Source organism: Bidens hawaiensis, unplaced genomic scaffold, assembly GCF_021521415.1.
Source record: "Bidens hawaiensis isolate Kalapana, Puna unplaced genomic scaffold, B.hawaiensis_p1.1 tig00024606_1, whole genome shotgun sequence".
NCBI classification, from domain to species: domain Eukaryota; kingdom Viridiplantae; phylum Streptophyta; class Magnoliopsida; order Asterales; family Asteraceae; genus Bidens; species Bidens hawaiensis.
In genome coordinates, this window is record NW_027493882.1 from 148,166 (window position 1) to 220,254 (window position 72,089).

General features: G+C 35.4%; 2 protein-coding genes and 1 pseudogene across 2 annotated transcripts; all 3 read left to right on the plus strand.

The window, feature by feature from the left end:
• The first annotated feature begins 18,744 nt into the window (after positions 1–18,744).
• LOC143569549 (desmethylxanthohumol 6'-O-methyltransferase-like) lies at positions 18,745–20,342 on the plus strand. The gene is made up of 2 exons (XM_077055432.1): positions 18,745–19,654; positions 19,829–20,342. Exons 1-2 carry the CDS (start codon positions 18,887–18,889, stop codon positions 20,126–20,128), a joined length of 1,068 nt encoding a protein of 355 aa, XP_076911547.1. The 5' UTR covers positions 18,745–18,886; the 3' UTR covers positions 20,129–20,342.
• Positions 20,343–33,096: 12,754 nt separating this feature from the next.
• On the plus strand, positions 33,097–34,494 carry LOC143569550 (desmethylxanthohumol 6'-O-methyltransferase-like; annotated as a pseudogene).
• Positions 34,495–65,439: 30,945 nt separating this feature from the next.
• On the plus strand, positions 65,440–67,075 carry LOC143569551 (desmethylxanthohumol 6'-O-methyltransferase-like). The gene is made up of 2 exons (XM_077055433.1): positions 65,440–66,349; positions 66,524–67,075. Exons 1-2 carry the CDS (start codon positions 65,582–65,584, stop codon positions 66,821–66,823), a joined length of 1,068 nt encoding a protein of 355 aa, XP_076911548.1. The 5' UTR covers positions 65,440–65,581; the 3' UTR covers positions 66,824–67,075.
• Positions 67,076–72,089: the final 5,014 nt, after the last annotated feature.

Here is a 72,089-nt window from a genome sequence, read left to right on the forward strand (position 1 = left end):
TAAAGGACAGCTCGTGGGTCGAGGCCATGCAAGAAGAGTTGGCTCAATTCGAGAAGATGGAAGTTTGGACTTTGGTTGAAAAACCAAAGAATGTGCATGCGATAGGCACAAAATGGGTGTTCAAGTGCAAGAGAGATGATAAGGGGATCATTATAAGAAACAAGGCGAGACTTGTCGTGAAAGGTTTTAATCAACAAGAGGGGATTGATTATAACGAAGTGTTTGCTCCTGTCGCTAGGTTGGAAGCCATAAGATTGTTTTTGGCGTTTGCTGCTTATGAAAAGATGAAGGTGTTTCAGCTAGACGTGAAGAGTGCGTTTTTGAACGGGAAAGTTGATGAGGTTGTGTATGTTGAGCAACCTCCGGGTTTTCCTGACCCAGACTATCCAGATCACGTGTACAGGTTGAGCAAGGCGTTGTATGGATTACATCAGGCACCTCGTGCCTGGTATGCAACTTTATCGGATTACTTGCTCGAGAATGGTTTTGAAAGAGGGAAAATTGATAGCACGTTGTTCTTCAAAAGAGATGGAAGCGACATCCTGCTGGTACAAGTCTACGTGGACGACATTATTTTTGCTGCATCAAAAGTCTCCATGTGTCAGGAGTTTGAAGCCGTCATGAAGAAAAGGTTTGAAATGAGTGCTATGGGTGAACTAACTTTCTTTCTAGGATTGCAGGTTGATCAGAGGAAGGGCGGGATGTTCATTCATCAGACGAAGTATGTTCATGATGTGCTCAAGCGCTTCAAGATGGAGGACAGTTCTCCATATGATACTCCAATCTGCGTCAATCACAAATTGGGTGCTGAAGTAGACGGTGATGCAGATGTGGACCCAACTCAATATCGGGCGATAATAGGTTCTTTAATGTACTTAACTGCATCTAGGCCTGATATAATGTTTGCTGTTTGTCTTTGTGCACGTTTTCAGGCAAATCCAAAAGAATCTCATTTGAAAGGTGCAAAGAGGATACTGCGGTATCTCAAGGGCAAGCCGAAGCTGGGGTTGTGGTACCCGAGAGGAGGAGACTTGGAGCTTGTCGCTTACACAGACTCTGATTATGGAGGGTGCAATCAGAGTCGGAAGTCAACAACTGGAGGTTGTCAGTTTCTTGGTGGCAGATTGGTGTCGTGGCAATGCAAGAAGCAGACTTCAGTCGCAATTTCAACCTGTGAGGCAGAATACATGGCTGCATCCAACTGCTGCTCTCAGGTTCTTTGGATACAACAACAGCTGCGCGACTATGATATGGCTGCGGTAGCGGGTGCTGGAGGTGCAGGAGGCGATGATGGTGACAATCAGAGACAGTTTTTCCCGGGTCACAATATGTACATCACTCTTGACCCGGAGGCGAGCGGTGTGGACGACTACCGCGAGATTATCACGTTCCTTCTGCGCTCGAGGATTTTTCACGCGATTACCAACACGTTGCCGATATCTCTACCGAACATCGAAGACTTCTGGGAGACGGTAGAATATGATTGCCGTGTTGAGCCCCCGGTGATGAGAGCTACGGTGAACAATCAACAGGTTCAGTTCAACTCTGAACAGATCCGGGTGGCTCTACGGTTCGGAGACGAGACTCGAGACGATCCAACTGAGTTCGTAGCTCCTTTTCGTGATGGAGCATTTCTTCGAATGGGCTACTCTGGTCCATTAGGAGACACCCAGAGGAGGAAGGGTTTCCTTCTAGACCAGTGGCGCTTCCTCATGCACGTTATGATCGTGTGCATGTCGGGGAGGAAGGCGGGCACAGACGGAATGGGTGCGACCATGCAGTCTGCCATGACTGCACTGACCTATAACAAGCGTTATAGTTTCAGTCAAATGGTCTTTTACGAGCTTGATAGACAAAGACGGGCGATGTCTCGGGAGCGGTTCATCATGTACCCACGCTTTCTACAGATGATATTGAACCATGTGGCTCCGGCTCTACCTCAGAGACGCCCGATCAGATACGTAGAATCAGTGAGCAAACGTATCTTTTCTCAATGCCGCACGTCAAGTGCGAGGAGCAATCCTGAACGTCGTCCCAGGCATACTCCTCTATTTGGGTTTTTAATCAACCCAGAGTATGTTCCTGCTGGCGGGGACGAGTTCAGAGATCCTCAACCGCAACAGGCAAGAGCAACTCAAGCTGTTTCTGCTCCTGCTGTGCCTGTTGCATCATCTGCTGAGGATATAGACCTTGACGCTGTTTTTGGAGGTCAAGGCTACTTTGACATGGATCAAGTTGAAGAGGTGCAAGTCTCAGCTGCACAGAGTTCGGGTGTAAGTGTTACTAGAGCAGCAACTTCGATGGCTGACTCATACTTGGATGAGATTATGGCTGAGGGGAGACGGTTGATGGTGTCTCGAGAAAGAATGATTGGGAAGAGGAAGAGAACGGAGGACGATGATGAGTCGGAAGAAGAAGAGGACATTCATAAGCTGATTAGAAGATCAAGACGGGAGAGAACAGGTGCTGGCATGGGAGCTGGAGAGACTTCAAGGACTGTACGATTTGCTTCGGCCGCACTGTCTGGTATGTCCATTGTTCCTTCTTCTATACAGGTGACAAGTACAAGCGCTGCGGATGTTCCCGTGGTGGCTACATCAACGGCTGACATTCCATCCTCCGCTACCATCCAGACGTCGGCTCCGGAGATCGTGTCTCTACCACCGCCAACGCTTACTCAATCGGTGGTAGCTGCTCGTTTTGTGGAGTCAACGGTCGTCACAGCTGCAGGGTTATCAGGTATGATACCACCTGCGGTTACGCCTGCTTCTGGAGTCTCGCCTTCGCCAATGTCAGACACAGAAAGGATAGCTTCACTAGAGCAGATCGTGGCAGAACAGTCGAAGACTATTCAAAGCCTAGTGGAAGCAAATCAACTACAGGCATCCCTCCTGGTTGAGCATGGAAAAATCATAGATGCCTTGAAGGAGTTCTTGGCATCTCAGGGGGAGATGAGCTGTAAGGGCGACGAGCTCAGAACGAAGAAGAAGAATGACCGAGACGATGATCCCAATGCATCGAAAGATGCAGGTGGTGAGCTGCCAAGAACTTCTGAAGCTCTTGGTACTTCCACAGCTGGGGGGGAGTCTACTGACGTGGCTGGTGGTTCTGGTGATGATGTGGTGTTAGTTGAAGATGATGTGATCGATGCGCTGAAAGAGCTTGATGATGACATGTTCAGTGACGATGTACTGTTTGATGAAGATGTGCTACCGAGTGACATGATTGAGAAGATCGGTGAGCAGATTGCGATTGAAGATGGAATAGAAGAGGGGGAGATAGTAGAAGAAAACGTTGAACACGAGATCCCTGAGGCTGAGAAAGCCGATGTGAGTGTTGAGATGGATGAGACTGAGTGGGAGGAGCAGCCTAGGTGGAAGGAAGGCTGTGCTCATTGGTTTATCAAGACCAAGAAGCCTGCTATTCCAGCCATGTTCAAGAAAAGTTATAACATCAAAGGCTATGCTGAGTCGAAGAAGGGAATCATCTGTTGGATTTATGATGAACAGATCAAGTTGTTTGTGGTGAAGCGTTATGATGGCATTCAATACTTCAAACGAATGTTGAGATCTCTCAATACGTTGCCGGAATGCGAGGTGAAAGATTTGGGCAGGTTGGGCCTGATCAACAGAAGTGACAACAATATGGCAAGAATGATTGAGAAGATTGTGTGGAAAGAAGGCATAAAAGAAAAGAAGTTTGAACTATTAAAGCCACAGAAGGGAAAGCTCGTGGAGGATACAGAGAGGGGATTGAGAGCAGATGGCAAGCCATGGATGGTGATGAAGTACAAGCCGATCCGATGCATCAAGGAGGTTCCAATGAAGAATATGCCTCAAGATGTGTTGAAGAATCTGAAATGGTGGTACGTTGATTGCCAGACTGCTGAAGCCGTGATGGAAGACGAAGATGAACAAGAAGTGCTGAGGGTGTATGACCCGATGCATCTTGTTAACTTATCGAAAGCTGATTTGCAAGCGTTGAACGAAAAGAAGATATTCTACATTCCTGCTTGGAAGGATGAAGCAAGGAAGTATCAGCGAGTAGTCACGGTGTGTGTTAGAGAAGGAGTGCACGCATGAAGATACAGGATTACGAGACAAGAGCTGAAAGATCAAGATATGAAGCTACTGCCAAGGGGGAGTCTGTTGGTGCATAGATGTCAGTAGTTCATATGTCTAATGTCTGTAATCGAGTCTGTAATATTGTTTATGTAATTGTTTGTTTAGAAGCGAAGTTGTTGACAAGTTCGCTTAGGCGAACTTGTTAACCAAGCGAAGTTGTTGACAAGTTCGCCTAGGCGAACTTGTTCAACGAGCGAAGTTATAGAAAACTTCGCCTGAGGCGAAGTTGTCGTGTATTTAAGTAGTTTACTGTTATCGGCTAATTAGTTGGTCAGTTAGTGTTTTGGTTGATCGAGTTCAGTTTACGTGAGTCTATTGACGTGAGTCTGTAAGTAACACGGTTCGGGTTATCAATATAACGTGAGTTTTGTTCGTATCGTGTGTACGTGTGTTTGTGTGATTATATTCTACGTCCGTAACGATCTACACAGGGATTCCGCACCTGTGCATATCGGGATATCTCGTGTGATCCGTCCAGGGAACCTACAGTAACAAAAGTAATTATAATAAAACAAATCAAAACTAAATATTAGTTGAACAAGTTACAAATAATTTTACCAAAACAAATAATTACAACTCTTCTTCGTCTTCATTCTCGTCTTCACCCTCGTCTTCGTTATCGGAAGAAACCCCGTCCTCCGCCTCCTCATCATGAATATGACGCTCTATTGGTATTTCGTCTTCAAAGTTCGCCTTGTGTTGTACACGATCCACCGCATCCAAATGGTCCTTTAGGCAAATGCAAACCTCTAGAGACTCGGGAGTTAGTTTTGTTCTTCGCATAGATAACACCCTCCCACTAAGAGAAAAAACCGATTCGGAAGCAACCGTTGAGGCTTGTACGGCAAGCAAATAACGAGCCATGGCGGATAGAATGGGAAATTCATTTTGTTTACCTTTCCACCAAGCCAACAAATCAATATTGCGAATTTCGTCGACCGTTGCGCCCTCAACATAGTTTGCTCCACTATATCGACCAAGTTCGCTACTTGGTGTGTTTCCTCTTTGCCTCTTAGATGCCGATTCACGAATCCCATTCATCAAGTTTATAAGTGGGTCATTGCACGGCCTACCAGTTGTTGTTTATTTCACAAAAGATGATCTCGTGCTTGGACCATACATTTGAAAATAATGGTCATAAAGGTCTTGAAGGTTTTTGTTGAACTTGTCCTTCGCTTCCGTCGACAACTTCGGGTCAATCTCGTGCATACCTAAGTTGTCGAATATTTCCTCAATCGTTGTTTCAACCCATTAACATTCCAATAGGGGTTTAATGCGGCGGCACAAGTAAAGACCGACGGTATGTTTTCAAAATATTTTATGAACTTTTCTTTCATCACCGCAACAATATTTTCGAAGAGTTTGTTCTTCTCCGCAAAGCTTTTAAAAACACAAGACATATAGTACAATTCTTGCAAAACCCAACAACTAGTAGGGTAATAGACTCCCGATAATTTTGTTGTTGACTTTTTGAACACATCAAGATACTCCAACAAATAACCGACTTGGACCCAAACACTTTCCGGAAACATATCGGCCTCGCGTTCTTCAACAAGATTGTTATGAAAAGCTTGTAAAGTTTGGCGTTGGGCAAAAGCACACTTTAACATATGACAAGTTGAGTTCCAACGGGTTGGAACGTCCCAATTCGGCCCCAAATACTTTCTTTCAACCGACTTGCAATAGTTCTTATATTCAAGATGTCTTCTTTTACCACTTTTGAAGACATCTTGTAACATAAGTCTAAAGTATTTTAAATCATCACAAATGTGTTCATTGTCAAGACCTATTTGAACAACCAAGTTGATGATATGTGCAACACATCGGACATGAAAAAAATCCCCGAAACAAGGTGGTGAATATTTAATGATAAATTTTTCAGCCGCCTTAGTATTGTTTGAGGCGTTGTCAAACGAAATCGAAAATATTTTATTTCTCAAGTTGTAAGTCGTTATAACTTCATCAAGTAATTCAAACAATTTTTCGGCGGTATGTGGGAACGGGAAGTTTTCAAAAGCGATGGTGCGTTTCATCAATTGCCATGTCACCGGATCAACCCAATGAGCGGTGACACATATGTATGATTCGGGCAACCCGTGTGGTGCCGACCAAACATCGGTAGTTAAACTAACCATGGCTTCTAAAGAATGAAAAGACTCGATTAACTCTTTTTTAGCACACTCCCACAACCTGATACAATGACGTCTTAAGGTAGTACGACTTACATGTGTGTATCTCGGTTGTAGAGTTTCACGAATCAACGACGTCAACTCCGGGTCATCAAAGTGGTTAAACGGCAAACCTCGTTGAATAACGAACTTTGCCATTCTATCTTGAACTTGAGTCGTGTTGTAACGAAATAGTGTACCATCTTTACCCAAGTCAATTTGATCGGTCGCGCCAATCCCTTTCAACGCCTTGCAATATGGCTTCTCGATGTGCTTTCTCAAAGTAGAGTTGGAATCGTGCTTTAATATTGAACCACATAGTTTGCAACGAGCCTTTTGATAACCTTCGTCATCCACAATCAAATCCCAATTCTTCCATATGTCTTGGTTGCGGTTATGGTTGACTACCGTAACAACCCTTGGGTCCTCCGTAACAGGAACGGGGGCAACAAAAACACTCTTCTTAGCCTTGTTGTTAGTTTTTTTATGGGTGCCATAATAATATTTAGTTGGATGGTCGGGTAAAGGAACGGGTTTGCTAAAGGAGTAGTATTTTAGTTTGTTTTTGAGTTTGGTGGTGAAACAAGTAATGGAAACAAGTTATATATAGGTTTGGGCATCAAAAACCGGTTCCAACGGCTATATTACCGTTGGAACCGGTTCCAACGGATCTATTGTCTCAAAAACCGGTTCCAACGGCTATATTACCGTTGGAACCGGTTCTAACGGCTAATTGGTGTCTAAAAAACCGGTTCCAACGGCTATATTACCGTTGGAACCGGTTCCAACGGCTAGTTTGACTTTTGTTTGACCCTTCAAAAAAACCCGTCGGAACCGGTTTTTCCGGGTACGAACCGAACCGGTTCCAATTAAGAACCAGGTAGGAACCGGGTTGGAACTGGTACTGACATACAAATAGGAGAACTGGGTACGATTTTCGGGTACAAAAATACCCAAACCGGGGTATTGTTCCAACCGGGTTGGAACTGGAACCGGTTCCGGTTTGGTTCCACCAGTTAGGTTCCGGAACCGGTTTTTTTGTTCACGTCTATATCACAGTTCAAGGAACAGTCTTCTGACGTGACTCATCTGATTGCTTAAGAAGATTGCGAAAATTATTTTGATTTGTTGCCTCTGAAATATCTACTGAAATGATATTGAGGAGAAGGTGGGAGAAATTATGTTATGATTTCTACTTTTTGACTTTAAGCACTACCATGCATTATTTGGAGATACTTTCATATGATTTATTTATTTAAATTTTAAGTGGTTATTTAAGTGAATATACATTTCTTTGAATTCTACTAACTTTTCTTACATCCAAGTGTTGCCTTTGAGCATATGACCTGCTATGTACTAGAACTTGAGTAAGGCTATTTTGCTATATGACTGAGTTTTTTTCTAAGCAAGAATATAAGCTGGATCAAGTCTATTCCATTAAAGCAATGGGGATTCTTTCTTGCATTTACCAAGTCTTGTCTACTTCCACCTGCCTTAAAATGATGGCCAAATTTATTTTGACGGTCCCAGTAGTGATTAGCAAAATCATGATTAATCGCATTAGATATTTGTGTCCAAGTGCGGTGAGTTTATCGAGGGGACAAGATACAAAAATGCTACAAATAGAAGTGATGAAACACACATAAAAGTTACGAAATTGCAATATTAAGAATAAAACATTACATTGTATACTTACTTTAACAACGCCAAACAATGTTGCTTTCTCCTCTTTGGGCAACTTCTTGCAACTTTAATAATGAAAGAAAACTTGACGAGGAAGCTCATTAGTCATGCATCTTATGAACATGCTCTAATCACCAACTTTTTTTATATGTTTCCTCTAGTAGATCAAACTCTACGCTTAGTGGCTTGCTTCTTGTTTTCTTAAACATGTCATCTAAATTTTGTTCTCGCTTTTCATGGTAAAGCTACATTGATAACGAGGTTCTATATTTAGTTAATTCATAATATATAAAACAAAGATAAGTATATAACTATAAGTATTAATTTTTAATATATATATATATATATATATATATATATATATAAACGAAATATTTAAAAGCTCTCTAGTCGCTTCTTACATTCTCTTAAGCCACAAGATTATTTTATTTGTAAATGAATGCTATGTTTGACTAGAATTCACGAGTATGGGTCTCACAAAGCCCAAATAACCCTTAAACGAGTTATAACATCTCATTAAATTAAAAATTAATCTCACTAAATTTTATTGATATGAAAATCCTATAAAGTAGAGATATACTAAAATTAATATATGTTTTTTTTACAAAAATATTATTTATAAATAAGAATCAATTTTATAGTAAAAAAAATAAGCGGGCCACGGGTCACATCAAACCCAGATAGCTTTTAAACCGGGTTATAACATCTCATGTGGTGAAACAATTTCATCATCAAGCCTTAAGTATATTATTAACTTATTTACAATGAATAAAATTAAATTCTAAAATAATATATAAATATTAGAAACGAATAATATAAACAAACCCCGTAATACGGGGGATAAAAGCTAGTTTTCATATAAAATAAATATATGTTTTTTATAAGACAAGTATCTTGTGGAGGTCGATCCCCGCCATCTCCACCATGTGACCGTGCACAAGGTGCCATTTTTAATAAAAAAATAATATAAATAAATAACAAAATATAATCATAATTTTAAAATAAGCAACATAACAATGGATTGTAAATACAAGTGTCTACATACAATAATAATCAATCCGAACCATCGGTAATTTAACATGTGTCAACTAGATCATCGTCATCATCGTTGTCGTCTTTCTTATCTAAGGTGTATATACCTTCATCTTCTACATCATCATCAATGATTCATTGTTCACAATTAGGAGGGTTAAGCAATGAAGAAAAACCTTCACCTAAAGCCAGAACCATGGACAAGTATGCTCAGCCAATGAATAAGTTACCACATTAACGCTTGGTTCTTGAACAATTGTGTGTTTGTGTGTGTGTGTGTGTGGTTGGGGGGTTAGGACTTGAGTCACTGCCATGAAAGCCGATGTTGATAACAAAGATAATATGATGATTTAGTGCAGTGCAACACCTCTCGTGAACATGACTAGGGATCGTGTAGGATTCCAATAAAGTCTTCAATTTCTCCAGGAAGCATATGATTGAAGGGCCCCACAATATATAATTTTTGGCTGTGTGAACCAAAGGAGCTTTGATAATCCCAAAGTATTCAATGGTGAAAGCAACCCCCTAATTGGTTTTTGTAGGATCTTCAATATCTTGTGTGGGTAAATATATCGTTGGTAAAAAGAGTGATCGTTAATGGAAGTGAAATCGTCTAATGGGCCAATTTGTTTCCCTATTTCTTTTATTTTAAATTTAAGCAATCAAGTTGACTTTAGCAAATTACATAGATTCCGATTTCTTTCCTCAAACAACGTGTCACACCCTGTTAGGGTTCTAGCTCTTAATTTAAGCTAGTGAACACAATTCACAATCAATGAAACTTTAAACAACTGATCTAACTCTTTGTATGAATTAGTATCACTTTAGTTGAAATCATACTTGAACTATAATTCAATTAGTATATAAATTATGCAACGGAATTCATTAAAGTTAAATAACAGGTTTCATATGAAAGAACAATTATGCATTAACTATAATCGAAAGATTACAATCTCTTGCTCCCCCCTCAACCTTAGCTCATAATTCACTTTGATTTTCTAGTATAAGAGTACACTAATTAGGTGGGTGCTGTGATGTGAAAAAATGTTAATGAAGAAGAGACTCTCTTCTTCATCATATACATGCAATAAACTACTGATGAGAAAATGTGAAAGTGACATCTAATAAACTGATTAAAAACTAATGATGAAATAATTACAAACAACCGACTAAAGAGAATCCTACGCTAACTACTGATCTTTGCTGAAACAAGTAATGTTTGTCTCATCACTTGTTAGACTTCAGTTGTTTGGGTCTTCAATAGTTTGATCAGCTGTTGTGTCTTCAGTTCTTTCATATTAGCAGTTTGCAAGGTCAGATGTGCGGAGTAGCACTTTGTCAAAACTTCATAATGGAGAACAACTGATGTTTGTTTCATCAATTTTTTGGTTTTTGGCCATCAGTTCTTTGCAAGGTTCAACACACCCCATCCTCCTGACATGGGACGACGGGTTGTGCTCATCCTGTTGATAGAATTTTATTTACTCAATGGACTTAATTTTATATTCAGGTTTAGAAGACAAATATTAACCTAACCAAATTTAAGTTTTTGTTTTTAAAATACAAAGTACAATCACACATGAATAAATCATATAACTAAATCATCAACGTGTAAACATCATTTCAAATTATCAAAAAGATTTCATTTTCTTGAGTTTCTCTCTTGATAATCTTGTTTTAAACCTTAAGCACCACTCCTTAACATTCCTAATGATCAAGTGAAAGACATGCTTAACTAGAATACGTTGATACCGCTGAACACAATTAATAGACAGTTTAAATATTGCAGTAGGTTATGCAACCAATCGACTAACAAGTTTATAGTTCGTGCGTCTACTAATTGTAACATGTTTAACTATGTCTACTTACTATTAAGCGATTGTACATAATTAACATTTATGTGCATAGATTGGTACCTTCATAGGTGTTATGAGTATTGTTGAAATATGTTAGTTGGTTCAACCTTCAGGGTTTAAAGATGTAACTTTCTTGGTTACATTGTGCTTATTGTCAGTTTGGGCAGAATGTGGAGAGTTTTGTAAATGCATGGACTAATAGTGTAAGTGAAAAAGGTCTGGTTATAATTATTAGTCGCTAGAACAGATTTGAGAATATAAGCTCCAAATTAGGGTTTTGTTTTTATTCTATTTCTTTCTGTAATTCCTTTGTTCTATGATTTTCACCATTAATGGAAGATTGAGTTCTTGTTTCTTGTTCATAATCATCTTTGTTTCTAATTTAATTTTCAACAATTGGTATAAGAGCTTCGTACGCTCGATCCAAAATTAAACTAATCTCTCTTATCTGCAAATGTTGATCAAGATGGTTCCTCGAAGTTTAGTCTTGAAATGTTTGATGATCGAAACGATTTCAATATATGGCGTGTTAAGATGCGTGCTCTTCAGGTTCATGACGAGGTTTTTGATGCCTTGAAAGGTGAAGTGAACTTGTCGAAATGTCTGAATGAAAAAGAGAAGGAGATAACAGAGAAGGCACACGACGAGATCGTTCTGAGTATTAGAGACTTTGTATTGAGAGAAGTATCGAAGAAGACCACCACTGCAGGGACTTGGGCCAAAATGGAATCATTGTACGTGAACAAATTTTCCAATCACTTATATTTGAAGAAAAGGTTATATACCTTCCATATGACATCTGCAAAGACCTTGGAGAGCCATACAAATGAGTTTAACTAGTTGTTTATAGATCTGGAGAATATTGAAGTTGAACTTGATGATGAGTATCAAGTAACAATATTCCACAAATCTTTGTCTTCATCTTATGAACACTTTGTTGATACCCTCATGTATGGAGGGAATCTTTATCCATGAAGGATGTTCTTGATGCACTCAATTCAAAAGAGTTAAACAAGAATAATGAAAATCAAGATGAAGCAGGAAATGGTTTGTTTGTAGGGGGAGACCAGATCAAGGAGGTCAGAAATTTAAGGGTTTTAGGAGGCCGAAGTCTAAATCTAAGAGGATCATGAGATGCTATATATGTAATTCAGATAAGCATCTGGAAAGAGTTGTCTAGAGAGAAATAAGAAGAAAAAGCTTGAACCTAGTCTTCTAAGTCTCAAAGTAATCTTTCTGCAGTTGAGTATATAGATGGTTATGATAAAGCAGAAGTTCATGTAGTGTCAAAGGAAAGTGGCAATATTGGCTGGATTTTAGATTTAGAGTGTTCATATATGTCACCTAATAAAGATTGTTTTAGGAGTTTGAAAAATTAGAGGATCTTGGTGTAATAAAACTAGGTGATGACAGACCATGCACCATTAAGGGACATGGCATATTATTTTAAGATTGGATAATGGATTTGAGGTTGACTTATCCAGTATTAGATTCATCCCATCTTTAACCAAGAATCTTATTTTATTAGGAACCTTTGAATGAACAAGTTGTACCATTAGCTTAAAGAATGGTAAGGAAAGAGTCATTAAAGGTTCTATGGTTGTTCTTTCTGGAAATAGAGGAGAAAAAAGATTTATTTATGTGTTGGATGGTAGTGCAATAGCTGGATCGGTTTCTCTGACAGGGGGTAATTCTGTCAATACTGCAAAACTTTGGCATAGGAGACTTGGTCACATGAGTGAAATAGGCTCGATAGAGTTAAAGAAACAAGATGTAGTTAAGGATATGAAGAATTGTGAGGTTGAGTCTTGTGAAAAATGTATCTTAGGAAAGGCTAAGAGGGTGAGTTTGTCAAAAGGCAATCATAAGTCCAAATGTTTTTGGATTATGTTTATGCAGATTGTTGGGGCCAACCAAACACAATCCTTAGGTGGAGCCTCATATTTCTTGTCTATTTTAGATGACTACTCAATGAGAGTATGGGTTTATATTTTCAAAAACAAGTCAAGTATGATGCATTCAATATGTTAAAAGACTGGGTGGTGTTGGTTGAAAATCATACTGAGACCATGGTTAAGAAGTTGAGGACTGATAATGGCTTAGAATTTTGCAATAGTGAGTTCAGTAACTACTGTATATCTGAGAGAATTGATAGGTATGTGTCAGTTCCCGATACCCCTCAACAGAATGGTTTAGTTAAGGGGATGAATATGACCATTAAGAAAAGGTAAGATGCTTGTTGATTAAAGCTGGCATGCCTAAAGGTTTTTTGGCAGAGGCTGTTAATACTGCTGCTTATCTTGTTAATAGGTCACTATCTACTGCTATAGATCGATATAATGGTGCCTATGGAAAGGTGGACATGGAAAATGGCAAATTATAGCAATTTGAGAGTCTTTGGTTACTTAACGTATTCCCACATAAGTTGTAACACCTCGGTTAAAGCGGAAACGCCTGAGTGTGACGTACAAATTGCTCAAAACACATGTGACACTATTAAGTGACAATATTATCATTATTTCATTCAAATCCCAAGTACACAAGTTTATCAAATGAACAAACACAAAGAAGAAGGAACAAAACAAATGTCTTCTTGCTTATTATTTAAATAACCTAACTTCTAGTATCTTCGTCAACTCATCCTCTAACGAAAGTACATGTAGCAAATATATAAAATAAAGTCAACTAATTGTATAGTTGGTGAGTTCACACAAGTTTTTGATATACGTACATAAAAATCATACAATTCCATGAACAAATGTAAATGAGCAAGTAATGTCCTTTCCAACTGGGATTGTGCACCAGCGTACTTAGATAAACGCAAGTAAGGTCCTTTCCGGTTGGGATTGTGCACCAACGTACTCAGATAATGAGGCCCTTTTCCATTCATAACAACAAATGTATTGAGCACAAAGGGGGGCGTATGATCATACTATCTTGAAGTAATCCATGAGCAAGTAATTTGTAGCAAGTAACAAGAAAACACACAAGTCCATGTAGCGAATTGTAGTTTGTAAATAATGAATAAACGAAATTGAATTATCGATAGGATATATATGCTATCCCCAAAATGTATGTTAATTTTTATATGAACATAATTTGTGAGTGCAAATCTTAAATTTAAAAGTACTTAAATCATGTTGGTATATTTCAAGAAAGTTATATTGACTATGTAAATGTTTATTTAAAATTTAAAACGATTTAATATGAATGGTAAAAAAACGATTTAATGTGAATGGTCAAATACTTAAATCGGTCGGAAATTTATTTAATTTATAACTTCTTCATTCGGTTTTTTTAACAAATAAGGAAAGTTAAACCATATAAATTGTAATAATGAGATAATTAGGTTATTATTTCGGTCAAACCATATTAAGGAATGAGTTTATTAAAATGGAAAGAATTAAAAACATAAAAAAAGGGTTGTTCATTCGGTTTTAAAAAAAAATGATGGAATAATTGTAAAATATAATCTCGAAAATGGTTAGTTAGAATAATTGTAAATTATGGAAGTGTAGAAATAAGATGTACAAATTTGACTTTCATATAAACATAAATGGTGCATTTCTTTTATAATATAATATGTAAATATATATTCCATGTTAATTTTAGTCAAATCATTATTATGGAAGATTAATTATCATTATTTCGTTATTTACTTATTTATCGATTATGAAAAATATAATATTTATCGATTATGGAATAATTGTAAATTATAATATGGAAAATGGTTGAAGGTGTGAATTGGTAAATACTAATTATTTATAAAATTATATGGTTGTTTATAACGATTATGTATTTTTGTAAAATATGAAAGTGTAGAAATAAGATGTACATGAATTTGTAAAATATAATATAAAAAATGAGACATAATTTTGTAAATTAAAACATACTATAATATTACAGAGAAATCATGTCGTTTTTTACTCCGTATTATGTAAATTTTTGATATTACATAACAACATCAATAAATAACAGCATCAATAAAACATCTAATTATTTGTCTTTAATTCGTTTGAATATTTACTTATTTCCTTATTTAGTTATTTACTTAACATTAACTTATTAACTTTAATATTTGAAGTAACAATATTTCATTTTAAACTTTGACAATTAATTTATTGTTCATATAAAAACAATTACCTTATTTACTTTAATATTAACTTCAATAGTTTCGAAAATCAATTTAGTCAACATACACTAAAAATATATAGATACTTTAACATTCAAACGACTTAACTTAATTCGTTTTATTATTTACTTATTTCCCTATTTGCTTTAATAGATTTAATATTAGTTTTAATATTTGAACTAGCAATACACAATTTTAAACTTTGACAATTAATTTATTGTAAATATAAAAAGAATTAACTTATTTACTTTAATATTAACGTCAAAGGTAAAAAAAATCAATTTAGTCAACATAAAAAATCAATTAATATTTACTTTAGTATTGTAAATATCTTTGAAGTAATAATATTCCATTTTAAACTTTGACAATTAATATATTGTTAATATAAAAACAATTACCTTATTTACTTTAATATTAACTTCAATAGTTTCGAAAATCAATTTAGTCAACATATACCAAAAATACATGGATACTTTAATATTCAAACGACTTACCTTAATTCGTTTAATTATTTACTTATTTACTTTAATAGCTTTAATATTAACTTTAATATATGAACTAACAATATACAATTTTAAACTTTGACAATTAATTTATTATAAATATAAAAAGAATTAACTTATTTACTTTAATATTAACTTTAATAGTTTCAAAAATCAATTTAGTCAACATATAACCAAAATATATGGATGCTTTAATATTCAAACGACTTATTCGTTTAATTATTTACTTATTTCATTTTTTTACTTTTCAAATAATTCAAATGTGTTAGAACTTACCTTAAATCGTCTAATTATTTATTTATTTTCTTATTACTTATTTACTTATTTATTGATTAATGATGATAAATAATTCTGTAATTATAATATATTGTACTATAAATAGAAAACATATTTTAAATTAATCAAAACACGGCAATAATTTTTTTTATCGATTTTAGTAAACTTATTATTATGCAAAACATGGATAGTTATTTTTATATTAACTTGTACAAAAAATATAACAAATTAACTTATTTACTTGAAGGTCAAAAAACATTAAAATTAAGTTTAGTAATAACTTGAATATTTTCGAATACCAAATAAACTTATTCACTTTGAATATCAAGTGATTATTTAGAAATAATTCAAATTAAATTAAAAATATGTTTGTTTATAAATTAAGGAAAGTCAAAGTATATAAAATGTTTTAATGGGATAATTAAAGTATATAAATTACAATATTCATGTTAATTACGATATTTATAAAATAAGGAAAGTCAAACTAATAATAAATTTTGGGACAATAGATTAACACACGCCGTAAAAAAATTTACAAATCAACTAATCTCGGATCTACAATATACAATAATATTTTATTTTATGTAACAAAATTTAAAATGAATATACATGAATATTCAAAAATGAAATATACATCAATATTAAAATTAAAATCCATACATATTATAAACTCATGATCAATCCGTGAAATTAGATTATATGAGTCGGGCAATTACCTGAAATAATATAAACGAATATTAATACTGATATTATGGATTATTTTAATTATAACTAATAACCGGAAAAAATAAAAGATGATACCAGAAATAGGAAAATTAAAGGTGTCACCGGAAAATAGATTGTATAAGCCGTTACACTCACATGAAATTATAAAGTAGAATATTAATGTTGATATTATGCAACCATTGTTATAGGTAAAACAAACATCCGAAAAACCTAACCGGAAAACTTACCGAAAAAATGAAAAATTGGAATATAAGGTTTTGATTAACAAACTAAAAAGAAAACTTGAGCAAATAAATCGGGTAGATAACCTGAAATAATTAAAAAAACCATTGTTAAAGGTATAACACATAGCCGGAAAAACTCAACGGAAAATCTTACCGGAAAAAATTAATACGTCCACATATAACTTCATCGCCGTTTATGATTTACAACCTAAACTGATTTTAATAAAATCAGTTAACAATGATAATAAAGATAAAAAGGTTAGAGGAAACAATAACCGGAAAAAAATTTAATGTTGCCGGAAATTGATAGATCAAGATCGGAAGTTTATTATAAAATATATACTTACCGGAAAATTAATACAAATCTACATCCATATTCGTCGGAATATATGAATAGGAGAAAGGAGATCCGACTAAACTATAAAAAGAGAGAAAAAATTGATTAGGGTAAATAATTAAAAAATGTTATGGTTTAAATATAGGTTAGTTGATTAGTTGGCATGATTAAGAAAGGTAATGGGTGACATGACAATGAGGTGTCATTCTATGTGGACACCCTAGAATTGTGACATGTGGAAATTGCTCCTTGCTTTAATAGTATCAATAGATAATTTGTTAACTGTTTACTTTTTCTTTTATATTTCTTTATTATTATTATTATTATTTTTGAATGACATTTATTTGTGACTATTATGTTTGACTCTTTTAAACGACTTTTGAATATATATTTCTTAAATATTGAGTTCAAGATACAAAGAAAATGATTTTAAAATTTGGTTATTACACAAAATCATGCATTTAATTTAGTGCCAGGTCCTGTTTTTTCTCATAGATATTGGGCCATATCTCTCCAATATTGTTGGTAGATGGAATCAATCATCTAAGGCTGAGGGGTGTGGGGGCTCTAACGGGGGCGCGAGTGGGGGCTCCAGCCAATAATATTGTGACGTGTGGTAGAGAGAGAAACTGGATAAGATGGGTGTTGGAGCCCCCGCTGGAGCCCCTGGCCCTGGTGTGGAGGGGCTCCAGCGGATTTTTTTTTATTTTTTTATAAATATATTCAAAAAACGTATTATTAAAAAAACTCATAAATTATTAAAAAAAACACACATTAAAAAAAAAACACATTAATATCTAAAAATAAAAAAAAAATTAAAGTACTAAAAAAACATTATTCTTATTCTTCGGCTTGGTCTTCTTCGATCAACCTCTTTTGGATACGTTCCTTTTGCTTTTCCATCAGCATTTGATCGACCGGATTTAAGTTACTGAAGTCTCTTGTAAGGAAGTCCAAATCTCTCATTCGACTTTTTTCCCTTTTGTCATTAGAGACCACCTTCATGGTTTTGTTGAATTTATTGTGGTAATTGTTTTATGTGATTTTGGGTGTGGTAATTATTTTATGTGATCTTGGGTTTATATATAGGAAGAACACTTTTTTTTTTATTAAATTAAAGAGCCCAACGGCTCATTTCTCATGTCCCAACGGCTCTTTCACGTCTCCCAATGTCCCTTTACGCCTACAGGTCCCGCGAACCACCTTGCGCCTGCTTTGAATTCCGTGCTCGCGCCCCTCTCGCGCCCCGGTGGTGTGGTGCTCGCGCCCCCTCTCGCGCCCCCGCTGAAGCCCCACACCCCTCAGCCTAATAGAAGCTTAGACCACTTAAATCTGAATTTTTTTATTTTCCTTTTTTTGTCTTTAATGTTCATGTTTGTTTATTGCTTTTTGCCTGCTGTTTTTGGTCCCTTTGATTATTGTTTGTTGGCTATTGTCTTAACTCTTCTATTGTTTATTTGACTAATTTTTTTTGACTTGTTATTTGTCTGTTATGATCGATTAGCGTTTATTGTCAGATGTCTTGTGGTCTTTGATATTTGTTGTAATTAGGACACTAGAATATTAGATTATAATACATTAAAGACTTTTTCTTGAACGGCAGTAATACATTCATTTTATAATACATTAATTACATACATTGTTGATTCTTTTTTTTTTTTCCGTTTATTGCCGCATATTTAGCCGGCCTATAAAAAAAAGATAAATGTGTGGGTTGGACGGCCATGTTGCTAGAATGCCTATTTAAACTAAACAACTTGCATCCATTTAGCTACATACTTATTTCATCAACATTAACATTCTTGTTTCCGACATTCGCCTTGAAATGAGTCCAGTACTAGCAACTCGAAAAGAAGACGATGCAACAATAAGAGGCCAAGCATGGTTTTATAAACAACTGCATGCTGGTTATAGTACTGCTGCTTTAAGATGTGCCGTGCAACTCGACATTGCTGGCATAATTAACAGTCATGATGGACCAATTAGCTTGTCTCAAATCGCTAATGGGATCAGCTCTCCATTACCAAATGTGGACGGACTCTCACGTCTCATGAGGTTCATGGTCCACAAACAAATATTTGATGAGGTGCGTCTGCCGGGGCGTGAAGAACCACTCTACTCCATCAATGAATGTTCTAAATTTCTACTACAAAATACAAGCAATACGCTCGCACCATTGACAATGCTTATCACAGACCCACTTATGTTCGTACCTTTTCTTAACCTGAATCAATCCATTCAAGAAGGAGGTACGGCGGCTTTCAAAACATATGGAATGGAGACATGGGAGCTTTTTTCTCAAAACCCACAGGCGAATAAGATATTCAATGAAGCAATGGTATCTTCTGCAAGGATTGAAATTGACGCGATCATGTCAACTTATGACTTTAGTAGTCTTAAAGGAACTTTGGTCGATGTTGGGGGCGGCGTTGGGGCTACATTAAATGAGATTGTAACCAAATATCCGCATCTTAAAGGTATTAATTTCGACTTGCCTCATGTCATTTCATCCGCACCGTCATATGAAGGAATTGCCCATGTTGGAGGTGACATGTTTACATCAATTCCCCATGCAGATTCATTCTTTATCAAGGTACTACTTACTACTTTTACATTGCTATAAAACTCTGTCAAGTACTATTTGTAGGAATAGGAATACATGGAAGATAATTATAACGAAAATCCAATAAAGTTGTATTGTCTAACTATATTAACTATACGCAACTAAATCCTATCTAATATATTATCTCTAATACGATGGATACAGTCCATACTGCATAACTGGAGTGATGACAAGTGTGTACAGATCCTTAAAAACTGTCGGGAATCCATGACAGAAAAAACCGGGAAAGTTATTATAGCGGATATTGTCCTAAACCCCGCATGCGATGATGCCTTCGATGATGTGCGTATTAGTTTAGACATGATAATGCTGACATGCTTTGTTGGAGGGAAAGAAAGAACCGAAGCTGAATGGAAGAGGATTTTGGAAGAAGCAGGGTTTCAACATTATAATTTCATTAAGATTCCTATGATCTTATCAATTATTGAATGCTATATGGAGTGATGCCAATGAGTTAACCTCAAGTATTGTTCTAAACTCTGGTACTTGTTGTTCTGGCGACACCTTCTTGTTACATACACTATAAAGCATGTGTACTAAGTATTCTTGTACTTTTCTTTTGTTTGAGTGAACTAGCTAGGTTTCATGTATATGCAAATCATATTTGGATATATATGTTAAAGTAGCTTTTAATCCGCGTGTTATGTGAGTTTATATGAGTTTTTGTTTTTAATCATTTTGTAATTTTATTTTTTTGATAATTTATTTTATTTTTCAATCAAGTTTTGTTTTGATTTAATATGTGTATATTAGTTTGTTACGTTAAATATATATATATATATATATATATATATATATATATATATATATATATATATATATATTAACATTTGGGCTCCTTCAATTGTAATTAATATGTCTATAGTTTGGTTGCAGTTGAAGCTTATAGTTAGGCACTCTGAATTGAGACGCATATGTTTATAGTTAATGTTTTTAAGTTTAGTTTGTGGGTTTGTTAGCATGTTTGTATGAGGCTTGTTGTGGGCTTGTTTTGTATTTACATGAGTTTATAGTTGGCTTGGTATATAAGTGTAGTTTTTGTGATTATAGTAGTTAAATATGGGCTTGTTGTTAGCATGTAAAGGTTTAATGTTTATTGTTTCTTATTTATTTTTGTTGTATTACATGGGTGGTTTATGCTCTATTTTTTTAATGTTTTGAATGAAACTTTTATGATCGCACACAACAACGAAGTTTTTTCTATATTTTTCATTAATAATATGTATATATTTAATTTTTTGTTACATATATACTAATTTATTTTTCTTTTATCATATTTATTATTTTTTATAAATTATTTAAATTGGTAAATATGATTATTCGATGAAGCACAAACTTTGAAATTCATATTCGGTACCCGGTGTTTGCTGACGTACCAGAACTTGTATCTATCTTTGATATCTTATCATACCTTTTCACCATTCTTTAGTTATATGATTTAGTATGTTATTGGTATACTATTGTTCTATTTTTAAATAATTGTTATTTATTATTATTGTTTGATATGTTGTTTTAGAAATCTTGTGTTGAACCTTTTCTCTTATATAGTAATTTCTGGATTATTATATGATGATTTTAAAAATTTCTGTGTACTATGTTTTTTTTGTATTGTCTATATATATAGTGTTTGGAGTTGGGGATTTTCCTGAAAGTAGTCGCTATATTCTCTAAGATGGAAGTAAGGTTTACCTATATTTCACCCTCCTTAAACGCTACTAATGATCTTGCTATTGTTGGGACTTTTGACTAGGTATGATTGTTATCCAATTTACTCATTAGGTAAGTTTAAGCAATACATGCAACTTTCAATCGTTTGTGTTGTTGTTACTAGGTTAAATTATATAAAATTGATGAAAGCGCTACAAAAATGTTGTCTGATAAGATAAAATTCTTACCTCCTATAGTGATGTTGTCGCCATAGTGTTTTCACTTTCTTTTTCTTTTTGTTTAGATTTTACAAAAGAAAACATGTGAAATGTAAGATTTCCAGATGTTTAGCAAATAAAATCAAACCGGATAATTACAAAACATTAAACATCTGTCAAATTATAAAACTTTAAACAAGCGTCAAATTATAAGCGTACACCATCAAATTGTTTATAACTAACTAGTGTTTTTCCCGGCGCGCTGTGCCGGGGCAGGTCGGTAAAACTCGGGCAGTGGTAAAACCTAAGCTTTGAGACGGTAAGTCAACGCGAATTCGGTTCATTTTAGGTACTCTTGTTATTGTATCAGGACAAAAACCAAAAATAAATAAAGAACTATAAAAATTGAGATAGATCAAACGGGCAGTGTCGGACGAGAAAACTCGAGCGTTGGTAAACCCAATTGTTGGCGATCCCGAGCATTGAGATAATCGGTCTACACAAATTAGGTCGATTTCTGTCACGTTCTTTACAACGCCAGAACTAAAGCAAAAAAATGGCATTCGGTTGATTTTTGTTACGTTCACTGTAGTACTGGACCTACAACAAAACGTGGTGAGTCTAGCTAGCTACACAAAATTCGGGCAGTTGCCATCACGTTCGTTATGATAGTAAAATTAAAATAAAAAAAGCAAAAAATTCATTTCGACCACTAAGGTGCCGCCAAGTGGCCCAATAGAATCCTTGCGGCACCAAAGTTCTTAAATATATATATACTAGGAATTTACCTAGCGCGTTGCGCCGGGCATGTCGGTAAAATCTGGGAGGTAGCAAAACTCAAGCGTTGTCGGTCTCGAGCGTCGAGATGATAAGTCGACGTGAATTCAGTCGGTTTTTTACGATACCATAACCAAAACAAAAATGGCAATTGGTCGATTTTCGTTACGGTGGTACGAGAACTAAAATAAAAGGCAGTGACTTTATTCGAATTTGGTCGGTTTCTTTCTCATTCGTTACGGTACCAGAACTAAAACAAAAAATAAAAAAGAAAACTTATAACTTTAAAAACAAAAAAATAATTATTTGACCCAATCAGACTTTGCAAAATGGACCAATCATTGAAGAACGTCAGCAAAGTTGTTTATATTATAACTAGTGTATTCACCCGGCGCAACCAGGTCAGTGAAACCCGTGCAATGGTAAAACTCAATCATTATCGGTCTCGGTCGTTGAGGCGGTAAGTCGACAGGAATTCGACCAGTATCGATTACGTGCGTTATGGTATCAGAACTAAAACATAAAATAAATTAAAAATTTTGGTAAACCAATGAGGTGCTGTTGGTCAGTAAAGCTCGGGCATTGGTAAAACCTGAGCGTTGTCATTCCAGGGCGTTATCTACGCAAATTTGGTCGGTGTCCGTCACGTTTGTTACGGTACCAAAACTAAAACACAACAAAACAAAATAACAAAACAAAATCAAATTTGTCATTCGGTCGGTTTTCGTTACGCTTGTTACGGTATCGGAACTAAAATAAAATGCGGTAAGTCAACACGAATTAGGTCATTTTTCGTCACGTTAGTTATCGTATCGGAACTTAAAAAAAAGACAAAGAAAAAAAAATTGGGATTTTGTCAATGTATTGTAAAATAGATAAAAAAAGACAAAAAAATGCCACCGACCACTTAGGTGCCGCCAAGTAGCCCAATCAGGTACTTGCGTCACCAAAGTTATGTTTTATTATAATATATATATATATATATATATATATATTAGTAATTGTAATTACTCACTACCTTCATACATATCTCCATTTTCAACATCTTGATTCAACCCACCTTTGTTCTTGTCAATTCGATAGACCTCGGCACGCAATTGACTAAGTTAACCCATCCTCTTTGTCATATTATGGTGCATCGACCTCCCGCTCTCAATTTCATTGTCATTCATGTAGATCGCACTTGTAAACAACAACAATAATATTATTAAGAAATGAATGATTGTGAATGTAACACCCCAACCCGAAAAGGGCTTACGTGTCACTTTGTACGGAGGTATATAGAGACAGAAGACATAATTCCATTACATAGAAATCTTCATAAGCATCCTAACAGTTAGTTCACTCTCTCCATCCCGCCCAAAGTAATCTGTGAACCTGAGAGGGGAAAATTTACGGATTGAGCCGAATGCCCAGTATGGAATAATAGGCTAGAGTATTTAAAATGTTCTAGGTAAAATAGTAAGTTTAAATACAGTTTACGATGGCGATAGCAAAACAATTTTCAGTAACAATAAAACAAATTCGATAAGCGGTGCACAGTCAATAAAACAATTCGCGTAAACAATAAGCCGAAACACTTTCGGATATGTCAAAATAATAACTTCTGAGTCAATAACAGAGAATTCAGAACAGTAACAGATGATTCATAACGGTACAAATATTTCATAATAATAACTGATAGTTTAAACAGTAACAAATAGTTCATATCATACGGATGTACCCATGAGCCAAACAGTAATAGAAACAGAGGTGACGATATACAGGGGGCCATTCCTGTATACCAATCACATGGAATGGGGCAGGTTGGCACACCTACATCCATTCCCAGAAACAGAAACTGAAACAGAGCTAGGATCGATCCATACGCCTCCTAGTAGCTTTGTACCACACCTGTACCTATGGACGCCGTGAACTAATCTCTCCGTCACGGAAGGAGCACATGTTGTCGGTGCCACAACAACATGCTCGTGGGACATTCCATGAGAAGCGTAGCACTCAGGGTAACAGAGCATAAAAATATATATTTTTGAAGCATTTAAAAGTTCAGTATCGGAACGTGCGGTAATGAGCAAAATTAATTTAAATCTACCGCATGCTTGTTTTTGTTAAAACGTAACAGACAATTAACGTATTATAGACCCAAGTATAACATACTTGAAAAATTGAGCGCAACATGAAGCCCACACATCTTGGTTAACAGTACTTTGATAATATAGCCGAGTGTTTGTAGATAGGAAATACCGCATCGTATCCACAACACCCAGATATGTGATCAAAGTTTGGGTTTCCATGATGTTCGAAATTCATATTACTTCCCTGGAACATACAAGTTTCAAATGTCTTGTTGCAATGAAACAAAATAACCGTAAGAAACATGAAACGAACGGAAAGCCAAACAAGTTAAGAGTTCCAGGTCTTAGTCATAGGGGTTATTACAATCGAACCAGATAACAAAGGAAGGGGGTAAGGATCCGTACCTTGTTAGTCGATATGTTGTCTTATAAAATATAGGTGATAACCATTTATGTGTACTTTGGATATACCTACATCGTGGGTCATGTATCACATAAGGTCGCGTACGCCTACACATAAATTTGTTTAATGTGACTAAGAACATAATTGAGTGTTTAATTACTGATGGTCAATATGTGTAAAATAATATCATTGTTTTTAAAGAATATATATATATATATATATATATATATATATATATATATATATATATATGGATTAATAACTAATTAAAACATTAAATCTATTTTCAAATAACATGTTACTTTAAAGCAATAGTAAGGTTTAAACATGTAATGAGTTCAATGTTATCACCAATGTTTTAAAAATTTATTTACTTCAAATTTAGTTTTCTGACTAACGTTTTCAATGAAAATACCAACTTTTGTTTCCTTTCACTTCTCACAATCTCACTCTTCTTACCAATATACTTGAGCATCGGTTCTACTTCAACATACCAATATACTTGTTTCTATTTCTATTTGTTTTTGAACTACCATCATATATCTATATATCTAGCTTATAACTAATTATAACCATGTTCATATATACCAAAATCAAAACAAGATTAAAGCTTTTGGTTCCGGTTACCTTATGAAGTGTTACGGACATGTATGAGAATAATGGTCGCATGAAAGTGCGAGGGCAGCGGCGGTCCGACTTCAGATGGTCCGGTGATTGGGAAGGACGCTAACGAGTGCTGACAGCTATTGTTGGTGAAATCCGTGTTTGCAAACATGATTTCGGTGTTACCCAATGTGGTGGCGGCATGGCTGGTTATGGTTGCATGGCTTGCGGAAGAGGTTTGTGGATATTTGGGTAGAGGGATGTTGCTGGTGGCAAATTGCAGGTCGTCGGAATATTTCTGTTTCGGCAGGAAGATGAGGACGACGATGGCTGTCTGTTTATGGTGACGAAGGTGGTTCTGTGATGAAGGTAACGATTATGGTGTAGATGATGCTCGGCGATGGTGGTTACCGGTTTATTACAGTGTAGGTCTGCACGTGTTGGTAGCGATTGGTGGTGATGTCTTGTGCCGGTTTTAGTCTAGCGTATGAAAGGGGCTTGTTGGAAGTGAGGGCCGTTGTTGCTAGAGAGAAAACAAAAGAACAGGAAATATTGGAAACTGGTTATGAGGCTAGAGATGAAGCTGGTATGGGCTTTTAAAAACCAATGGGCTAATGCTAAAATAAATCTCTTATGAGGCAGGTGTATCACAGTAGAGGTGCACAAATCGGGTTCAAATGGAAAACCCGAACCGGTTCCAAACCGGTTTTTTCACACCGGGTTGTAAAATGGCACCGGTTCCAATCAAGAACCGGTTCGGTTCCCGACCCGAACCGATGCCCAGATATGCGAACTTTTAAGAACCGGGTAGGGTATGAACCGGAACCGGTTTTTACGTAAAAACCGGTTCCACCGGTTTTTTTTGAAATTTAAATATTAGAGCCGTTAGGAACCGGTTCCAACGGCTATATAGCCGTTTTTTACCGTTGGAACCGGTTTTTTAACTATAAATAGGTTATTTTCTTACTATAAATAGCAAGGTTTGTTTGTTTACTTGTTAAACCACTTCCAAAACTATAAAACACACTCCAAACCACAATTAACCTTAAACCGACAACAAATGGCAACCAATGATGACGTTGTTATGGTGATCGAAACAACAAGATGCCCCGATGTTTGGGTTCATTACGATTTGTGTCTCATGACCGACTCACATGAGTTGGCACGTTGCAAATATTGCTCGAAGTTTCTTAAAGCAGGGTCCAACTCGACATTACGAAAACATACGAATAAGTATTGTCGAGAGAAAAGAAGATTGGAAGCTAAAAAAACGGAAGTGGGAGAGTCGTCCGGCTCAACAACCCAAAAATAAGTATTCCCGGATTAAAACGACGGACTTTGTTTTTTATGTTTTAGTTGTTATGTTTAGTATCGTTTATGTTTTAATAATGTTTGTAATAGTTAGTTTTTAAATAAATAAAATGTTCGTCGTTATTAAAAAAGTAACAAAAATTAATCATGAGTAACAAAAGTAATTATAATAAAACAAATCAAAACTAAATATTAGTTGAACAAGTTACAAATAATTTTACCAAAACAAATAATTACAACTCTTCTTCTTCTTCATTCTCGTCTTCACCCTCGTCTTCGTTATCGGAAGAAACCCCGTCCTCCGCCTCCTTATCATGAATATGACGCTCTATTGGTATTTCGTCTTCAAAGTTCGCCTTGTGTTGTACACGATCCACCGCATCCAAATGGTCCTTTAGGCAAATGCAAACCTCTAGAGACTCGGGAGTTAGTTTTGTTCTTCGCATAGATAACACCCTCCCACTAAGAGAAAAAACCGATTCGGAAGCAACCGTTGAGGCTTGTACGGCAAGCAAATCACGAGCCATGGCGGATAGAATGGGAAATTCGTTTTGTTTACCTTTCCACCAAGCCAACAAATCAATATTGCGAATTTCGTCGACCGTTGCGCCCTCAACATAGTTTGCTCCACTATATCGACCAAGTTCGCTACTTGGTGTGTTTCCTCTTTGCCTCTTAGATGCCGATTCACGAATCCCATTCATCAAGTTTATAAGTGGGTCATTGCACGGCCTACCAGTTGTTGTTTTTTTCACAAAAGACGATCTCGTGCTTGGACCATACATTTGAAAATAATGGTCATAAAGGTCTTGAAGGTTTTTGTTGAACTTGTCCTTCGCTTCCGTCGACAACTTCGGGTCAATCTCGTGCATACCTAAGTTGTCGAATATTTCCTCAATCGTTTTTTCAACCCCATTAACATTCCAATAGGGGTTTAATGCGGCGGCACAAGTAAAGACCGACGGTATGTTTTCAAAATATTTTATGAACTTTTCTTTCATCACCGCAACAATATTTTCGAAGAGTTTGTTCTTCTCCGCAAAGCTTTTAAAAACACAAGACATATAGTACAATTCTTGCAAAACCCAACAACTAGTAGGGTAATAGACTCCCGATAATTTTGTTGTTGACTTTTTGAACACATCAAGATACTCCAACAAATAACCGACTTGGACCCAAACACTTTCCGGAAACATATCGGCCTCGCGTTCTTCAACAAGATTGTTATGAAAAGCTTGTAAAGTTTGGCGTTGGGCAAAAGCACACTTTAACATATGACAGGTTGAGTTCCAACGGGTTGGAACGTCCCAATTCAGCCCCAAATACTTTCTTTCAACCGACTTGCAATAGTTCTTATATTCAAGATGTCTTCTTTTACCACTTTTGAAGACATCTTGTAACATAAGTCTAAAGTATTTTAAATCATCACAAATGTGTTCATTGTCAAGACCTATTTGAACAACCAAGTTGATGATATGTGCAACACATCGGACATGAAAAAAATCCCCGAAACAAGGTGGTGAATATTTAATGATAAATTTTTCAGCCGCCTTAGTATTGTTTGAAGCGTTGTCAAACGAAATCGAAAATATTTTATTTCTCAAGTTGTAAGTCGTTATAACTTCATCAAGTAATTCAAACAATTTTTCGGCGGTATGTGGGAACGGGAAGTTTTCAAAAGCGATGGTGCGTTTCATCAATTGCCATGTCACCGGATCAACCCAATGAGCAGTGACACATATGTATGATTCGGGCAACCCGTGTGGTGCCGACCAAACATCGGTAGTTAAACTAACCATGGCTTCTAAAGAATGAAAAGACTCGATTAACTATTTTTTAGCACACTCCCACAACCTGATACAATGACGTCTTAAGGTAGTACGACTTACATGTGTGTATCTCGGTTGTAGAGTTTCGCGAATCAACGACGTCAACTCCGGGTCATCAAAGTGGTTAAACGGCAAACCTCGTTGAATAACGAACTTTGCCATTCTATCTTGAACTTGAGTCGTGTTGTAACGAAATAGTGTACCATCTTTACCCAAGTCAATTTGATCGGTCGCGCCAATCCCTTTCAACGCCTTGCAATATGGCTTCTCGATGTGCTTTCTCAAAGTAGAGTTGAAATCGTGCTTTAATATTGAACCACATAGTTTGCAACGAGCCTTTTGATAACCTTCGTCATCCACAATCAAATCCCAATTCTTCCATATGTCTTGGTTGCGGTTATGGTTGACTACCGTAACAACCCTTGGGTCCTCCGTAACAGGAACGGGGGCAACAAAAACACTCTTCTTAGCCTTGTTGTTAGTTTTTTTGATGGGTGCCATAATAATATTTAGTTGGATGGTCGGGTAAAGGAACGGGTTTGCTAAAGGAGTAGTATTTTAGTTTGTTTTTGAGTTTGGTGGTGAAACAAGTAATGGAAACAAGTTATATATAGGTTTGGGCATTAGTCATGCATCTTATGAACATGCTCTAATCACCATATAAATTAAACCATAAGGAAAGTTAAACCATATCGAGGGCAACTTCTTCATTCGGTTTTTTTAACAAATAAGGAAAGTTAAACCATATAAATTGTAATAATGAGATAATTAGGTTATTATTTCAGTCAAACCATATTAAGGAATGAGTTTATTAAAATGGAAAGAATTAAAAACATAAAAAAAGGGTTGTTCATTCAGTTTTAAAAAAAAATGATGGAATAATTGTAAAATATAATCTCGAAAATGGTTAGTTAGAATAATTGTAAATTATGGAAGTGTAGAAATAAGATGTACAAATTTGACTTTCATATAAACATAAATGGTGCATTTCCTTTATAATATAATATGTAAATATATATTCCATGTTAATTTTAGTCAAATCATTATTATGGAAGATTAATTATCACTATTTCGTTATTTACTTATTTATCGATTATGAAAAATATAATATTTATCGATTATGGAATAATTGTGAATTATAATATGGAAAATGGTTGAAGGTGTGAATTGGTAAATACTAGTTATTTATAAAATTATATGGTTGTTTATAACGATTATGTATTTTTGTAAAATATAAAAGTGTAGAAATAAGATGTACATGAATTTGTAAAATATAATATAAAAAATGAGACATAATTTTGTAAATTAAAACATACTATAATATTACAGAGAAATCATGTCGTTTTTTACTCCGTATTATGTAAATTTTTGATATTACATAACAACATCAATAAATAACAGCATCAATAAAACATCTAATTATTTGTCTTTAATTCGTTTGAATATTTACTTATTTCCTTATTTAGTTATTTACTTAACATTAACTTATTAACTTTAATATTTGAAGTAACAATATTTCATTTTAAACTTTGACAATTAATTTATTGTTCATATAAAAACAATTACCTTATTTAATTTAATATTAACTTCAATAGTTTCGAAAATCAATTTAGTCAACATATACTAAAAATATATAGATACTTTAACATTCAAACGACTTAACTTAATTCGTTTTATTATTTACTTATTTCCTTATTTGCTTTAATAGATTTAATATTAGTTTTAATATTTGAACTAGCAATACACAATTTTAAACTTTGACAATTAATTTATTGTAAATATAAAAAGAATTAACTTATTTACTTTAATATTAACGTCAAAGGTAAAAAAATCAATTTAGTCAACATAAAAAAATCAATTAATATTTACTTTAATATTGTAAATATCTTTGAAGTAATAATATTCCATTTTAAACTTTGACAATTAATATATTGTTAATATAAAAACAATTACCTTATTTACTTTAATATTAACTTCAATAGTTTCGAAAATCAATTTAGTCAACATATACCAAAAATACATGGATACTTTAATATTCAAACGACTTACCTTAATTCGTTTAATTATTTACTTATTTACTTTAATAGCTTTAATATTAACTTTAATATATGAACTAACAATATACAATTTTAAACTTTGACAATTAATTTATTATAAATATAAAAAGAATTAACTTATTTACTTTAATATTAACTTTAATAGTTTCAAAAATCAATTTAGTCAACATATAACCAAAATCTATGGATGCTTTAATATTCAAACGACTTATTCGTTTAATTATTTACTTATTTCATTTTTTTACTTTTCAAATAATTCAAATGTGTTAGAACTTACCTTAAATCGTCTAATTATTTATTTATTTTCTTATTACTTATTTACTTATTTATTGATTAATGATGATAAATAATTCTGTAATTATAATATATTGTACTATAAATAGAAAACATATTTTAAATTAATCAAAACACGGCAATAATTTTTTTTATCGATTTTAGTAAACTTATTATTATGCAAAACATGGATAGTTATTTTTATATTAACTTGTACAAAAAATATAACAAATTAACTTATTTACTTGAAGGTCAAAAAACATTAAAATTAAGTTTAGTAATAACTTGAATATTTTCGAATACCAAATAAACTTATTCACTTTGAATATCAAGTAATTATTTAGAAATAATTCAAATTAAATTAAAAATATGTTTGTTTATAAATTAAGGAAAGTCAAAGTATATAAAATGTTTTAATGGGATAATTAAAGTATATAAATTACAATATTCATGTTAATTACGATATTTATAAAATAAGGAAAGTCAAACTAATAATAAATTTTGGGACAATTGATTAACACACGCCGTAAAAAAATTTACAAATCAACTAATCTCGGATCTACAATATACAATAATATTTTATTTTATGTAACAAAATTTAAAATGAATATACATGAATATTCAAAAATGAAATATACATCAATATTAAAATTAAAATCCATACATATTATAAACTCATGATCAATCCGTGAAATTAGATTATATGATTCGGGCAATTACCTGAAATAATATAAACGAATATTAATATTGATATTATGGATTATTTTAATTATAACTAATAACCGGAAAAAATAAAAGATGATACCAGAAATAGGAAAATTAAAGGTGTCACCGGAAAATAGATTGTATAAGCCGTTACACTCACCTGAAATTATAAAGTAGAATATTAATGTTGATATTATGCAACCATTGTTATAGGTAAAACAAACATCCGAAAAACCTAACCGGAAAACTTACCGAAAAAATGAAAAAATGGAATATAAGGTTTTGATTAACAAACTAAAAAGAAAACTTGAGCAAATAAATCGGGTAGATAACCTGAAATAATTAAAAAAACCATTGTTAAAGGTATAACACATAGCCGGAAAAACACAACGGAAAATCTTACCGGAAAAAATTAATACGTCCACATATAACCTTCATCGCCGTTTATGATTTACAACCTAAACTGATTTTAATAAAATCAGTTAACAATGATAATAAAGATAAAAAGGTTAGAGGAAACAATAACCGGAAAAAAATTTAATGATGCCGGAAATTGATAGATCAAGATCGGAAGTTTATTATAAAATATATACTTACCGGAAAATTAATACAAATCTACATCCATATTCGTCGGAATATATGAATAGGAGAAAGGAGATCCGACTAAACTATAAAAAGAGAGAAAAAATTGATTAGGGTAAATAATTAAAAAATGTTATGGTTTAAATATAGGTTAGTTGATTAGTTGGCATGATTAAGAAAGGTAATGGGTGACATGACAATGAGATGTCATTCTATGTGAACACCTTAGAAATGTGACATGTGGAAATTGCTCCTTGCTTTAATAGTATCAATAGATAATTTGTTAACTATTTACTTTTTCTTTTATATTTCTTTATTATTATTATTATTATTATTATTATTTTTGAATGACATTTATTTGTGACTATTATGTTTGACTCTTTTAAACGACTTTTGAATATATATTTCTAAAATATTGAGTTCAAGATACAAAAAAAATGATTTTAAAATTTGGTTATTACTCAAAATCATGCATTTAATTTAGTGCCAGGTCCTGTTTTTTCTCATAGATATTGGGCCATATCTCTCCAATATTGTTGGTAGATGGAATCAATCATCTAATAGAAGCTTAGACCACTTAAATCTGAATTTTTTTATTTTCCTTTTTTTGTCTTTAATGTTCATGTTTGTTTATTGCTTTTTGCCTGCTGTTTTTGGTCCCTTTGATTATTGTTTGTTGGCTATTGTCTTAACTCTTCTATTGTTTATTTGACTAATGTCTTTTGACTTGTTATTTGTCTGTTATGATCGATTAGCGTTTATTGTCAGATGTCTTGTGGTCTTTGATATTTGTTGTAATTAGGACACTAGAATATTAGATTATAATACATTAAAGACTTTTTCTTGAACGGCAGTAATACATTCATTTTATAATACATTAATTACATACATTGTTGATTCTTTTTTTTTTCCGTTTATTGCCGCATATTTAGCCGGCCTATAAAAAAAAGATAAATGTGTGGGTTGGACGGCCATGTTGCTAGAATGCCTATTTAAACTAAACAACTTGCATCCATTTAGCTACATACTTATTTCATCAACATTAACATTCTTGTTTCCGACATTCGCCTTGAAATGAGTCCAGTACTAGCAACTCGAAAAGAAGACGATGCAACAATAAGAGGCCAAGCATGGTTTTATAAACAACTGCATGCTGGTTATAGTACTGCTGCTTTAAGATGTGCCGTGCAACTCGACATTGCTGGCATAATTAACAGTCATGATGGACCAATTAGCTTGTCTCAAATCGCTAATGGGATCAGCTCTCCATTACCAAATGTGGACGGACTCTCACGTCTCATGAGGTTCATGGTCCACAAACAAATATTTGATGAGGTGCGTCTGCCGGGGCGTGAAGAACCACTCTACTCCATCAATGAATGTTCTAAATTTCTACTACAAAATACAAGCAATACGCTCGCACCATTGACAATGCTTATCACAGACCCACTTATGTTCGTACCTTTTCTTAACCTGAATCAATCCATTCAAGAAGGAGGTACGGCGGCTTTCAAAACATATGGAATGGAGACATGGGAGCTTTTTTCTCAAAACCCACAGGCGAATAAGATATTCAATGAAGCAATGGTATCTTCTGCAAGGATTGAAATTGACGCGATCATGTCAACTTATGACTTTAGTAGTCTTAAAGGAACTTTGGTCGATGTTGGGGGCGGCGTTGGGGCTACATTAAATGAGATTGTAACCAAATATCCGCATCTTAAAGGTATTAATTTCGACTTGCCTCATGTCATTTCATCCGCACCGTCATATGAAGGAATTGCCCATGTTGGAGGTGACATGTTTACATCAATTCCCCATGCAGATTCATTCTTTATCAAGGTACTACTTACTACTTTTACATTGCTATAAAACTCTGTCAAGTACTATTTGTAGGAATAGGAATACATGGAAGATAATTATAACGAAAATCCAATAAAGTTGTATTGTCTAACTATATTAACTATACGCAACTAAATCCTATCTAATATATTATCTCTAATACGATGGATACAGTCCATACTGCATAACTGGAGTGATGACAAGTGTGTACAGATCCTTAAAAACTGTCGGGAATCCATGACAGAAAAAACCGGGAAAGTTATTATAGCGGATATTGTCCTAAACCCCGCATGCGATGATGCCTTCGATGATGTGCGTATTAGTTTAGACATGATAATGCTGACATGCTTTGTTGGAGGGAAAGAAAGAACCGAAGCTGAATGGAAGAAGCAGGGTTTCAACATTATAATTTCATTAAGATTCCTATGATCTTATCAATTATTGAATGCTATATGGAGTGATGCCAATGAGTTAACCTCAAGTATTGTTCTAAACTCTGGTACTTGTTGTTCTGGCGACACCTTCTTGTTACATACACTATAAAGCATGTGTACTAAGTATTCTTGTACTTTTCTTTTGTTTGAGTGAACTAGCTAGGTTTCATGTATATGCAAATCATATTTGGATATATATGTTAAAGTAGCTTTTAATCCGCGTGTTATGTGAGTTTATATGAGTTTTTGTTTTTAATCATTTTGTAATTTTATTTTTTTGATAATTTATTTTATTTTTCAATCAAGTTTTGTTTTGATTTAATATGTGTATATTAGTTTGTTACGTTAAATATATATATATATATATATATTAACATTTGGGCTCCTTCAATTGTAATTAATATGTCTATAGTTTGGTTGCAGTTGAAGCTTATAGTTAGGCACTCTGAATTGAGATGCATATGTTTATAGTTAATGTTTTTAAGTTTAGTTTGTGGGTTTGTTAGCATGTTTGTATGAGGCTTGTTGTGGGCTTGTTTTGTATTTACATGAGTTTATAGTTGGCTTGGTATATAAGTGTAGTTTTTGTGATTATAGTAGTTAAATATGGGCTTGTTGTTAGCATGTAAAGGTTTAATGTTTATTGTTTCTTATTTATTTTTGTTGTATTACATGGGTGGTTTATGCTCTATTTTTTTAATGTTTTGAATGAAACTTTTATGATCGCACACAACAACGAAGTTTTTTCTATATTTTTCATTAATAATATGTATATATTTAATTTTTTGTTACATATATACTAATTTATTTTTCTTTTATCATATTTATTATTTTTTATAAATTATTTAAATTGGTAAATATGATTATTCGATGAAGCACAAACTTTGAAATTCATATTCGGTACCCGGTGTTTGCTGACGTACCAGAACTTGTATCTATCTTTGATATCTTATCATACCTTTTCACCATTCTTTAGTTATATGATTTAGTATGTTATTGGTATACTATTGTTCTATTTTTAAATAATTGTTATTTATTATTATTGTTTGATATGTTGTTTTAGAAATCTTGTGTTGAACCTTTTCTCTTATATAGTAATTTCTGGATTATTATATGATGATTTTAAAAATTTCTGTGTACTATGTTTTTTTTGTATTGTCTATATATATAGTGTTTGGAGTTGGGGATTTTCCTGAAAGTAGTCGCTATATTCTCTAAGATGGAAGTAAGGTTTACCTATATTTCACCCTCCTTAAACGCTACTAATGATCTTGCTATTGTTGGGACTTTTGACTAGGTATGATTGTTATCCAATTTACTCATTAGGTAAGTTTAAGCAATACATGCAACTTTCAATCGTTTGTGTTGTTGTTACTAGGTTAAATTATATAAAATTGATGAAAGCGCTACAAAAATGTTGTCTGATAAGATAAAATTCTTACCTCCTATAGTGATGTTGTCGCCATAGTGTTTTCACTTTCTTTTTCTTTTTGTTTAGATTTTACAAAAGAAAACATGTGAAATGTAAGATTTCCAGATGTTTAGCAAATAAAATCAAACCGGATAATTACAAAACATTAAACATCTGTCAAATTATAAAACTTTAAACAAGCGTCAAATTATAAGCGTACACCATCAAATTGTTTATAACTAACTAGTGTTTTTCCCGGCGCGCTGTGTCGGGGCAGGTCGGTAAAACTCGGGCAGTGGTAAAACCTAAGCTTTGAGACGGTAAGTCAACGCGAATTCGGTTCATTTTAGGTACTCTTGTTATTGTATCAGGACAAAAACCAAAAATAAATAAAGAACTATAAAAATTGAGATAGATCAAACGGGCAGTGTCGGACGAGAAAACTCGAGCGTTGGTAAACCCAATTGTTGGCGATCCCGAGCATTGAGATAATCGGTCTACACAAATTAGGTCGATTTCTGTCACGTTCTTTACAACGCCAGAACTAAAGCAAAAAAATGGCATTCGGTTGATTTTTGTTACGTTCACTGTAGTACTGGACCTACAACAAAACGTGGTGAGTCTAGCTAGCTACACAAAATTCGGGCAGTTGCCATCACGTTCGTTATGATAGTAAAATTAAAATAAAAAAAGCAAAAAATTCATTTCGACCACTAAGGTGCCGCCAAGTGGCCCAATAGAATCCTTGCGGCACCAAAGTTCTTAAATATATATATACTAGGAATTTACCTAGCGCGTTGCGCCGGGCATGTCGGTAAAATCTGGGAGGTAGCAAAACTCAAGCGTTGTCGGTCTCGAGCGTCGAGATGATAAGTCGACGTGAATTCAGTCGGTTTTTTACGATACCATAACCAAAACAAAAATGGCAATTGGTCGATTTTCGTTACGGTGGTACGAGAACTAAAATAAAAGGCAGTGACTTTATTCGAATTTGGTCGGTTTCTTTCTCATTCGTTACGGTACCAGAACTAAAACAAAAAATAAAAATGAAAACTTATAACTTTAAAAACAAAAAAATAATTACTTGACCCAATCAGACTTTGCAAAATGGACCAATCATTGAAGAACGTCAGCAAAGTTCTTCTTTATATTATAACTAGTGTATTCACCCGGCGCAACCAGGTCAGTGAAACCCGTGCAATGGTAAAACTCAATCATTATCGGTCTCGGTCGTTGAGGCGGTAAGTCGACAGGAATTCGACCAGTATCGATTACGTGCGTTATGGTATCAGAACTAAAACATAAAATAAATTAAAAATTTTGGTAAACCAATGAGGTGCTGTTGGTCAGTAAAGCTCGGGCATTGGTAAAACCTGAGCGTTGTCATTCCAGGGCGTTATCTACGCAAATTTGGTCGGTGTCCGTCACGTTTGTTACGGTACCAAAACTAAAACACAACAAAACAAAATAACAAAACAAAATCAAATTTGTCATTCGGTCGGTTTTCGTTACGCTTGTTACGGTATCGGAACTAAAATAAAATGCGGTAAGTCAACACGAATTAGGTCATTTTTCGTCACGTTAGTTATCGTATCGGAACTTAATAAAAAGACAAAGAAAAAAAAATTGGGATTTTGTCAATGTATTGTAAAATAGATAAAAAAAGACAAAAAAATGCCACCGACCACTTAGGTGCCGCCAAGTAGCCCAATCAGGTACTTGCGTCACCAAAGTTATGTTTTATTATAATATATATATATATATACATATATATATATATATATATATACATATATATATATATATATATTAGTAATTGTAATTACTCACTACCTTCATACATATCTCCATTTTCAACATCTTGATTCAACCCACCTTTGTTCTTGTCAATTCGATAGACCTCGGCACGCAATTGACTAAGTTAACCCATCCTCTTTGTCATATTATGGTGCATCGACCTCCCGCTCTCAATTTCATTGTCATTCCTGTAGATCGCACTTGTAAACAACAACAATAATATTATTAAGAAATGAATGATTGTGAATGTAACACCCCAACCCGAAAAGGGCTTACGTGTCACTTTGTACGGAGGTATATAGAGACAGAAGACATAATTCCATTACTTAGAAATATTCATAAGCATCCTAACAGTTAGTTCACTCTCTCCATCCCGCCCAAAGTAATCTGTGAACCTGAGAGGGGAAAATTTACGGATTGAGCCGAATGCCCAGTATGGAATAATAGGCTCGAGTATTTAAAATGTTCTAGGTAAAATAGTAAGTTTAAATACAGTTTACGATGGCGATAGCAAAACAATTTTCAGTAACAATAAAACAAATTCGATAAGCGGTGCACAGTCAATAAAACAATTCGCGTAAACAATAAGCCGAAACACTTTCGGATATGTCAAAATAATAACTTCTGAGTCAATAACAGAGAATTCAGAACAGTAACAGATGATTCATAACGGTACAAATATTTCATAATAATAACTGATAGTTTAAACAGTAACAAATAGTTCATATCATACGGATGTACCCATGAGCCAAACAGTAATAGAAACAGAGGTGACGATATACAGGGGGCCATTCCTGTATACCAATCACATGGAATGGGGCAGGTTGGCACACCTACATCCATTCCCAGAAACAGAAACTGAAACAGAGCTAGGATCGATCCATACGCCTCCTAGTAGCTTTGTACCACACCTGTACCTATGGACGCCGTGAACTAATCTCTCCGTCACGGAAGGAGCACATGTTGTCGGTGCCACAACAACATGCTCGTGGGACATTCCATGAGAAGCGTAGCACTCAGGGTAACAGAGCATAAAAATATATATTTTTGAAGCATTTAAAAGTTCAGTATCGGAACGTGCGGTAATGAGCAAAATTAATTTAAATCTACCGCATGCTTGTTTTTGTTAAAACGTAACAGACAATTAACGTATTATAGACCCAAGTATAACATACTTGAAAAATTGAGCGCAACATGAAGCCCACACATCTTGGTTAACAGTACTTTGATAATATAGCCGAGTGTTTGTAGATAGGAAATACCGCATCGTATCCACAACACCCAGATATGTGATCAAAGTTTGGGTTTCCATGATGTTCGAAATTCATATTACTTCCCTGGAACATACAAGTTTCAAATGTCTTGTTGCAATGAAACAAAATAACCGTAAGAAACATGAAACGAACGGAAAGCCAAACAAGTTAAGAGTTCCAGGTCTTAGTCATAGGGGTTACTACAATCGAACCAGATAACAAAGGAAGGGGGTAAGGATCCGTACCTTGTTAGTCGATATGTTGTCTTATAAAATATAGGTGATAACCATTTATGTGTACTTTGGATATACCTACATCGTGGGTCATGTATCACATAAGGTCGCGTACGCCTACACATAAATTTGTTTAATGTGACTAAGAACATAATCGAGTGTTTAATTACTGATGGTCAATATGTGTAAAATAATATCATTGTTTTTAAAGAATATATATATATATATATATATATATGGATTAATAACTAATTAAAACATTAAATCTATTTTCAAATAACATGTTACTTTAAAGCAATAGTAAGGTTTAAACATGTAATGAGTTCAATGTTATCACCAATGTTTTAAAAATTTATTTACTTCAAATTTAGTTTTCTGACTAACGTTTTCAATGAAAATACCAACTTTTGTTTCCTTTCACTTCTCACAATCTCACTCTTCTTACCAATATACTTGAGCATCGGTTCTACTTCAACATACCAATATACTTGTTTCTATTTCTATTTGTTTTTGAACTACCATCATATATCTATATATCTAGCTTATAACTAATTATAACCATGTTCATATATACCAAAATCAAAACAAGATTAAAGCTTTTGGTTCCGGTTACCTTATGAAGTGTTACGGACATGTATGAGAATAATGGTCGCATGAAAGTGCGAGGGCAGCGGCGGTCCGACTTCAGATGATCCGGTGATTGGGAAGGACGCTAACGAGTGCTGACAGCTATTGTTGGTGAAATCCGTGTTTGCAAACATGATTTCGGTGTTACCCAATGTGGTGGCGGCATGGCTGGTTATGGTTGCATGGCTTGCGGAAGAGGTTTGTGGATATTTGGGTAGAGGGATGTTGCTGGTGGCAAATTGCAGGTCGTCGGAATATTTCTGTTTCGGCAGGAAGATGAGGACGACGATGGCTGTCTGTTTATGGTGACGAAGGTGGTTCTGTGATGAAGGTAACGATTATGGTGTAGATGATGCTCGGCGATGGTGGTTACCGGTTTATTACAGTGTAGGTCTGCACGTGTTGGTAGCGATTGGTGGTGATGTCTTGTGCCGGTTTTAGTCTAGCGTATGAAAGGGGCTTGTTGGAAGTGAGGGCCGTTGTTGCTAGAGAGAAAACAAAAGAACAGGAAATATTGGAAACTGGTTATGAGGCTAGAGATGAAGCTGGTATGGGCTTTTAAAAACCAATGGGCTAATGCTAAAATAAATCTCTTATGAGGCAGGTGTATCACAGTAGAGGTGCACAAATCGGGTTCAAATGGAAAACCCGAACCGGTTCCAAACCGGTTTTTTCACACCGGGTTGTAAAATGGCACCGGTTCCAATCAAGAACCGGTTCGGTTCCCGACCCGAACCGATGCCCAGATATGCGAACTTTTAAGAACCGGGTAGGGTATGAACCGGAACCGGTTTTTACGTAAAAACCGGTTCCACCGGTTTTTTTTGAAATTTAAATATTAGAGCCGTTAGGAACCGGTTCCAACGGCTATATAGCCGTTTTTTACCGTTGGAACCGGTTTTTTAACTATAAATAGGTTATTTTCTTACTATAAATAGCAAGGTTTGTTTGTTTACTTGTTAAACCACTTCCAAAACTATAAAACACACTCCAAACCACAATTAACCTTAAACCGACAACAAATGGCAACCAATGATGACGTTGTTATGGTGATCGAAACAACAAGATGCCCCGATGTTTGGGTTCATTACGATTTGTGTCTCATGACCGACTCACATGAGTTGGCACGTTGCAAATATTGCTCGAAGTTTCATAAAGCAGGGTCCAACTCGACATTACGAAAACATACGAATAAGTATTGTCGAGAAAAAAGAAGATTGGAAGCTAAAAAAACGGAAGTGGGAGAGTCGTCCGGCTCTACAACCCAAAAATAAGTATTCCCGGATTAAAACGACGGACTTTGTTTTTTATGTTTTAGTTGTTATGTTTAGTATCGTTTATGTTTTAATAATGTTTGTAATAGTTAGTTTTTAAATAAATAAAATGTTCGTCGTTATTAAAAAAGTAACAAAAATTAATCATGAGTAACTGTTGGTGCATAGATGTCAGTAGTTCATATGTCTAATGTCTGTAATCGAGTTTGTAATATTGTTTATGTAATTGTTTGTTTAGAAGCGAAGTTGTTGACAAGTTCGCTTAGGCGAACTTGTTAACCAAGCGAAGTTGTTGACAAGTTCGCCTAGGCGAACTTGTTCAACGAGCGAAGTTATAGACAACTTCGCCTGAGGCGAAGTTGTCGTGTATTTAAGTAGTTTACTGTTATCGGTTAATTAGTTGGTCAGTTAGTGTTTTGGTTGATTGAGTTCAGTTTACGTGAGTCTATTGACGTGAGTCTGTAAGTAACACGGTTCGGGTTATCAATATAACGTGAGTTTTGTTCGTATCGTGTGTACGTGTGTTTGTGTGATTATATTCTACGTCCGTAACGATCTACACAGGGATTCCGCACCTGTGCATATCGGGATATCTCGTGTGATCCGTCCAGGGAACCTACAATTGGTATCAGAGCATTTGCTCGATTGTGTGGTTCGGGATATTCACGCGGGTGTAGAATTCGTCTCATTTCGGGTATTACCGGGACGAGTTTGTGGTGTTTTTGCTCATTCTAGCTTCCTACCAGTGTGTTTAAGCCTTCAAACCGTCAAAATCGTCGTTAAAATCCGTTTTTCAGATCTGCAGAAAGTTTCAGTTCGTCAGGCGAAGTTGCTGTTCATCAGGCGAAGTTGCCGTCAGGATTCGTAGGGTTTCAGCGAAGATATAAGGAGAAGCGAAGTTATTCACAACTTCGCCTACCTCCTCAACTTCGCCTAACTCAGCGAAGTTCTTCTCAAGTTCGCCCAGTTCAGCGAAGTTCTCTTCAAGTTCGCTTACTTTCTAAGTTCGCTTATCCTAAGCGAAGTTATTCTCAACTTCGCCCAGTTACGCGAATTTAAGAAGGATCCAGCGAAGTTATTACTTAAGCGAAGTTATACTTAACTTCGCCTACAGTACTGTTTCGAAGAAATTTTTCTAACTTCGCCCTTTTCAGAATTTTTCGGGTTTCTTAGTCTTCAAGAAGGATGTCGTCAATCAACATTTCAGAGCTTATCAATATGGAAGTTGAAGCGGGGTCAGCTACAAAGGCCCCAAGGTTGCTGAAGGGAACCGATTTTGTCGCGTGGAAGGATCGGTTCATACAGTATGTTAAGTACCAGGATGCGAAGATGTGGGTATGTATCCAAGATGGATTTATTCCACCGATCATGGAGTATGAGGGTCGAGACCAAATCAAGAAATACAGTAAAATGGAAGAAGAGGAGAAGAAGATGTATGAAGCCGAAAGCAAGGCTCATGCTGCAATCACAATGGCTCTTCCACAGGAGATCCTCCATACTTTCAGAAAGTATACATCAGCTAGAGAGCTTTGGGAAGCTCTTGAGAGCAGATTCGAAGGAAATGTAGGCATTCGGGCCTCAAAGATAAAGCTGCTTAAAACTCAATTTTCAGTCTTTAAGTACTTAAAGAACGAATCTCTTGATGATATTATCACGCGATATTATCATCTAATGACTGAATTGAGTAACTACTCCATTTCCTACCGAGAAGAAGAGATTGTAGAAAAACTTCTCGATGCTCTCCCACCAAAATGGGAGATGTATACTGTACTGATGAGGGAAGACAAGGACTTCCCTACTTATGATCTTGAAACCGCTGTCAACAAGCTCAGAACTTTTGAGCTTAATATGGTAAGAAAAGAAACATCTATGGATCAGGTTCAAGATCCAGGCATGTACGGAGCTAAAGTAAACTCCAATACAAGTTCAAAGACTGATTCTGCCGCCTACTACTCGAAGGGCGAGTCGGGTGCCAATTCTTCACAGGAGGGGCAAGTGTCAGTAAACTCAAATGGGGATGTTTGCTTTGTGGCGGGTGGATCAAGTGGTACTCAACAGTCAGCAAGCAAGATTAGTGGATCTTCAAGTTCCTCAAGCAATAATTACTCAAAGATGCCAATGAGCGTCAAATCTGCTGAAGAGCAGTTTGGCCTCTATGCTTCATTTATTGCTTCTTATGAAAATTATATTCAAGGAAAGGTGGTTGATCCGGCGATGCTAGATGAAGACTACGACCAGATCGATGCTGATGATCTGGAGGAGATGGATTTACAATGGCAGATGGCCATGATAGTGAGGAGAGTGAAGAAGTTCATGAGAAAGACGGGGAGAAAGTTTGTTGGAGGCAGGCCAGGGTTCGACAAGTCTAAGGTGAGGTGCTATAACTGTCAACAAAACGGGCACTTTGCCAAAGATTGCAGAAACGAGAGAGTTGAACGTGGTCAGGGCCGGTCTGCACAGCACACTGGAAGTACTAAAGATGTCAATGCCATGCTGTCTAGAGAAGCAGGCGAATACAACTGGAACCTGCATTTGAATGAAACTAGTGAACAGGCTAATATGGCTAAGGTTGAGACTGAAGAACGTGAGAAGACTACCGGAGAAGAGAAAGCGACTGGTAAGGAAAAAGCTTTCATGGCAGATAACAATGATCAAGTCTCCGAGGTAAGTTCTAAATCTTTTTGTACTAAATGCGAGAATTTGTCTGAGCAACTTGCTACTATAACTGATCAGTATGTTCGTTTAGATGCTGAATTTAAAACTCTTAAAGAAGATCATCACTTTACAAAAGCAAGAGAAAACAGTTACAAAGTTAAAATTAAAGCGTGTGAAAAAGATGTTAAAAGCTTAAAAACTAAACTTGCTGAAAAAATTGAAGTTATTGATCTTAGTTATGAGGTTTTAGAAGAAAAGACTAAACTGATTGCTGAACGTGAAAAGCAGATTGCTGACCACCAGGTGAAAGTGGTGGAACTGAACCGAAAACTAGAACAGTTCAGAAATTCCTCAGCTATTCTTGATCACCTTGTTAGTGATCAAGGTTCCTCTACAAAGAGAGGAGGAATTGGTTATCACGAGGTTCCACCACCGTATAACCACAATTACACTTTTAACCCTAGTGTACAGAAATCTGCTGATTTTGAAGTTCCTCAGACAGTTCCAATCAAGGTTACAAGTAAAGAATCAAATGTTAGTAGTGGCGAAACGAGTTCGCCTGTTTCAAGTGTAAACATTTCTGTTACAAGTCCTGTCTCATCGGATTCGGATAAGTTGTCCGAATCGGGTAAGACAAAAGAGAAGGTAGTGTTACCCACTGGTGGAGATAAAGATAAAACTTCTAAAAAGAGTACTCCACTCAACCCGTACGTCCCACCTTATGTGAGACGAACGGCCTGTAACACTGCCTCTACATCAAAAACAACCTTCGAAAAGAAAATGGAGTATAGGTGTTGTTTTAGATGTAATAAGGTAGGACATCTTGTTGCAGATTGTCCTCTGACGCCTAAATTCAGAGGCGTGAGACCTATTAAAACTGAGCATACGCTTAATGGTAATTTTAAGAATGAAAACCCTTTAAAGTTTCAAAATGTAACTAATTCAGGTTGTCAAAGAAACAAACCTCAGTTTTACAATGCTGATCACCAAACCGTAAGATATAATACTTTCAATACACATAGGTTTGGAAGGCCTCACATTCAATTTCCAAGGAGATTTCCTACTAGGACTGACAGAAATTATCCAAATGCTAACTTTGGAAAGCAGAAGTACGGGATGTATAGATCCAAGACCAATTGGTCTTGGGTCCCTAGATTCTAATCATTTGCTTTATTGTGCAGGAACAGTTGAACAGGGCTGCCCACAGTCTTTGGATTGTAGATAGCGGCTGTTCCCGGCACATGACGGGCAACAAATACTTGTTGCACGACTTAAAACCTGTTCAGGGAGCAAGAGTTAGTTTTGCTGGTGAAAGTGGAGGAAGAATTACTGGAAAAGGAACGGTGTCCAATGGGAAGATGACACTTGAGAATGTGAATTTTGTAGAAGAGCTGAAGCACAATCTGCTGAGTGTGTCGCAGATTTGTGATAAGGAGTATACTGTTCACTTCACGAAGAATGAGGCGATCGTGTTGAAGCCTGGTTTTCAGATGCCAGACGAGTGGATAGTGATGAAAGCTCCACGTGATACAAATACGTATGTGATGGATATGAGGTCTACTGAAATGGCCACGGGAGAATCATGTTTAATGACGAAGGCAAGCGAATCAGAATCCGAACTATGGCACAGAAGGATGGGGCACATTCATCTTCGGAAGATGAACCACATTGTCAAAAATGGGCTTGTAATGGGCGTTCCCTTGAAAAGTTTTAACTTTGAAGACAAATGTATAGCATGCAAGAAGGGAAAGCAACACAAGAAATCCCATCTCACAAAGAAGGTCAACTCAATTGCCAGTACTCTAGAACTGCTTCACATGGATCTCTTCGGTCCAGTGAATGTACAAAGTCTAGGAGGTACTTCTTACTGCTTGGTGATCACTGATGACTACTCGCGATATTCGTGGGTATATTTTCTGAAATCGAAAGATGAGACGGCTCAAATGGTGAAGAATTTGATTACTAAAGTTGAGAACGTCATGAGTAAAACTGTTAAGTTCATCAGAAGTGACAATGGGACGGAGTTCAAGAACTTTGAAATGGAGATCTTCTGTCTTCAGAAAGGAATTGAACATCAATACAGCGCTCCGTATACTCCGCAACAGAATGGAGTGGCTGAAAGGAAGAACCGAACTTTAATTGAAGGAGCCAGGACTATGCTGGCAGATTCGAAGCTTCCTGTGATGTTCTGGGCTGAAGCGGTTGCTACAGCCTGCTATGTTCTGAATAGAGTGTTAACCGTTAAGAGACTTGGTAAAACTTGCTACGAGCTTATGCATGGAAGGAAGCCCAACTTGAGTGGTCTTGAACCATTCGGGTCCCCTTGTTCGATCTTGAAGAAAAATTCTAAATTTGGGAAAGTAGCCGATGAAGGAATATTAGTCGGTTATGTTGTTGGTACTCCCAACAGACGGGTCTTCAATACTTCGACTTGCAAGGTGGAGGTGGTGTGTAACACTGACATCACAAGTTACCAACCGCCAAAACCTAGCAATGGACCTGCTGAGCTTTTCGACTATGTTAAGCTTTTTAAGTCGTTTAACGTACCGGATTTGGAGATTTCTGAAGAAGAAGAAAGAGCTGCGACGAAGATGATACTCGATGAGGAAGAAAATCTATTACAAAGACAACTGATTGATAAATGTCAACCTTCCTCATCAAACACTATCGATACCCCTGCTGCCTCAACTGAAGAAGAATTTATCAATCCTTTTCACTCTCAGCATGAAACAACCATTGATGAGATCTCTTCTAATTTGGAAGATAATTTGCATGTCGGTTCTGTTCCGACCACGAGAATTCATAAGGATCACCCTTTGGATAATGTGATTGGTGATGTGTCCTCAGGTGTACAAACGAGAAGTAGCTTGAATGAACATACCTGTGTTTATACAAGCATTAAGGAGACAGGAATAATCGATGAATGTCTGTATACCTGCTTTATAAGCCAGATTGAACCGAAAAATTATCAAATGGCTTTAAAGGACAGCTCGTGGGTCGAGGCCATGCAAGAAGAGTTGGCTCAATTCGAGAAGATGGAAGTTTGGACTTTGGTTGAAAAACCAAAGAATGTGCATGCGATAGGCACAAAATGGGTGTTCAAGTGCAAGAGAGATGATAAGGGGATCATTATAAGAAACAAGGCGAGACTTGTCGTGAAAGGTTTTAATCAACAAGAGGGGATTGATTATAACGAAGTGTTTGCTCCTGTCGCTAGGTTGGAAGCCATAAGATTGTTTTTGGCGTTTGCTGCTTATGAAAAGATGAAGGTGTTTCAGCTAGACGTGAAGAGTGCGTTTTTGAACGGGAAAGTTGATGAGGTTGTGTATGTTGAGCAACCTCCGGGTTTTCCTGACCCAGACTATCCAGATCACGTGTACAGGTTGAGCAAGGCGTTGTATGGATTACATCAGGCACCTCGTGCCTGGTATGCAACTTTATCGGATTACTTGCTCGAGAATGGTTTTGAAAGAGGGAAAATTGATAGCACGTTGTTCTTCAAAAGAGATGGAAGCGACATCCTGCTGGTACAAGTCTACGTGGACGACATTATTTTTGCTGCATCAAAAGTCTCCATGTGTCAGGAGTTTGAAGCCGTCATGAAGAAAAGGTTTGAAATGAGTGCTATGGGTGAACTAACTTTCTTTCTAGGATTGCAGGTTGATCAGAGGAAGGGCGGGATGTTCATTCATCAGACGAAGTATGTTCATGATGTGCTCAAGCGCTTCAAGATGGAGGACAGTTCTCCATATGATACTCCAATCTGCGTCAATCACAAATTGGGTGCTGAAGTAGACGGTGATGCAGATGTGGACCCAACTCAATATCGGGCGATAATAGGTTCTTTAATGTACTTAACTGCATCTAGGCCTGATATAATGTTTGCTGTTTGTCTTTGTGCACGTTTTCAGGCAAATCCAAAAGAATCTCATTTGAAAGGTGCAAAGAGGATACTGCGGTATCTCAAGGGCAAGCCGAAGCTGGGGTTGTGGTACCCGAGAGGAGGAGACTTGGAGCTTGTCGCTTACACAGACTCTGATTATGGAGGGTGCAATCAGAGTCGGAAGTCAACAACTGGAGGTTGTCAGTTTCTTGGTGGCAGATTGGTGTCGTGGCAATGCAAGAAGCAGACTTCAGTCGCAATTTCAACCTGTGAGGCAGAATACATGGCTGCATCCAACTGCTGCTCTGAGGTTCTTTGGATACAACAACAGCTGCGCGACTATGATATGGCTGCGGTAGCGGGTGCTGGAGGTGCAGGAGGCGATGATGGTGACAATCAGAGACAGTTTTTCCCGGGTCACAATATGTACATCACTCTTGACCCGGAGGCGAGCGGTGTGGACGACTACCGCGAGATTATCACGTTCCTTCTGCGCTCGAGGATTTTTCACGCGATTACCAACACGTTGCCGATATCTCTACCGAACATCGAAGACTTCTGGGAGACGGTAGAATATGATTGCCGTGTTGAGCCCCCGGTGATGAGAGCTACGGTGAACAATCAACAGGTTCAGTTCAACTCTGAACAGATCCGGGTGGCTCTACGGTTCGGAGACAAGACTCGAGACGATCCAACTGAGTTCGTAGCTCCTTTTCGTGATGGAGCATTTCTTCGAATGGGCTACTCTGGTCCATTAGGAGACACCCAGAGGAGGAAGGGTTTCCTTCTAGACCAGTGGCGCTTCCTCATGCACGTTATGATCGTGTGCATGTCGGGGAGGAAGGCGGGCACAGACGGAATGGGTGCGACCATGCAGTCTGCCATGACTGCACTGACCTATAACAAGCGTTATAGTTTCAGTCAAATGGTCTTTTACGAGCTTGATAGACAAAGACGGGCGATGTCTCGGGAGCGGTTCATCATGTACCCACGCTTTCTACAGATGATATTGAACCATGTGGCTCCGGCTCTACCTCAGAGACGCCCGATCAGATACGTAGAATCAGTGAGCAAACGTATCTTTTCTCAATGCCGCACGTCAAGTGCGAGGAGCAATCCTGAACGTCGTCCCAGGCATACTCCTCTATTTGGGTTTTTAATCAACCCAGAGTATGTTCCTGCTGGCGGGGACGAGTTCAGAGATCCTCAACCGCAACAGGCAAGAGCAACTCAAGCTGTTTCTGCTCCTGCTGTGCCTGTTGCATCATCTGCTGAGGATATAGACCTTGACGCTGTTTTTGGAGGTCAAGGCTACTTTGACATGGATCAAGTTGAAGAGGTGCAAGTCTCAGCTGCACAGAGTTCGGGTGTAAGTGTTACTAGAGCAGCAACTTCGATGGCTGACTCATACTTGGATGAGATTATGGCTGAGGGGAGACGGTTGATGGTGTCTCGAGAAAGAATGATTGGGAAGAGGAAGAGAACGGAGGACGATGATGAGTCGGAAGAAGAAGAGGACATTCATAAGCTGATTAGAAGATCAAGACGGGAGAGAACAGGTGCTGGCATGGGAGCTGGAGAGACTTCAAGGACTGTACGATTTGCTTCGGCCGCACTGTCTGGTATGTCCATTGTTCCTTCTTCTATACAGGTGACAAGTACAAGCGCTGCGGATGTTCCCGTGGTGGCTACATCAACGGCTGACATTCCATCCTCCGCTACCATCCAGACGTCGGCTCCGGAGATCGTGTCTCTACCACCGCCAACGCTTACTCAATCGGTGGTAGCTGCTCGTTTTGTGGAGTCAACGGTCGTCACAGCTGCAGGGTTATCAGGTATGATACCACCTGCGGTTACGCCTGCTTCTGAAGTCTCGCCTTCGCCAATGTCAGACACAGAAAGGATAGCTTCACTAGAGCGGATCGTGGCAGAACAGTCGAAGACTATTCAAAGCCTAGTGGAAGCAAATCAACTACAGGCATCCCTCCTGGTTGAGCATGGAAAAATCATAGATGCCTTGAAGGAGTTCTTGGCATCTCAGGGGAGATGAGCTGTAAGGGCGACGAGCTCAGAACGAAGAAGAAGAATGACCGAGACGATGATCCCAATGCATCGAAAGATGCAGGTGGTGAGCTGCCAAGAACTTCTGAAGCTCTTGGTACTTCCACAGCTGGGGGGGAGTCTACTGACGTGGCTGGTGGTTCTGGTGATGATGTGGTGTTAGTTGAAGATGATGTGATCGATGCGCTGAAAGAGCTTGATGATGACATGTTCAGTGACGATGTACTGTTTGATGAAGATGTGCTACCGAGTGACATGATTGAGAAGATCGGTGAGCAGATTGCGATTGAAGATGGAATAGAAGAGGGGGAGATAGTAGAAGAAAACGTTGAACACGAGATCCCTGAGGCTGAGAAAGCCGATGTGAGTGTTGAGATGGATGAGACTGAGTGGGAGGAGCAGCCTAGGTGGAAGGAAGGCTGTGCTCATTGGTTTATCAAGACCAAGAAGCCTGCTGTTCCAGCCATGTTCAAGAAAAGTTATAACATCAAAGGCTATGCTGAGTCGAAGAAGGGAATCATCTGTTGGATTTATGATGAACAGATCAAGTTGTTTGTGGTGAAGCGTTATGATGGCATTCAATACTTCAAACGAATGTTGAGATCTCTCAATACGTTGCCGGAATGCGAGGTGAAAGATTTGGGCAGGTTGGGCCTGATCAACAGAAGTGACAACAATATGGCAAGAATGATTGAGAAGATTGTGTGGAAAGAAGGCATAAAAGAAAAGAAGTTTGAACTATTAAAGCCACAGAAGGGAAAGCTCGTGGAGGATACAGAGAGGGGATTGAGAGCAGATGGCAAGCCATGGATGGTGATGAAGTACAAGCCGATCCGATGCATCAAGGAGGTTCCAATGAAGAATATGCCTCAAGATGTGTTGAAGAATCTGAAATGGTGGTACGTTGATTGCCAGACTGCTGAAGCCGTGATGGAAGACGAAGATGAACAAGAAGTGCTGAGGGTGTATGACCCGATGCATCTTGTTAACTTATCGAAAGCTGATTTGCAAGCGTTGAACGAAAAGAAGATATTCTACATTCCTGCTTGGAAGGATGAAGCAAGGAAGTATCAGCGAGTAGTCACGGTGTGTGTTAGAGAAGGAGTGCACGCATGAAGATACAGGATTACGAGACAAGAGCTGAAAGATCAAGATATGAAGCTACTGCCAAGGGGGAGTCTGTTGGTGCATAGATGTCAGTAGTTCATATGTCTAATGTCTGTAATCGAGTCTGTAATATTGTTTATGTAATTGTTTGTTTAGAAGCGAAGTTGTCGACAAGTTCGCTTAGGCGAACTTGTTAACCAAGCGAAGTTGTTGACAAGTTCGCCAACTACTTAAATACACGACAACTTCGCCTGAGGCGAAGTTGTCGTGTATTTAAGTAGTTTACTGTTATCGGCTAATTAGTTGGTCAGTTAGTGTTTTGGTTGATCGAGTTCAGTTTACGTGAGTCTATTGACGTGAGTCTGTAAGTAACACGGTTTGGGTTATCAATATAACGTGAGTTTTGTTCGTATCGTGTGTACGTGTGTTTGTGTGATTATATTCTACGTCCGTAACGATCTACACAGGGATTCCGCACCTGTGCATATCGGGATATCTCGTGTGATCCGTCCAGGGAACCTACAGTAACAAAAGTAATTATAATAAAACAAATCAAAACTAAATATTAGTTGAACAAGTTACAAATAATTTTACCAAAACAAATAATTACAACTCTTCTTCGTCTTCATTCTCGTCTTCACCCTCGTTTTCGTTATCGGAAGAAACCCCGTCCTCCGCCTCCTCATCATGAATATGACGCTCTATTGGTATTTCGTCTTCAAAGTTCGCCTTGTGTTGTACACGATCCACCGCATCCAAATGGTCCTTTAGGCAAATGCAAACCTCTAGAGACTCGGGAGTTAGTTTTGTTCTTCGCATAGATAACACCCTCCCACTAAGAGAAAAAACCGATTCGGAAGCAACCGTTGAGGCTTGTACGGCAAGCAAATCACGAGCCATGGCGGATAGAATGGGAAATTCGTTTTGTTTACCTTTCCACCAAGCCAACAAATCAATATTGCGAATTTCGTCGACCGTTGCGCCCTCAACATAGTTTGCTCCACTATATCGACCAAGTTCGCTACTTGGTGTGTTTCCTCTTTGCCTCTTAGATGCCGATTCACGAATCCCATTCATCAAGTTTATAAGTGGGTCATTGCACGGCCTACCAGTTGTTGTTTATTTCACAAAAGATGATCTCGTGCTTGGACCATACATTTGAAAATAATGGTCATAAAGGTCTTGAAGGTTTTTGTTGAACTTGTCCTTCGCTTCCGTCGACAACTTCGGGTCAATCTCGTGTATACCTAAGTTGTCGAATATTTCCTCAATCGTTGTTTCAACCCCATTAACATTCCAATAGGGGTTTAATGCGGCGGCACAAGTAAAGACCGACGGTATGTTTTCAAAATATTTTATGAACTTTTCTTTCATCACCGCAACAATATTTTCGAAGAGTTTGTTCTTCTCCGCAAAGCTTTTAAAAACACAAGACATATAGTACAATTCTTGCAAAACCCAACAACTAGTAGGGTAATAGACTCCCGATAATTTTGTTGTTGACTTTTTGAACACATCAAGATACTCCAACAAATAACCGACTTGGACCCAAACACTTTCCGGAAACATATCGGCCTCGCGTTCTTCAACAAGATTGTTATGAAAAGCTTGTAAAGTTTGGCGTTGGGCAAAAGCACACTTTAACATATGACAAGTTGAGTTCCAACGGGTTGGAACGTCCCAATTCGGCCCCAAATACTTTCTTTCAACCGACTTGCAATAGTTCTTATATTCAAGATGTCTTCTTTTACCACTTTTGAAGACATCTTGTAACATAAGTCTAAAGTATTTTAAATCATCACAAATGTGTTCATTGTCAAGACCTATTTGAACAACCAAGTTGATGATATGTGCAACACATCGGACATGAAAAAAATCCCCGAAACAAGGTGGTGAATATTTAATGATAAATTTTTCAGCCGCCTTAGTATTGTTTGAAGCGTTGTCAAACGAAATCGAAAACATTTTATTTCTCAAGTTGTAAGTCGTTATAACTTCATCAAGTAATTCAAACAATTTTTCGGCGGTATGTGGGAACGGGAAGTTTTCAAAAGCGATGGTGCGTTTCATCAATTGCCATGTCACCGGATCAACCCAATGAGCGGTGACACATATGTATGATTCGGGCAACCCGTGTGGTGCCGACCAAACATCGGTAGTTAAACTAACCATGGCTTCTAAAGAATGAAAAGACTCGATTAACTATTTTTTAGCACACTCCCACAACCTGATACAATGACGTCTTAAGGTAGTACGACTTACATGTGTGTATCTCGGTTGTAGAGTTTCGCGAATCAACGACGTCAACTCCGGGTCATCAAAGTGGTTAAACGGCAAACCTCGTTGAATAACGAACTTTGCCATTCTATCTTGAACTTGAGTCGTGTTGTAACGAAATAGTGTACCATCTTTACCCAAGTCAATTTGATCGGTCGCGCCAATCCCTTTCAACGCCTTGCAATATGGCTTCTCGATGTGCTTTCTCAAAGTAGAGTTGGAATCGTGCTTTAATATTGAACCACATAGTTTGCAACGAGCCTTTTGATAACCTTCGTCATCCACAATCAAATCCCAATTCTTCCATATGTCTTGGTTGCGGTTATGGTTGACTACCGTAACAACCCTTGGGTCCTCCGTAACAGGAACGGGGGCAACAAAAACACTCTTCTTAGCCTTGTTGTTAGTTTTTTTGATGGGTGCCATAATAATATTTAGTTGGATGGTCGGGTAAAGGAACGGGTTTGCTAAAGGAGTAGTATTTTAGTTTGTTTTTGAGTTTGGTGGTGAAACAAGTAATGGAAACAAGTTATATATAGGTTTGGGCATCAAAAACCGGTTCCAACGGCTATATTACCGTTGGAACCGGTTCCAACGGATCTATTGTCTCAAAAACCGGTTCCAACGGCTATATTACCGTTGGAACCGGTTCTAACGGCTAATTGGTGTCTAAAAAACCGGTTCCAACGGCTATATTACCATTGGAACCGGTTCCAACGGCTAGTTTGACTTTTGTTTGACCCTTCAAAAAAACCCGTCGGAACCGGTTTTTCCGGGTACGAACCGAACCGGTTCCAATTAAGAACCTGGTAGGAACCGGGTTGGAACTGGTACTGACATACAAATAGGAGAACTGGGTACGATTTTCGGGTACAAAAATACCCAAACCGGGGTATTGTTCCAACCGGGTTGGAACTGGAACCGGTTCCGGTTTGGTTCCACCAGTTAGGTTCCGGAACCGGTTTTTTTGTTCACGTCTATATCACAGTTCAAGGAACAGTCTTCTGACGTGACTCATCTGATTGCTTAAGAAGATTGCGAAAATTATTTTGATTTGTTGCCTCTGAAATATCTACTGAAATGATATTGAGGAGAAGGTGGGAGAAATTATGTTATGATTTCTACTTTTTGACTTTAAGCACTACCATGCATTATTTGGAGATACTTTCATATGATTTATTTATTTAAATTTTAAGTGGTTATTTAAGTGAATATACATTTCTTTGAATTCTACTAACTTTTCTTACATCCAAGTGTTGCCTTTGAGCATATGACCTGCTACGTACTAGAACTTGAGTAAGGCTATTTTGCTATATGACTGAGTTTTTTTCTAAGCAAGAATATAAGCTGGATCAAGTCTATTCCATTAAAGCAATGGGGATTCTTTCTTGCATTTACCAAGTCTTGTCTACTTCCACCTGCCTTAAAATGATGGCCAAATTTATTTTGACGGTCCCAGTAGTGATTAGCAAAATCATGATTAATCGCATTAGATATTTGTGTCCAAGTGCGGTGAGTTTATCGAGGGGACAAGATACAAAAATGCTACAAATAGAAGTGATGAAACACACATAAAAGTTACGAAATTGCAATATTAAGAATAAAACATTACATTGTATACTTACTTTAACAACGCCAAACAATGTTGCTTTCTCCTCTTTGGGCAACTTCTTGCAACTTTAATAATGAAAGAAAACTTGACGAGGAAGCTCATTAGTCATGCATCTTATGAACATGCTCTAATCACCAACTTTTTTTATATGTTTCCTCTAGTAGATCAAACTCTACGCTTAGTGGCTTGCTTCTTGTTTTCTTAAACATGTCATCTAAATTTTGTTCTCGCTTTTCATGGTAAAGCTACATTGATAACGAGGTTCTATATTTAGTTAATTCATAATATATAAAACAAAGATAAGTATATAACTATAAGTATTAATTTTTAATATATATATATATATATATATATATATATATATATATATAAACGAAATATTTAAAAGCTCTCTAGTCGCTTCTTACATTCTCTTAAGCCACAAGATTATTTTATTTGTAAATGAATGCTATGTTTGACTAGAATTCACGAGTATGGGTCTCACAAAGCCCAAATAACCCTTAAACGAGTTATAACATCTCATTAAATTAAAAATTAATCTCACTAAATTTTATTGATATGAAAATCCTATAAAGTAGAGATATACTAAAATTAATATATGTTTTTTTTACAAAAATATTATTTATAAATAAGAATCAATTTTATAGTAAAAAAAATAAGCGGGCCACGGGTCACATCAAACCCAGATAGCTTTTAAACCGGGTTATAACATCTCATGTGGTGAAACAATTTCATCATCAAGCCTTAAGTATATTATTAACTTATTTACAATGAATAAAATTAAATTCTAAAATAATATATAAATATTAGAAACGAATAATATAAACAAACCCCGTAATACGGGGGATAAAAGCTAGTTTTCATATAAAATAAATATATGTTTTTTATAAGACAAGTATCTTGTGGAGGTCGATCCCCGCCATCTCCACCATGTGACCGTGCACAAGGTGCCATTTTTAATAAAAAAATAATATAAATAAATAACAAAATATAATCATAATTTTAAAATAAGCAACATAACAATGGATTGTAAATACAAGTGTCTACATACAATAATAATCAATCCGAACCATCGGTAATTTAACATGTGTCAACTAGATCATCGTCATCATCGTTGTCGTCTTTCTTATCTAAGGTGTATATACCTTCATCTTCTACATCATCATCAATGATTCATTGTTCACAATTAGGAGGGTTAAGCAATGAAGAAAAACCTTCACCTAAAGCCAGAACCATGGACAAGTATGCTCAGCCAATGAATAAGTTACCACATTAACGCTTGGTTCTTGAACAATTGTGTGTTTGTGTGTGTGTGTGTGGTTGGGGGGTTAGGACTTGAGTCACTGCCATGAAAGCCGATGTTGATAACAAAGATAATATGATGATTTAGTGCAGTGCAACACCTCTCGTGAACATGACTAGGGATCGTGTAGGATTCCAATAAAGTCTTCAATTTCTCCAGGAAGCATATGATTGAAGGGCCCCATAATATATAATTTTTGGCTGTGTGAACCAAAGGAGCTTTGATAATCCCAAAGTATTCAATGGTGAAAGCAACCCCCTAATTGGTTTTTGTAGGATCTTCAATATCTTGTGTGGGTAAATATATCGTTGGTAAAAAGAGTGATCGTTAATGGAAGTGAAATCGTCTAATGGGCCAATTTGTTTCCCTATTTCTTTTATTTTAAATTTAAGCAATCAAGTTGACTTTAGCAAATTACATAGATTCCGATTTCTTTCCTCAAACAACGTGTCACACCCTGTTAGGGTTCTAGCTCTTAATTTAAGCTAGTGAACACAATTCACAATCAATGAAACTTTAAACAACTGATCTAACTCTTTGTATGAATTAGTATCACTTTAGTTGAAATCATACTTGAACTATAATTCAATTAGTATATAAATTATGCAACGGAATTCATTAAAGTTAAATAACAGGTTTCATATGAAAGAACAATTATGCATTAACTATAATCGAAAGATTACAATCTCTTGCTCCCCCCTCAACCTTAGCTCATAATTCACTTTGATTTTCTAGTATAAGAGTACACTAATTAGGTGGGTGCTGTGATGTGAAAAAATGTTAATAAAGAAGAGACTCTCTTCTTCATCATATACATGCAATAAACTACTGATGAGAAAATGTGAAAGTGACATCTAATAAACTGATTAAAAACTAATGATGAAATAATTACAAACAACCGACTAAAGAGAATCCTACGCTAACTACTGATCTTTGCTGAAACAAGTAATGTTTGTCTCATCACTTGTTAGACTTCAGTTGTTTGGGTCTTCAATAGTTTGATCAGCTGTTGTGTCTTCAGTTCTTTCATATTAGCAGTTTGCAAGGTCAGATGTTCGGAGTAGCACTTTGTCAAAACTTCATAATGGAGAACAACTGATGTTTGTTTCATCAATTTTTTGGTTTTTGGCCATCAGTTCTTTGCAAGGTTCAACACACCCCATCCTCCTGACATGGGACGACGGGTTGTGCTCATCCTGTTGATAGAATTTTATTTACTCAATGGAATTAATTTTATATTCAGGTTTAGAAGACAAATATTAACCTAACCAAATTTAAGTTTTTGTTTTTAAAATACAAAGTACAATCACACATGAATAAATCATATAACTACATCATCAACGTGTAAACATCATTTCAAATTATCAAAAAGATTTCATTTTCTTGAGTTTCTCTCTTGATAATCTTGTTTTAAACCTTAAGCACCACTCCTTAACATTCCTAATGATCAAGTGAAAGACATGCTTAACTAGAATACGTTGATACCGCTGAACACAATTAATAGACAGTTTAAATATTGCAGTAGGTTATGCAACCAATCGACTAACAAGTTTATAGTTCGTGCGTCTACTAATTGTAACATGTTTAACTATGTCTACTTACTATTAAGCGATTGTACATAATTAACATTTATGTGCATAGATTGGTACCTTCATAGGTGTTATGAGTATTGTTGAAATATGTTAGTTGGTTCAACCTTCAGGGTTTAAAGATGTAACTTTCTTGGTTACATTGTGCTTATTGTCAGTTTGGGCAGAATGTGGAGAGTTTTGTAAATGCATGGACTAATAGTGTAAGTGAAAAAGGTCTGGTTATAATTATTAGTCGCTAGAACAGATTTGAGAATATAAGCTCCAAATTAGGGTTTTGTTTTTATTCTATTTCTTTCTGTAATTCCTTTGTTCTATGATTTTCACCATTAATGGAAGATTGAGTTCTTGTTTCTTGTTCATAATCATCTTTGTTTCTAATTTAATTTTCAACAATTGGTATAAGAGCTTCGTACGCTCGATCCAAAATTAAACTAATCTCTCTTATCTGCAAATGTTGATCAAGATGGTTCCTCGAAGTTTAGTCTTGAAATGTTTGATGATCGAAACGATTTCAATATATGGCGTGTTAAGATGCGTGCTCTTCAGGTTCATGACGAGGTTTTTGATGCCTTGAAAGGTGAAGTGAACTTGTCGAAATGTCTGAATGAAAAAGAGAAGGAGATAACAGAGAAGGCACACGACGAGATCGTTCTGAGTATTAGAGACTTTGTATTGAGAGAAGTATCGAAGAAGACCACCACTGCAGGAACTTGGGCCAAAATGGAATCATTGTACGTGAACAAATTTTCCAATCACTTATATTTGAAGAAAAGGTTATATACCTTCCATATGACATCTGCAAAGACCTTGGAGAGCCATACAAATGAGTTTAACTAGTTGTTTATAGATCTGGAGAATATTGAAGTTGAACTTGATGATGAGTATCAAGTAATAATATTCCACAAATCTTTGTCTTCATCTTATGAACACTTTGTTGATACCCTCATGTATGGAGGGAATCTTTATCCATGAAGGATGTTCTTGATGCACTCAATTCAAAAGAGTTAAACAAGAATAATGAAAATCAAGATGAAGCAGGAAATGGTTTGTTTGTAGGGGGAGACCAGATCACGGAGGTCAGAAATTTAAGGGTTTTAGGAGGCCGAAGTCTAAATCTAAGAGGATCATGAGATGCTATATATGTAATTCAGATAAGCATCTGGAAAGAGTTGTCTAGAGAGAAATAAGAAGAAAAAGCTTGAACCTAGTTCTTCTAAGTCTCAAAGTAATCTTTCTGCAGTTGAGTATATAGATGGTTATGATAAAGCAGAAGTTCATGTAGTGTCAAAGGAAAGTGGCAATATTGGCTGGATTTTAGATTTAGAGTGTTCATATATGTCACCTAATAAAGATTGTTTTAGGAGTTTGAAAAATTAGAGGATCTTGGTGTAATAAAACTAGGTGATGACAGACCATGCACCATTAAGGGACATGGCATATTATTTTAAGATTGGATAATGGATTTGAGGTTGACTTATCCAGTATTAGATTCATCCCATCTTTAACCAAGAATCTTATTTTATTAGGAACCTTTGAATGAACAAGTTGTACCATTAGCTTAAAGAATGGTAAGGAAAGAGTCATTAAAGGTTCTATGGTTGTTCTTTCTGGAAATAGAGGAGAAAAAAGATTTATTTATGTGTTGGATGGTAGTGCAATAGCTGGATCGGTTTCTCTGACAGGGGGTAATTCTGTCAATACTGCAAAACTTTGGCATAGGAGACTTGGTCACATGAGTGAAATAGGCTCGATAGAGTTAAAGAAACAAGATGTAGTTAAGGATATGAAGAATTGTGAGGTTGAGTCTTGTGAAAAATGTATCTTAGGAAAGGCTAAGAGGGTGAGTTTGTCAAAAGGCAATCATAAGTCCAAATGTTTTTGGATTATGTTTATGCAGATTGTTGGGGCCAACCAAACACAATCCTTAGGTGGAGCCTCATATTTCTTGTCTATTTTAGATGACTACTCAATGAGAGTATGGGTTTATATTTTCAAAAACAAGTCAAGTATGATGCATTCAATATGTTAAAAGACTGGGTGGTGTTGGTTGAAAATCATACTGAGACCATGGTTAAGAAGTTGAGGACTGATAATGGCTTAGAATTTTGCAATAGTGAGTTCAGTAACTACTGTATATCTGAGAGAATTGATAGGTATGTGTCAGTTCCCGATACCCCTCAACAGAATGGTTTAGTTAAGGGGATGAATATGACCATTAAGAAAAGGTAAAATGCTTGTTGATTAAAGCTGGCATGCCTAAAGGTTTTTTGGCAGAGGCTGTTAATACTGCTGCTTATCTTGTTAATAGGTCACTATCTACTGCTATAGATCGATATAATGGTGCCTATGGAAAGGTGGACATGGAAAATGGCAAATTATAGCAATTTGAGAGTCTTTGGTTACTTAACGTATTCCCACATAAGTTGTAACACCTCGGTTAAAGCGGAAACGCCTGAGTGTGACGTACAAATTGCTCAAAACACATGTGACACTATTAAGTGACAATATTATCATTATTTCATTCAAATCCCAAGTACACAAGTTTATCAAATGAACAAACACAAAGAAGAAGGAACAAAACAAATGTCTTCTTGCTTATTATTTAAATAACCTAACTTCTAGTATCTTCGTCAACTCATCCTCTAACGAAAGTACATGTAGCAAATATATAAAATAAAGTCAACTAATTGTATAGTTGGTGAGTTCACACAAGTTTTTGATATACGTACATAAAAATCATACAATTCCATGAACAAATGTAAATGAGCAAGTAATGTCCTTTCCAACTGGGATTGTGCACCAGCGTACTTAGATAAACGCAAGTAAGGTCCTTTCCGGTTGGGATTGTGCACCAACGTACTCAGATAATGAGGCCCTTTTCCATTCATAACAACAAATGTATTGAGCACAAAGGGGGGCGTATGATCATACTATCTTGAAGTAATCCATGAGCAAGTAATTTGTAGCAAGTAACAAGAAAACACACAAGTCCATGTAGCGAATTGTAGTTTGTAAATAATGAATAAACGAAATTGAATTATCGATAGGATATATATGCTATCCCCAAAATGTATGTTAATTTTTATATGAACATAATTTGTGAGTGCAAATCTTAAATTTAAAAGTACTTAAATCATGTTGGTATATTTCAAGAAAGTTATATTGACTATGTAAATGTTTATTTAAAATTTAAAACGATTTAATATGAATGGTAAAAAAACGATTTAATGTGAATGGTCAAATACTTAAATCGGTCGGAAATTTATTTAATTTATAACTTCTTCATTCGGTTTTTTTAACAAATAAGGAAAGTTAAACCATATAAATTGTAATAATGAGATAATTAGGTTATTATTTCGGTCAAACCATATTAAGGAATGAGTTTATTAAAATGGAAAGAATTAAAAACATAAAAAAAGGGTTGTTCATTCGGTTTTAAAAAAAAATGATGGAATAATTGTAAAATATAATCTCGAAAATGGTTAGTTAGAATAATTGTAAATTATGGAAGTGTAGAAATAAGATGTACAAATTTGACTTTCATATAAACATAAATGGTGCATTTCTTTTATAATATAATATGTAAATATATATTCCATGTTAATTTTAGTCAAATCATTATTATGGAAGATTAATTATCACTATTTCGTTATTTACTTATTTATCGATTATGAAAAATATAATATTTATCGATTATGGAATAATTGTAAATTATAATATGGAAAATGGTTGAAGGTGTGAATTGGTAAATACTAGTTATTTATAAAATTATATGGTTGTTTATAACGATTATGTATTTTTGTAAAATATGAAAGTGTAGAAATAAGATGTACATGAATTTGTAAAATATAATATAAAAAATGAGACATAATTTTGTAAATTAAAACATACTATAATATTACAGAGAAATCATGTCGTTTTTTACTCCGTATTATGTAAATTTTTGATATTACATAACAACATCAATAAATAACAGCATCAATAAAACATCTAATTATTTGTCTTTAATTCGTTTGAATATTTACTTATTTCCTTATTTAGTTATTTACTTAACATTAACTTATTAACTTTAATATTTGAAGTAACAATATTTCATTTTAAACTTTGACAATTAATTTATTGTTCATATAAAAACAATTACCTTATTTACTTTAATATTAACTTCAATAGTTTCGAAAATCAATTTAGTCAACATATACTAAAAATATATAGATACTTTAACATTCAAACGACTTAACTTAATTCGTTTTATTATTTACTTATTTCCTTATTTGCTTTAATAGATTTAATATTAGTTTTAATATTTGAACTAGCAATACACAATTTTAAACTTTGACAATTAATTTATTGTAAATATAAAAAGAATTAACTTATTTACTTTAATATTAACGTCAAAGGTAAAAAAATCAATTTAGTCAACATAAAAAAATCAATTAATATTTACTTTAATATTGTAAATATCTTTGAAGTAATAATATTCCATTTTAAACTTTGACAATTAATATATTGTTAATAGAAAAACAATTACCTTATTTACTTTAATATTAACTTCAATAGTTTCGAAAATCAATTTAGTCAACATATACCAAAAATACATGGATACTTTAATATTCAAACGACTTACCTTAATTCGTTTAATTATTTACTTATTTACTTTAATAGCTTTAATATTAACTTTAATATATGAACTAACAATATACAATTTTAAACTTTGACAATTAATTTATTATAAATATAAAAAGAATTAACTTATTTACCTTAATATTAACTTTAATAGTTTCAAAAATCAATTTAGTCAACATATAACCAAAATCTATGGATGCTTTAATATTCAAACGACTTATTCGTTTAATTATTTACTTATTTCATTTTTTTACTTTTCAAATAATTCAAATGTGTTAGAACTTACCTTAAATCGTCTAATTATTTATTTATTTTCTTATTACTTATTTACTTATTTATTGATTAATGATGATAAATAATTCTGTAATTATAATATATTGTACTATAAATAGAAAACATATTTTAAATTAATTAAAACACGGCAATAATTTTTTTTATCGATTTTAGTAAACTTATTATTATGCAAAACATGGATAGTTATTTTTATATTAACTTGTACCAAAAATATAACAAATTAACTTATTTACTTGAAGGTCAAAAAACATTAAAATTAAGTTTAGTAATAACTTGAATATTTTCGAATACCAAATAAACTTATTCACTTTGAATATCAAGTAATTATTTAGAAATAATTCAAATTAAATTAAAAATATGTTTGTTTATAAATTAAGGAAAGTCAAAGTATATAAAATGTTTTAATGGGATAATTAAAGTATATAAATTACAATATTCATGTTAATTACGATATTTATAAAATAAGGAAAGTCAAACTAATAATAAATTTTGGGACAATTGATTAACACACGCCGTAAAAAAATTTATAAATCAACTAATCTCGGATCTACAATATACAATAATATTTTATTTTATGTAACAAAATTTAAAATGAATATACATGAATATTCAAAAATGAAATATACATCAATATTAAAATTAAAATCCATACATATTATAAACTCATGATCAATCCGTGAAATTAGATTATATGAGTCGGGCAATTACCTGAAATAATATAAACGAATATTAATATTGATATTATGGATTATTTTAATTATAACTAATAACCGGAAAAAATAAAAGATGATACCAGAAATAGGAAAATTAAAGGTGTCACCGGAAAATAGATTGTATAAGCCGTTACACTCACCTGAAATTATAAAGTAGAATATTAATGTTGATATTATGCAACCATTGTTATAGGTAAAACAAACGTCCGAAAAACCTAACCGGAAAACTTACCGAAAAAATGAAAAAATGGAATATAAGGTTTTGATTAACAAACTAAAAAGAAAACTTGAGCAAATAAATCGGGTAGATAACCTGAAATAATTAAAAAAACCATTGTTAAAGGTATAACACATAGCCGGAAAAACACAACGGAAAATCTTACCGGAAAAAATTAATACGTCCACATATAACCTTCATCGCCGTTTATGATTTACAACCTAAACTGATTTTAATAAAATCAGTTAACAATGATAATAAAGATAAAAAGGTTAGAGGAAACAATAACCGGAAAAAAATTTAATGATGCCGGAAATTGATAGATCAAGATCGGAAGTTTATTATAAAATATATACTTACCGGAAAATTAATACAAATCTACATCCATATTCGTCGGAATATATGAATAGGAGAAAGGAGATCCGACTAAACTATAAAAAGAGAGAAAAAATTGATTAGGGTAAATAATTAAAAAATGTTATGGTTTAAATATAGGTTAGTTGATTAGTTGGCATGATTAAGAAAGGTAATGGGTGACATGACAATGAGGTGTCATTCTATGTGGACACCCTAGAATTGTGACATGTGGAAATTGCTCCTTGCTTTAATAGTATCAATAGATAATTTGTTAACTGTTTACTTTTTCTTTTATATTTCTTTATTATTATTATTATTATTATTATTTTTGAATGACATTTATTTGTGACTATTATGTTTGACTCTTTTAAACGACTTTTGAATATATATTTCTTAAATATTGAGTTCAAGATACAAAGAAAATGATTTTAAAATTTGGTTATTACACAAAATCATGCATTTAATTTAGTGCCAGGTCCTGTTTTTTCTCATAGATATTGGGCCATATCTCTCCAATATTGTTGGTAGATGGAATCAATCATCTAAGGCTGAGGGGTGTGGGGGCTCTAACGGGGGCGCGAGTGGGGGCTCCAGCCAATAATATTGTGACGTGTGGTAGAGAGAGAAACTGGATAAGATGGGTGTTGGAGCCCCCGCTGGAGCCCCTGGCCCTGGTGTGGAGGGGCTCCAGCGGATTTTTTTTTATTTTTTTATAAATATATTCAAAAAACGTATTATTAAAAAAACTCATAAATTATTAAAAAAAACACACATTAAAAAAAAAACACATTAATATCTAAAAATAAAAAAAAAATTAAAGTACTAAAAAAACATTATTCTTATTCTTCGGCTTGGTCTTCTTCGATCAACCTCTTTTGGATACGTTCCTTTTGCTTTTCCATCAGCATTTGATCGACCGGATTTAGGTTACTGAAGTCTCTTGTAAGGAAGTCCAAATCTCTCATTCGACTTTTTTCCTTTTTGTCATTAGAGACCACCTTCATGGTTTTGTTGAATTTATTGTTGAATTTATTGTGGTAATTGTTTTATGTGATTTTGGGTGTGGTAATTATTTTATGTGATCTTGGGTTTATATATAGGAAGAACACTTTTTTTTTTATTAAATTAAAGAGCCCAACGGCTCATTTCTCATGTCCCAACGGCTCTTTCACGTCTCCCAATGTCCCTTTACGCCTACAGGTCCCGCGAACCACCTTGCGCCTGCTTTGAATTCCGTGCTCGCGCCCCTCTCGCGCCCCGGTGGTGTGGTGCTCGCGCCTGGGGGCGCGAGCGGAGGGGCTCTCGCGCCCCCGCTGAAGCCCCACACCCCTCAGCCTAATAGAAGCTTAGACCACTTAAATCTGAATTTTTTTATTTTCCTTTTTTTGTCTTTAATGTTCATGTTTGTTTATTGCTTTTTGCCTGCTGTTTTTGGTCCCTTTGATTATTGTTTGTTGGCTATTGTCTTAACTCTTCTATTGTTTATTTGACTAATTTTTTTTGACTTGTTATTTGTCTGTTATGATCGATTAGCGTTTATTGTCAGATGTCTTGTGGTCTTTGATATTTGTTGTAATTAGGACACTAGAATATTAGATTATAATACATTAAAGACTTTTTCTTGAACGGCAGTAATACATTCATTTTATAATACATTAATTACATACATTGTTGATTCTTTTTTTTTTCCGTTTATTGCCGCATATTTAGCCGGCCTATAAAAAAAAGATAAATGTGTGGGTTGGACGGCCATGTTGCTAGAATGCCTATTTAAACTAAACAACTTGCATCCATTTAGCTACATACTTATTTCATCAACATTAACATTCTTGTTTCCGACATTCGCCTTGAAATGAGTCCAGTACTAGCAACTCGAAAAGAAGACGATGCAACAATAAGAGGCCAAGCATGGTTTTATAAACAACTGCATGCTGGTTATAGTACTGCTGCTTTAAGATGTGCCGTGCAACTCGACATTGCTGGCATAATTAACAGTCATGATGGACCAATTAGCTTGTCTCAAATCGCTAATGGGATCAGCTCTCCATTACCAAATGTGGACGGACTCTCACGTCTCATGAGGTTCATGGTCCACAAACAAATATTTGATGAGGTGCGTCTGCCGGGGCGTGAAGAACCACTCTACTCCATCAATGAATGTTCTAAATTTCTACTACAAAATACAAGCAATACGCTCGCACCATTGACAATGCTTATCACAGACCCACTTATGTTCGTACCTTTTCTTAACCTGAATCAATCCATTCAAGAAGGAGGTACGGCGGCTTTCAAAACATATGGAATGGAGACATGGGAGCTTTTTTCTCAAAACCCACAGGCGAATAAGATATTCAATGAAGCAATGGTATCTTCTGCAAGGATTGAAATTAACGCGATCATGTCAACTTATGACTTTAGTAGTCTTAAAGGAACTTTGGTCGATGTTGGGGGCGGCGTTGGGGCTACATTAAATGAGATTGTAACCAAATATCCGCATCTTAAAGGTATTAATTTCGACTTGCCTCATGTTATTTCATCCGCACCGTCATATGAAGGAATTGCCCATGTTGGAGGTGACATGTTTACATCAATTCCCCATGCAGATTCATTCTTTATCAAGGTACTACTTACTACTTTTACATTGCTATAAAACTCTGTCAAGTACTATTTGTAGGAATAGGAATACATGGAAGATAATTATAACGAAAATCCAATAAAGTTGTATTGTCTAACTATATTAACTATACGCAACTAAATCCTATCTAATATATTATCTCTAATACGATGGATACAGTCCATACTGCATAACTGGAGTGATGACAAGTGTGTACAGATCCTTAAAAACTGTCGGGAATCCATGACAGAAAAAACCAGGAAAGTTATTATAGCGGATATTGTCCTAAATCCCGCATGCGATGATGCCTTCGATGATGTGCGTATTAGTTTAGACATGATAATGCTGACATGCTTTGTTGGAGGGAAAGAAAGAACCGAAGCTGAATGGAAGAGGATTTTGGAAGAAGCAGGGTTTCAACATTATAATTTCATTAAGATTCCTATGATCTTATCAATTATTGAATGCTATATGGAGTGATGCCAATGAGTTAACCTCAAGTATTGTTCTAAACTCTGGTACTTGTTGTTCTGGCGACACCTTCTTGTTACATACACTATAAAGCATGTGTACTAAGTATTCTTGTACTTTTCTTTTGTTTGAGTGAACTAGCTAGGTTTCATGTATATGCAAATCATATTTGGATATATATGTTAAAGTAGCTTTTAATCCGCGTGTTATGTGAGTTTATATGAGTTTTTGTTTTTAATCATTTTGTAATTTTATTTTTTTGATAATTTATTTTATTTTTCAATCAAGTTTTGTTTTGATTTAATATGTGTATATTAGTTTGTTACGTTAATTAAATATATATATATATATATATATTAACATTTGGGCTCCTTCAATTGTAATTAATATGTCTATAGTTTGGTTGCAGTTGAAGCTTATAGTTAGGCACTCTGAATTGAGATGCATATGTTTATAGTTAATGTTTTTAAGTTTAGTTTGTGGGTTTGTTAGCATGTTTGTATGAGGCTTGTTGTGGGCTTGTTTTGTATTTACATGAGTTTATAGTTGGCTTGGTATATAAGTGTAGTTTTTGTGATTATAGTAGTTAAATATGGGCTTGTTGTTAGCATGTAAAGGTTTAATGTTTATTGTTTCTTATTTATTTTTGTTGTATTACATGGGTGGTTTATGCTCTATTTTTTTAATGTTTTGAATGAAACTTTTATGATCGCACACAACAACGAAGTTTTTTCTATATTTTTCATTAATAATATGTATATATTTAATTTTTTGTTACATATATACTAATTTATTTTTCTTTTATCATATTTATTATTTTTTATAAATTATTTAAATTGGTAAATATGATTATTCGATGAAGCACAAACTTTGAAATTCATATTCGGTACCCGGTGTTTGCTGACGTACCAGAACTTGTATCTATCTTTGATATCTTATCATACCTTTTCACCATTCTTTAGTTATATGATTTAGTATGTTATTGGTATACTATTGTTCTATTTTTAAATAATTGTTATTTATTATTATTGTTTGATATGTTGTTTTAGAAATCTTGTGTTGAACCTTTTCTCTTATATAGTAATTTCTGGATTATTATATGATGATTTTAAAAATTTCTGTGTACTATGTTTTTTTTGTATTGTCTATATATATAGTGTTTGGAGTTGGGGATTTTCCTGAAAGTAGTCGCTATATTCTCTAAGATGGAAGTAAGGTTTACCTATATTTCACCCTCCTTAAACGCTACTAATGATCTTGCTATTGTTGGGACTTTTGACTAGGTATGATTGTTATCCAATTTACTCATTAGGTAAGTTTAAGCAATACATGCAACTTTCAATCGTTTGTGTTGTTGTTACTAGGTTAAATTATATAAAATTGATGAAAGCGCTACAAAAATGTTGTCTGATAAGATAAAATTCTTACCTCCTATAGTGATGTTGTCGCCATAGTGTTTTCACTTTCTTTTTCTTTTTGTTTAGATTTTACAAAAGAAAACATGTGAAATGTAAGATTTCCAGATGTTTAGCAAATAAAATCAAACCGGATAATTACAAAACATTAAACATCTGTCAAATTATAAAACTTTAAACAAGCGTCAAATTATAAGCGTACACCATCAAATTGTTTATAACTAACTAGTGTTTTTCCCGGCGCGCTGTGCCGGGGCAGGTCGGTAAAACTCGGGCAGTGGTAAAACCTAAGCTTTGAGACGGTAAGTCAACGCGAATTCGGTTCATTTTAGGTACTCTTGTTATTGTATCAGGACAAAAACCAAAAATAAATAAAGAACTATAAAAATTGAGATAGATCAAACGGGCAGTGTCGGACGAGAAAACTCGAGCGTTGGTAAACCCAATTGTTGGCGATCCCGAGCATTGAGATGATCGGTCTACGCAAATTTGGTCGATTTCTGTCACGTTCTTTACAACGCCAGAACTAAAACAAAAAAATGGCATTCGGTTGATTTTTGTTACGTTCACTGTAGTACTGGACCTACAACAAAACGTGGTGAGTCTAGCTAGCTACACAAAATTCGGGCAGTTGCCATCACGTTCGTTATGATAGTAAAATTAAAATAAAAAAAGCAAAAAATTCATTTCGACCACTAAGGTGCCGCCAAGTGGCCCAATAGAATCCTTGCGGCACCAAAGTTCTTAAATATATATATATACTAGGAATTTACCTAGCGCGTTGCGCCGGGCATGTCGGTAAAATCTGGGAGGTAGCAAAACTCAAGCGTTGTCGGTCTCGAGCGTCGAGATGATAAGTCGACGTGAATTCAGTCGGTTTTTTACGATACCATAACCAAAACAAAAATGGCAATTGGTCGATTTTCGTTACGGTGGTACGAGAACTAAAATAAAAGGCAGTGACTTTATTCGAATTTGGTCGGTTTCTTTCTCATTCGTTACGGTACCAGAACTAAAACAAAAAATAAAAAAGAAAACTTATAACTTTAAAAACAAAAAAATAATTATTTGACCCAATCAGACTTTGCAAAATGGACCAATCATTGAAGAACGTCAGCAAAGTTGTTTATATTATAACTAGTGTATTCACCCGGCGCAACCAGGTCAGTGAAACCCGTGCAATGGTAAAACTCAATCATTATCGGTCTCGGTCGTTGAGGCGGTAAGTCGACAGGAATTCGACCAGTATCGATTACGTGCGTTATGGTATCAGAACTAAAACATAAAATAAATTAAAAATTTTGGTAAACCAATGAGGTGCTGTTGGTCAGTAAAGCTCGGGCATTGGTAAAACCTGAGCGTTGTCATTCCAGGGCGTTATCTACGCAAATTTGGTCGGTGTCCGTCACGTTTGTTACGGTACCAAAACTAAAACACAACAAAACAAAATAACAAAACAAAATCAAATTTGTCATTCGGTCGGTTTTCGTTACGCTTGTTACGGTATCGGAACTAAAATAAAATGCGGTAAGTCAACACGAATTAGGTCATTTTTCGTCACGTTAGTTATCGTATCGGAACTTAAAAAAAAGACAAAGAAAAAAAAATTGGGATTTTGTCAATGTATTGTAAAATAGATAAAAAAAGACAAAAAAATGCCACCGACCACTTAGGTGCCGCCAAGTAGCCCAATCAGGTACTTGCGTCACCAAAGTTATGTTTTATTATAATATATATATATATATATATATATATATATATATATATATATATATATATTAGTAATTGTAATTACTCACTACCTTCATACATATCTCCATTTTCAACATCTTGATTCAACCCACCTTTGTTCTTGTCAATTCGATAGACCTCGGCACGCAATTGACTAAGTTAACCCATCCTCTTTGTCATATTATGGTGCATCGACCTCCCGCTCTCAATTTCATTGTCATTCATGTAGATCGCACTTGTAAACAACAACAATAATATTATTAAGAAATGAATGATTGTGAATGTAGCACCCCAACCCGAAAAGGGCTTACGTGTCACTTTGTACGGAGGTATATAGAGACAGAAGACATAATTCCATTACTTAGAAATCTTCATAAGCATCCTAACAGTTAGTTCACTCTCTCCATCCCGCCCAAAGTAATCTGTGAACCTGAGAGGGGAAAATTTACGGATTGTGCCGAATGCCCAGTATGGAATAATAGGCTAGAGTATTTAAAATGTTCTAGGTAAAATAGTAAGTTTAAATACAGTTTACGATGGCGATAGCAAAACAATTTTCAGTAACAATAAAACAAATTCGATAAGCGGTGCACAGTCAATAAAACAATTCGCGTAAACAATAAGCCGAAACACTTTCGGATATGTCAAAATAATAACTTCTGAGTCAATAACAGAGAATTCAGAACAGTAACAGATGATTCATAACGGTACAAATATTTCATAATAATAACTGATAGTTTAAACAGTAACAAATAGTTCATATCATACGGATGTACCCATGAGCCAAACAGTAATAGAAACAGAGGTGACGATATACAGGGGGCCATTCCTGTATACCAATCACATGGAATGGGGCAGGTTGGCACACCTACATCCATTCCCAGAAACAGAAACTGAAACAGAGCTAGAATCGATCCATACGCCTCCTAGTAGCTTTGTACCACACCTGTACCTATGGACGCCGTGAACTAATCTCTCCGTCACGGAAGGAGCACATGTTGTCGGTGCCACAACAACATGCTCGTGGGACATTCCATGAGAAGCGTAGCACTCAGGGTAACAGAGCATAAAAATATATATTTTTGAAGCATTTAAAAGTTCAGTATCGGAACGTGCGGTAATGAGCAAAATTAATTTAAATCTACCGCATGCTTGTTTTTGTTAAAACGTAACAGACAATTAACGTATTATAGACCCAAGTATAACATACTTGAAAAATTGAGCGCAACATGAAGCCCACACATCTTGGTTAACAGTACTTTGATAATATAGCCGAGTGTTTGTAGATAGGAAATACCGCATCGTATCCACAACACCCAGATATGTGATCAAAGTTTGGGTTTCCATGATGTTCGAAATTCATATTACTTCCCTGGAACATACAAGTTTCAAATGTCTTGTTGCAATGAAACAAAATAACCGTAAGAAACATGAAACGAACGGAAAGCCAAACAAGTTAAGAGTTCCAGGTCTTAGTCATAGGGGTTATTACAATCGAACCAGATAACAAAGGAAGGGGGTAAGGATCCGTACCTTGTTAGTCGATATGTTGTCTTATAAAATATAGGTGATAACCATTTATGTGTACTTTGGATATACCTACATCGTGGGTCATGTATCACATAAGGTCGCGTACGCCTACACATAAATTTGTTTAATGTGACTAAGAACATAATCGAGTGTTTAATTACTGATGGTCAATATGTGTAAAATAATATCATTGTTTTTAAAGAATATATATATATATATATATATATATATATATATATATATATATATATATATATATGGATTAATAACTAATTAAAACATTAAATCTATTTTCAAATAACATGTTACTTTAAAGCAATAGTAAGGTTTAAACATGTAATGAGTTCAATGTTATCACCAATGTTTTAAAAATTTATTTACTTCAAATTTAGTTTTCTGACTAACGTTTTCAATGAAAATACCAACTTTTGTTTCCTTTCACTTCTCACAATCTCACTCTTCTTACCAATATACTTGAGCATCGGTTCTACTTCAACATACCAATATACTTGTTTCTATTTCTGTTTGTTTTTGAACTACCATCATATATCTATATATCTAGCTTATAACTAATTATAACCATGTTCATATATACCAAA

Excerpts from the sequence above, each read along its gene's own strand:
- LOC143569549 (XM_077055432.1), top strand. The coding sequence starts at position 18,887 with ATGAGTCCAGTACTAGCAACTCGAAAAGAAGACGATGCAACAATAAGA. Across the intron at positions 19,655-19,828 it reads CAGATTCATTCTTTATCAAG|TCCATACTGCATAACTGGAG; the intron begins GTACTACTTACT and ends CGATGGATACAG.
- LOC143569551 (XM_077055433.1), top strand. The coding sequence starts at position 65,582 with ATGAGTCCAGTACTAGCAACTCGAAAAGAAGACGATGCAACAATAAGA. Across the intron at positions 66,350-66,523 it reads CAGATTCATTCTTTATCAAG|TCCATACTGCATAACTGGAG; the intron begins GTACTACTTACT and ends CGATGGATACAG.